Genomic DNA, 72,089 nt, shown 5'->3' on the forward strand with positions numbered 1-72,089 from the left:
CGTGTCAGATTCTCACTGAGAACAGGCCACCCAGGCCCAATGTTATACATCAGACTCTCAGGGCCCCACAGCACCAGACAGCAGAGCTTCCATTCAGATGAGCAGATTATTTTCCCCCAAAACTGTGAAACTGTCAAAGCATGACACCTTCCCATTACCCCCACACCTTGGGCAGTAAAGCTAACTTACCCTGACAAGTAATAGGCGGGACATGAACTAGCTTTTCCCATCCCATTCCCATTAGTTTGGAGTACAATCAAACCAAGTATCTTAACTTAATAACTCTACGCTTTGCTAGAGGCCAGTACGCCTCATGTGCCACAAGGTCATAGCACTCAAGCAGCCCCCTCCACTCCTGAAACTCTTTGGCCCTACTGCTCGTGACAGCCCAATGTGTAATTCAAAGTATATATTCAGTTGATGCTTCTCATCTAGTACTCTTCCCCTTGGAGAATGTATAGACCAAGCCATAATCAAAAGCATCCAAAAATCAAGGTCAGCCTTCCCCCACTGGAAAAGTCTCTAGATCATCAGTCTTGGAGGTGCTTGGGTGTATCCACAGCCCCACTTGGTACCTCAGTGGCACTCAGTCTATTCCACCACCGCAGTGTTGTGTCTTTACTCATGTTGCGCTGATCGTCCTTTAGGCCGGGCCCCCATCTGTGCTGCTAGTGCCCAATCCAGTATTGCGCCGTTGCCCGTCAAATTAGTCCCGGGAGTCTGGCACTGTATCAGTATCCATGAGGGTGCCGTCTGGGTATACCACAATGCGTCCTGTACAGCCTGATGCCTCTGAGTCTTTGCCTTATCCATTATGTTTCCGCGAGTGGGCCTCGTGTCTATGCATGTTTTGGGATGCCGTGCCCTTTTGTGTAGATTTCTGTCAAGGTCCTCCAGCCAGAGTGCCCAACCAATCACTTGCCTCGTCCGTGGTGAAGAAAAGCCCTTTTCTATTGTGTGCTACTTTTAGTTTTGCCGGAAACATGAGGCTGTAACGCAAATTAAGGTCCCTCAGGTGCCATTTCATTTCCAGATACATAATTCCCTGGTTCTTTACCTTTTTACCATAGTCAGGGAAGATCAATATTGACTCACCCTCAAATTCAGGAGGACTCCATACGTGTAGGTGTTGCAGGATGGCATTTCTGTGCCTGTAATTAAATAGACGGGTGATGATTGCAAGCAGTAGTGCACCAGGCCATGACAGAGGCACCAGAGCCTGATGGTACCTTAAAATCGTGAAGAATTTTGACAGTCTCTGGGGGAGCATGGTAGTTGGAATCCATTCTTCCAGGAATAGTTCAGTAGATTGCCCTTCCGCCTTCTCTGGAAATTCCACAAAATGCAGGTTTTTCTTCCTAGACCTCCCTTCAGAATATTTTATTCATTCTTTCAGTCTCACCTTTAGCTTCTGCAATGAGGACACAGTTTCCTGCAGGGTGGTGACCTGCCGCTGTAGTTCTCCACCATTCTCCTCTGTTAACCATTCTGCTACTTTCTGGAGGTTATCATAGATGGCGAATGATTCAATCTTGATGGCTAACCCTTGATGGCCTCTATTAAGTCTGACAGGGATGTACCGTGGGCTGGCTTTTCTCTAGTATGATCTATCGAGCCTTTTGCTGGCCCATCTCCAGTTTTATGAGCCACTGCCACAGCATGGGTATAGTTGACTATCTTGTTGGCCTGGGCTGGCCATGCCACTATTTCCTTCACCATGATTGCCAATGGGTTCTTAGGGTTCCACTCCCACTGGCAGCAGCCAGCCTGTAATCTGGCCCTTGGGGACCAGCACACAGACCCGGGGGTGAAAATTAATTCCTTAGCCTGTAGTTGAGCACCCAAGTGTACACCCAGCCCACTGTCCAGGTGTCATCCAGTAGCCTCCTGTTGTCCGAAGGACCATCTCTAGTGTGGTTCTGCTACCGTGCCCCAGAGCAGTCTTTTCAAATCGCTCTGCTCAACTGCACTGCTCCAGTGGGGCTCAAGCACTTGGGCCGGGCACTGTTCTACTGCACAACCAGCCACCCCTCGTGCCTCTCAGTTAGTGGCATGAGGGTAAGTCAGTCATCAGTTTTCTAGTCAGGTGCAGCTCTGACAGCCCCTGTTCTGACTTTTCAGTATAGCTCAATATCCCCCTGTTTGATTTCTGGTCATTCATGAGTCCTTCCCTATATTGGGGATCTGGGTTGAGAGCCGCACGAGGGCTCGCTTCTTCCTGCACCTGCCAGAACCACCTGTCTCACATCCAGTTTCTACGCGCTGGGCCCCAATGACGCCCTCCTCACCGTCTCTGTCAGCATGCAGTGCTGTTGCACACCTGCTTCCATGCACAAGAAGCCTCAGGTAGGACCGGCTCACTGTACCGCCGCTGACAGTCTCTGGTTGCCGCAGTCAGGGTGCCAGCAGATACCCTGCTCCACATGGCTCTCACAGCCAATCTAGCAGGCCTTTAATTCTCAAGGCCTGCTACATTGGCGATTCTCAGAGGGGGTGTGCAGCTGTCCAGTGCCTCTCCTGCATGGTCCTTACCTCTGCATCTAGTCTTCCCTCAGGGCCCAGTAGTCAGACTGCCCCCACTGCACTGCACACTGTACCATCTTCAGGCACCAATCATCATCTACCCTCGTGCATTGCCACCCACAGAGCTTACAGCAGGGCCCACTCCAGTTCCTCTTTTCTGCAGTACGGCACAGCGCCGGGCCATCACGCCCACCCCGAAGCCTCTGGCTGAGCCACAAGCTAGCATTCCTCTCTGCTCCGGTCTCTGTTTTGTTGTCGCATGGCCGACATGCAGCCTCCACACCCTTCTGCATGTTGTAGGCAGCCCTTAGTCATTTTACTGGGTGAGCAAGACCATGGCCCGGTCCCCCACTTCAGGAGGTCAATTCAGAGACAGTCCTCTACTCTTTTCCTGCACTTCTACTGCCTTGTGTATGTCTTTACACCTCAGAGGCGACATGCTCAGCCAACATACCCCAACTTTGTCGCTGCCCCCAACTTCTTTCCTGGCAGATCAGTCTCGGTCAGCCGGTTCTGCCTCTATTTGGGAGTGGCATTTAGCATGCCGCGAGCCTCGTGACATGACCTGTGATGCGCAATGGTGATTCCAGCACCTTTACAGTTGCCTTTCACGTTCAACAGGGCTGACACCTCTGTTCACAACACTACTCAACGTTTACAGAGAGAAGGGTGTCCAGATGATGACAGATTCCCCAGTATTTCTTTTGCGGCTGGCCGGAGCTCTGTTAGGAGTGACTAGTTCGCCATCTTGCTTGGCCACACCCCCTCCTTTACTGGTGGTTGTTTTTAAAAATATCAATAGCAGAAATGCCACCTGATATGAACATTATAGCCTAAATATAACTGACAAAAGTACTGACACATTGTGTGCACATTTCCTATTATATAAAGTGTAATGGGATGATGTCAGTGAATAAAATTTAGGACACAATACTTTTTGTCAGGTGATATTTAGGCCATGATATTCTGGTGCCTTACCTTTACTGGTACATGCAAGTCAAATCTAGCATAATAATCTTTTGGGGATGATTATAGCTGCTACTAAAGCCTGTCAGTCAGTTATCTCATACATGATGAATGAGAAAAGGGAAGGTATTTGTCTGCCATGTTTAAGGCCCTTAGAAATGTTGAACAGTATAAAGGGAAGGGATTATGGGTTGGAAGTTAGATGAAAATATGAGAAGCAGCAGACCTACTGATTTACAATAAGAAATCACTTAGTTAACTATAATTTTGCCTTATCTCTGTGTTCAAACAAAAGTAAGCAAGAAAGATCCATAAAAAATGGAGTCTGCTTGCCTCGTGGTTGCAATCTGAGCAAAAGAGTTCACTTGGGACACTGCAGTGTAGAATATCAAATGACACCTCTGATAAGGTAGGAAAATAAAGTGATTGGTAACCAGACATTAATAAATCAAAAGAATAAGGACGAGAAGAAGAAAAACACAATTAAAAATTATACAGAAGAATATAGTAGATCAGAAACAAGATACAAGCGATGTAGAAGAATGACTAACAAATGTCTGCATTCTGAAGTAACACTCTGTGGGAAGCTGGGCTATTATTTGAGGGGGTTGAGAGCCCCAACTCAAGTAACAACTATAATCTTTGTCAAGGTGAACCACAAAAAGTCACAAAATTAACCTGTGTTTATCCCTCTGGTAGCATGCCACAAAGCAGTCAGGCTTAAATTAGAGGCACTCTGCAAAGTATTATGCAGCACGCAAGTAGTAATACAGTGGAAACACAAGAAAAATCCCAAACCAAGATAGGAAAATAGACTAGAAATGTATAAACAAAAATCCAATCAGTAGACCGAGAGCTATTGAAGTTCAAATATTTAGGTGAAAAGAGCACTTAGAAGCACAAAGCACGACTAACTGATATCCATGCTGAACTGCAATGGAGCGCAGGCTGGAAACAGAGGCCAGATTAGTCCGGCTGACAAGTTACCTTCTCATGTCTAGCAAAAATAGTGTTGTTTGCATTGGCGGAATCTACAAGAAGGAGGCGCTTGGCTCGAACAGCAGGTCGGTCGCCTCAGAAGGTCTTTGTTGGAGTGCGAAGAGCTGGTTGGTACTGGAGCTTTTAGTTAGATAATTGTCATGGATGATCGCTGTCAGCACAAAGTGCAGGACTCGTGTTTCTAATCAATGTGGATGGTCGCTGTTGGCATGAAGAGCAGGTCCCGCTATTTCTTCGCATTGGTGATCGTCATAGGCAGCAGACTTTTGGCACTTATGAATCATTTTGCAGTTGAAAAGAGCCCAAACTTCAGGATTTTAACCTTCTTCTTTAGGAGGACTTCTCACTAATGCCAGCCAAGGATCAAGGACCTGGGGTCATCTCTTGTGAAAGGGACTCACTCTAGCAGAGGTCAGCAACTGGGCTCAGGCAGGTCCAATTGCAGATCTAGGCAGATCTAGCTGAAACAGATCAGCTAGGAAGTTGAAAGAGGCCTCTGAAGCTTGTTGGCTTCCTGTAGCTCACACAGGAGGTAAGCTAACTGACCCTTGAAGTCACTCGAGGTAGCCTAGGATTAAGGGAGGCAGGTCCAGTCTTCCCTGTTCAGACAGCAAAGTTATTTCTTCTTGCAGCAGGGCAGTCCTATTACTGAATCTTCTGCAGGTCCAGGAGTGTTCTGATGGTAGGTTCTGAAGGTCCTATTTTCATTCCTGGTGCTAGCCTTTGTGTGGGGAATTCCCTGACCTACCTCTGAAAGTGGTTCTGGTCAGTTCTTTGCCTTCCTCAGACCTGGTGTCAGGTTCCTTTGTGTAATCCAGGCAGGGCCCTATAAAATGAGATTAGGACCATCCTTCTCAGCCATCCTCTCAGGAAGAGCCTTCCCTTCACACCTAGGCTTCAATTGTCTCACTGTATGGAAGCAATACACAACCCACAACTGCAGAGAGGCAAATTTGGTTTGGGCAGGAGAATGCCAACTTTCTAAAAGTGCATTATCAGAATTGTAACTTAAAATCCGACTTCATCATTAACAAGGATTTTAGTTTATAATTTATTTGAGTGTAAGCAGTACTAATTAAGTGTAATAAGGAAACCCAGTGTTAGTCAATGGGAGAGATAGCCTATAACAATGTAAAACGACTTGGGAGTGTTTTACTGCCAGGTCATGTAAAACCTAAGAATTCATAATCTAATTTTTAAATACCAAACACCTTGCCCAATGAGCCTTTAGGGCCGCCATTAGGGGTGACTTATAAATATCAAAAAGCAAGGGTTAGGCCTGGCAAACGGGTCATTTTGCCAGGTCGAAATTGCAGTTTAAAAGTACACACACATGCTGCAGGGGCAGGCTTGTAGGCATGTTTTAAAGGGGTACTTTAGTGGGTGGCACAACAAGTGCTGCAGCCCACTATTAGCATTCAGTTAACAGGCCCTGGACACTAGTATTACCATTTACTAGGACCTCACAACTACATTAAAATTACCAGTCAGGAATATGCTAATTGTATCATGTTTTAGGGCGAGAACTCAAGCACTTTACCACTGCCTTGCAGGGATAAAGTACACAGAGTCCTAATGCCAACAAAAACGGGTTCAGCAACAGAAGGCATCAAAAACCCGGGGTAACCCTGCAAAAAGTGCCAGGTCCAACACATTGTGACAATGAAAATAATCACAAAAAACATCTTTAGTGGAACTGCCTTGACTTGTATGGATACCCAGCAGATATTTGTGTATTCAACCTACAAAAGTCTCTAGAGGACTTAGTCATTTTGAAAACAAACCAAATAAACTTCCAAGGCACCTATGGTCATATGTGTAAAGGACTTTAACATTCATAAACGTTCTGATTCTGTAATAGAGGGTTTGAGAAGACCAGAACCCTTTTTTGAAGTTACTAAGCCCATCTAACGAGTAGGGTATGGTTTACTGAATCATCAACGGGTTTAAGAAACCATAACAAATCGATATTTGGAAGGGCCTTGTTTAGTATGTCCCTTTAAACACAAATTCTTTATGATATGTATTAATGTTTATCAACCAAATTCCAGTCGCAAAACATTAATATTTTACTGGCTTCACAAAGGTAGTGGTAACCCATTTGGAAACAGGGAAGGGGCCCCAAGCAACCACTTCCACCTTGCGAATGTTGAAAAACATTTTTTTCAAGGGGTAGGCACTGGTCCACAGGACCTCTGATTACTGCTAAAAAAAGTGAAACTTTTCTTTTTTTTAAACACAATCCATTTTCCTTTCAGAAAAAAATGCAGCATTAAAAAAAGTATTGCTTTATTTAAAAGCAATCACTAACATGGTTGTCTGCTAACCAAAGAAAATGAGTCGGAATTTGTGACCTACCTCATTGGAATGCATGAAATAGGCCAGATTCTGACCACTACAATTCAAATGTTTACGAATTGCTGTATGAGTACATAGGTCAGGTCTTTACCTGTTCGGTGTGGAGGACGGTTCTGCGCCATTCTCTACACCAGTGCTCATGTGCCAAAGATGGCTCCAAGCCATCCTTGCACACGAGGCAGGAAATCCCTCTGGTTGTCACACCAGGGAGACTTCCTTTTTTTTATTTTAGCCTCGGGAGCTAGGGAAGAGTTTCCTCAGCAGACCGAGGTATTTTAGTTTTTCAATGTAATGACGATTGATGCTCATGGTGAGCTGACGTCATTACATTGAAAATGAAACTGAAATCAACAGATCGACTCATTTCATTTTCACTGCATCAGTGCTCAGGTGCATACCTCAACCACCATGAGCACCGATTCAGGTGGGGGAGGTGTCATTGTAAAGTGGAGAATCCCCCCTTTCCAATGGTACCATTCCCCAGTGGATCCCTGCTTGGGGATTGCCTTAGGAGAGCGACCCCCAAACAAGAATCCACCCACTAGACACCAGGGAGAGGGGGAGCAGCCCTTTGGGCAAAGACTTGTGCTCTGTCTTGCTGTTTTTTTACGCAGTCTTTCTGACCCCCTGGGGTGCAGATGGGTCAATTACCCCATCTCTCCCCGGGTGCGGCGGGGGGATGAGAGCCCACTAGATTCCAGGGATACTCCTTTATACATATTGTTAGAGGTGGAGGCTGCCCAGTAAGGGAATGGCTATGTCCCCACCTAATGAAAATGAGAAAAACATCTTTCTGCCCCCCAGCCGGGGGGGGGGGGAGACAGCCCACTTACACCACCGATTACTTTTATTTATTGATGGAGTGGGGCCAGCCCAACATGCCCCCACTCCCATAAAATTTGGGGAAACTGTCTTTCTGCCCCACGGAGGCAATTACCCCATCTGTACCCCCAGGTAGGCAGAAAGCTAACTGGACACCAGGGGTTACTTTTGTTTTAGAATTGTAGGGATGGGCGCTGCCCAGAATGGGCATTGCCATGCCCCTGCACTCATATAAATGGGGAAACAGTCTTTCTGCCCCTCTTTGGGGGCAGATTGGGGGTAATTATCCCTGTTCTGGCCCCCAGGGGGGGAGAAAGCCCACTAGAAGCCAGGTATTTTTTAAATATAGAGATGGTAGCTGCATAGCCTGGATATAGCTATGCCCCCACCCCAAGTAAATGGGGCAACAGTCTTTCTGCCCCACTAGGGTTAGATGGTGTAATTTTCCACTGTATGGCAGCAAAATCTAATCTTTATAAAATAATGGGGTGGGTCTTTCCCAGCCTAACATCAGGCCCCACCCACACCCCTAAAACCTCAACAGCCTTTCTGCTCCCCTGTGGACTAAAGCATCACATCCCAATGGCAAGCAAGAGGAGATTTGAATCTTTTGGGTGTTATTTTTACAAATGGACAATTAGCTTTTGGCTAACTATGACTATTATCCCACTTGCAATGTTGAACGGCTGCATTTCTTTGATTTTGTGTAGGCTGCCATCTGAAAATCCTACCAGACCTAGATAATGCTGAAAACTAGACATCTCTTGGGGAATCCATGGTGGTGTGCTTTGCATGCATTCCACACCATTTTCCTACTCGCAATGCCCTGCAAACCTCAAATGTTGACTAAAAAAACATTTCCTCACATTTCTGTGAGGAAAACATCTGGAATCTGTGGGTAGCCACAAGTGTTCTACCACACAGAAGTTCCCCAAGTCCCCTGATAAAAATGATACTTCACTTGTGTGGGTGGGCCAAGGGACCTTAACACAAAAGCCATAAAGTGCTATGTGGAGAGATCAGCAATAGTAGCTGCAGTATTTGGGGCCATGCTCAGCCACCATCTATGGAAACCTACCAACTACAGACGTTTTCAAAAAGTAGACAACCAGGGGATTCCAGGGAGGTGTGTTTTGTGTGAATCCCATGATACCCACAATACCCTGCAAACCTCAAAATTTCCCTGAAATCAGGCATTTTGCATATATTTCTGTGAAGGCAACCTCCGTAATCAGCGGGAATTTACAAAATTCCTACCACCCTGCATTGCCCCACTTGTGTCAATAAAAACCTTGTGCCACTTGTGTGGTTGGGCCAAGCCCCAGAGACAAGAAGAGATCCAACTTCGGTCAAAATGGGTCTCTACACAAGGGCTCCCATTGACTTTGGTTTCATCCGTTCCTGTCGCAATCACTCGGCCCAGTCTCACAAGTGGGGCATCATTTTTATCAACACAGGTGCGGCAATGCTGATTGGAGGAATTTTGTAGGTCCCTGCAGATTTCATACATTTCCATCACAGAAATATTAGAAAAATGTGTGATTTCAGACAAAGTATGAGGTTGGAGGGTGTTGTAACCTCATGATATCCACACAAGTCACCCTGTACTGAATCCCCCAAGGTATCTAGTTTTGGAAAATCTACAGGTTTGCTAATTGCCCCTCGGTGCCGACTAAGCCTGTGGCCGAAAATCCACAGCTACCCACTTTGCGAAAAACGGATCAGTTCTGAGTGGGAAAATGTGATGTATCCATGTTGTGTTTTGGGACGTTTCCTATTGCGGCACTAGGCCTACCCGCACAAGTGAGGTACCATTTTTTATCAGAAGACTTAGGTGAATCCTGGGTAGAAGGCAGATTGTGGCTCTCCACAGATTACAGAGCTTTCTATCACAGAAATATGAGGAAAATGTGTTATTTTGTCAAAGTTTGAGGAATGCAAAGGGTTCTGCCTAAAAAAGCCTGCTGATAGCCATGCAAGTCTCCCCATCCTAGATTCCAATAGGTGTCTAGTTTTAAAAAATAAATAAAAAAAAAAAAAAAAAAAAAATAGTTTTAAAAAATATCAGATTTTCTAGGTTTCCCTAGGTGCTGGCTGAGCTAGGGCCCAAAATCCACAGCTAAGCAAATTGCAAAATAAGGATCAGTTTTGAGTGGAAATATTTTATGTGCTCAAGTTGCCTTTTGGGGCCTTGCCTGTTGCGTGCACTAGCCATACCCACACAATTGTGGTACCAGTTTTATCCGGAAGCATAGGGAAACACTGAATAGTAGAACAAGCATGTGTGCCTTCCAAATCTAAGCCAGTGTGTGAGAAAGAATACATTTCAAGGAATGTCCTCTAATTCACATGCTAGTATGTGTACCCACAAATTCTGAGATGTGCAAATGACCACTGCTTCTAAACTCCATATCTTGTGCCTACTTCAAAAGTACATAGGTTGCCTTGATGCCTATTTTTCACTGTTTATATTTTACCATATGAATTGCTCTATACCGGTACACAATGAAAAACTATTGCAAGGTGCAGCTCAGTTATTGGGTCTGGGTACCTCAAGTTCTTGGAAAACCCACAAACCCTATATATCCTTGCAACTAAAAGGGTCTAGCAAATCTAATGGGATATCGGGGGATTGGGGGGGAGTGGAATGGGAGGCCTAGCAGGAAAGGGTTCGAAATATTTACTTGTGACAAAAATACTGGTTGCAAATTGCGACCAGTATATTTCAATAAAGTTAGGCCATATATGGATTAATTCCATCCAACACTGAAGGTGGTTCTCATTCTTTGGTTGTGAGATTGATGGGTGAAGGAAGCATCCTTCTTCACCCAAACTAATATATTTACTTTCAGTATGTCAGTCCCTACCCTGCTTCTGCTAGTGACGCACTATGTTACAGCTTTATCCATCCAGTTTAGGCCATGAAGAGGAGGATATCTTGGAATATGTGAAGTGGCAAGGGCTTTGCGACATCAGTTTTTGTAGAATCTTTACCCCGGCTCTATTCTGTCCTCAGACAATCATATGCAGGTCTTCCACAGGGATTTAAATGAGCCCTTTTGGGATATGGAGAGCATCTATGGTTATCCTCCCAATAATGCCTTTCATCTTCGGAAGTTTTCTATTTGAGGTACTGAATTGGGAGTTCATCAAATAATTTAATTTTAAGCTTTGTAGGTCAAGAAGTATAGTGTCTTCTCAAAATCTGACTTATCGTTAATAGCAAGATTTAATTAGCACCTCACACTAGAATGACAAGAGTTGAGTCAGGTATGACCTTAACCCTGAAAAAGATACTGTATTTTTAAATATTTTGCCTTATATGTTGTTTGGGAGTCGCCCTGTCTTGAATTTGTTTAGTTCCTTATTGAGACCTCAGGCCATACCAGCCGCGGCGGTTCCTTCACAATTGCGGAGGAGTATCGCCCCACTCAGAGCCAGCAGCTGCTGCCTGAGCCAAGCATGTGCAGGAAGGAGCGGCCTGGGCCAGGAGAGGGAGGAGGAGTGGAGTGGAATGCAAGTGTGCATGTCAGTTTGGCCAGCCTATTTAGGCCGGCCAAACAGACATGCGCAATTACATTTCTCCACCCCAGCTGTATGCCACAGCCGGATGGAAAAACAGACAGACACCCTGTGCCAGAGCAAACGTTAAACCAGCCCGCTCGGGCCAATCTCTGTGCTGCTCTCATGCAGCATGAGAGCAGTGCGAGTTTTGGATGGCAAGTCTCTGATGGTGTCACAGGGACTGCTGGAAGCAGGAAGCAGTTGTGAACCGAGGCGCGAGGAGGCCGGCAGCATCAGTTAAGATTTTTTTAATTATTAATTCCCCCCTCCGCTGCTGCCTCGCCACTTTTTATTGCCAGCTGCCGTGACTGAATAGCAGTTGTTATTCATTTGCAATAGCTGATGTGCTCATGTTCACTATCATGCGATAATGCGTATTACATTTACCATACATTATGATAGTATGCTTCTAGTTCACATATTCAAGTATTCATTTAAATGATTGATGATTATGAAAATGCATGGTGTCTTTAACAAGAGTAGGCTAGTTAAATCTCACATTGTTTCTCCCTTCTGACATCATTGGGCTCTGGATTTAATATTCTGAGAATAAATTATGTAGATAATATACAATAAATTGTCTCAACCCACTGGTGGGGGTGGATGGGGGCCTTCAATACATTCCAGGACAGCAGATAGCAGAGCAGTTTCTTACACTGCTGCATCAAGGGCCTTGTCTTATTAAAATGCTTCTAAAGAGTCATAATTTGCCTCCTTTTAGCAGTGACAAGGCCCTAAAATGGACATAGATGGAATTCAGGTGCACATGTTTGGTGACAATAGCTAAGTACTTAACACTGATAAAACAGAAAACTGTTGGTGCTACAATTAAGCCTGTAAGAAACTCTAAAGAAATACACCATTGAGAATGTTTCACTTTAGATGCAGCTCTGTATTAATACTCTTGCATTTATTATACACTAAAGGTGCCTTCAACTAAAGCCCTAAAAATAACAATTTGGGATTTGCTTGTGCACAGACACCTGGTTTGAAAAGTTACCAGAACTATAACAGCATTAACTCAAAATGCCTGGCCAGCTCTGACATGTATGGTACTTGCCCAAAAGGCATTGTCTACATATAGGTCTGAAAGAGATATGTGTGCCAGCCCTTGTCACTTCCTCCGCCTAATTCTGGCACGTTGTAATTTACCTGTGCAGGCATGAAAGCCAGAGATTCCATCTGGGGCGGACTCACAAAACATTGTGAATTCACAATAGTTCAAGTGGTGGAAACGTTTTGCATCTGAAAACCTCCTATTTGAGAGAATTAGAGAAAAGAGACATAACAAAATATCCAGCTTGAGTCAAACTGTTAAAAAGAGAAAATAACCAGCCTAGATGGTTACTGCCCCATCTTGGCTCCAGTGGCGGCTTGCACAGGTAACTAGCGGGAGGCGGTGAGGCGGGGGACAGGGCAGGTGTGGGGGGTAGTGGAGTTCGTCATACAACAGGAAATTGGGAAGTAAATACATAAATGAAACCACGTACCTTACGCTCACCACATCGAGTCGGCGTCGAGTCGGCGATGCAGCGAGCGCAAGGTAAGTGGTTTCATTCATTTACTTTCCAGTTTCCGTCGTATGTCGAACTTCACTACCCCCCACTCCACCACGACTCACCACCCCACAGCGTTTACCTGTGGGAGCTGCCACTGCTTGGCTCGCATGTCCGCAGAATGACCACGAATGTACTGGAGGAGAGGCATACAGGTTTCCTTTTTAAACAGAGAGGTGTAGCTGACATTAGTGCAGAAGTTACACCAGGTGCAATGACAGACGGCCAAGGGGCATTAACACCCTAATAATGACTATCTTTTACTACCTTAACAGAGCAGAGGAAAATGATTCCATTGGGGTCCAGGGCACGCTTGCTACACTAGTATTTAAGAGCAGTATATAAACGAATAAAAGATAAAGACCAGAAGAAATTAATACAAAAAAACTATAACAGATACATTTTCGAGAGAAATCTGGAAAACCATCATTTCCTGCTGTGACTAAAAATATCAAATACAGTACGGCCAACTTTCTATAAACAAGTGGTATTTGCTGAGCTGTTCTCTCAGGGGCTTATGGGGACTGCCAGTGCTAACCTTGACCAGAAGCGAATGGAGGAAACTAAGATCAGAAGACACGTAATCTTACATTACAACTCAGTATTAATCAGTCCCCTGCATTCCTTGTTTTATTCACTTAGCACTAACACGATATTGATGCCGTTTTCTTTATGGTTCTCACATTACACTAGAATCCTAGGGTTACAGATTTGCAGACATTTTCTGATTTTTTTGGCAAGATGTGCAGAACAAAACATTGTTTAACACAATAGTTGTTTTTTTTTGCTGAAAAAAATATCGACACACATTTCAAACTCTCTAGTGTGTCATTTAGTCCAGAGAGTGTGGTGAGCTTTTGCATCATTTTCTGAGTCTGAGAATTTTTACACATCCTCCCTTAGCACAAAATATTTAATGATGACTAATGGCAACATTAACATGCTGAGTCATATCTAATCTTTCAACTTATTCAGTCAGGGTGGAAAAAGACAATATGTGGTTTGTAAGTGCTAGCAGAATACATCTTCCAGCTGCAGTGACGACTGTGTAGTGTTGGTAAGCTGGTGTGATGGTTTCTGTGGTACCGCCTTATACCTCTAGTGTCAATGCAGAACGAGCACTACATCAACTCCCAAGAATGGTGTAAAACAAAATGATGGAACCCTGCAGGTTGTGGCAAGAGACGCTGACGCTCCCATTTATCACACTTATTCATAGATCTTCAGCTGTAGGAGGGCCCTGAAGGGTGGGGGTAGCAGGGCTCGGTGTTACACCTGTGACTTATATGACGTTTGAATGTACAAGGTAGACAAATGTAGTGTCTGATTCACAAAAGTACTTGTGAGTATGGGAAGTATTTCTGCAGGGGCCTTATTTCAGAGTGTGTCCCAGACGTGCAACAGGCATGTGCACCCACTTTGCACGTCCCAGGGGCTGTTGATATTACAGAAGGGGCCGCAGACGCTTGTGCGGCCCCTTGTGAAATACTGAAAGCGCTGGCGCATATATAGAGCCAGCACTTTCTCAAGAAGGCATTCCCTCATTTGCATGGGGGTGTGACCACATGCAAATGAGGGAATCCCTTTGATGCTGCGCCCGCGCTCTATTATAGATGCGGGTGCAGATGCAAAGAAGGTGTCGGGAGGCATTACAGCCTGCGTGGAGAACATGCCCAGTCCCCCATTCCCTGGCTGAGCACTGAACCATGTAGCTCAGACCAATCAGAACGCTGCATTGCAGTGTTTTGATTGGTCAAGGGAGCCAGGTGCTTACCAATCACAACGCTGCATTGCAGCATTGTGATTGGTCAGGGAGCCTGGGTGTGCTTTCTTGTTGCTGTTCGGCCGGAGTCCCATGGAAGAGAGACAGAGCGGAGACGGGGGACACAGTGACAAGGTAAGTTTCTTTGTTTGTTTTGTTTTTACATTCCCCTTCCTCACCCACCCGCCCCCGCCCTGTCACCCCTGGTCAATGCCGTCCGCCACTGGTACTAATGATATATGAGAAGTCCACAGATATTTTCATTATATTCCTATTTTACATGTTTTGAGGCCAATCTTGATAGATATATAAGAGTACATAAAAGAGAATTTCATCATTCCAAAATGCCTCTGTGAGCAGGCATCAACACGTTTTGGGACAGACAACCACAAGAAGAAATAATTGCTTGTCGTCCAGGCATATTTTATGTGTGATTCAATATAATTTTCCTGTAACCAGATGCCTCTCTCGTTTTTACTGTTGGACTACTACAGAATTCCAGGTATTTTACATCTGGCATATCCCTGCATTGCATGAGAAAGTTAGGAGCACTGCAATAGTGAGAGCAAAATCTCTCGATTGCGGCAAGGAAGTGATGAAAAAACATGGCCTTAATTCTTTTGTTACCACCGTGCAGCACATGCCTAGATAGGTTAGTAAACAACACAATAAAATTAAAGAGAAATCCTGAGGTATTCATAGGAGGAAAGCAAAAAAGTTGTTACAGAATATACTGGTGCTCAAAGAACACTACACTATGGAAGGCCCCCCAGAGAATAAGAGAAATGTCTGTGGAAAGATGTGCTTTGTCTCTCCAGCTCCACAAATCAGTTTTCAGAGTTACTACTTTCTGGTACCACTTGACGGTAGTTCGAAAATATTGTTCAGAATGATTCATGGATTTAATCAAATGTTATTGGTCCAACAAGTTAAAACAAAATAGAAAACAATATAGAGAGGATTTCAAGGATATTGTACACAGTCCAAAAGCAAGAAAAAGCCAATCACATTGAGGCCTGCAGTGCTGCAGAAATAAAATATATTACTGGTTGTCAGAAATTGGGCTTTTGTTTGAGGGGGTGGAAGCCCCAGTCAGACAGCAAGCACTTTTCCTGTCAGGGTGAATCACAAAAAGGCACTGAATTAACCTGTGCTCAAACCTCTGGTAGCTTGGCGCAAAAGCAGTCAGGGTTAACTAAAATAGTATGCAAAATAAAGGGAACTCTAGCAGGATAATAAACCAGCAATAATCAATCAACAATACATCATCAATTTATATTGGACTAAACATATCATTTCGCAAACATAGTTCATATTTTCAAATCGTTGATACCTCCTTGTAAACCCCCTGTGCGTGTTGTGTGTATTCAAATCATGGCTTCAATGCCTGTGCAATTCAACTATTTTACTTTTATTTTATGCCAATATTTGTCTTAAAAATCATCAATACCAAAATACACTGTCCTCATTAATAGAAGACTTGTTACAATATGACATCCAATCCTATATCTGTAGGTGTGGTCTGTCCACAGAAAGTCCACCATAAAGGAAAGACACGGAATGTGGATAATCAGTCTTCCTACTTGCTGTCTGATGGTGGATTTCTCCTTGTAATTGGTCAGCATCTTTCAGTCCTCAGGACACAACAAGGTAGTGTAACTTAGAAAGTGGGAGGAGGGTGGAGCTATGCCATGGAGCAAGATGGTGGCTCATTGAAAGACTCCGGTGAAGATCTAATGCTGCCTTCCATGCCGCATAAATGATTGCCGGTTGCGATTCTGTTGGTGTAGTCGCTCTAGAAGGAGAGACCCTGTCATACCTGTTTCTGGGAATGCTGGTGTACTGTGTGATGGCAGCTCCCAGCGCCCTTTCCCCTGCACTTGCTTTCTTGGCCGCCCGAAGTCAGAGGCTGTACAGCCTGCCTTTTGGAGCATGCTGCTTGGAGTGTGGTGGCTTCAGGGAGACTGAATGGGCTGCAGCAGCATGCCTGACCTTTGCATGTCCTCACCGGTAGATGGACGGTAGATGGCCCAGGAGTGAGGCACTCCCGTCCTTAGACCACGCCTGCAGGGAAGTGAGACCCAGCAGCATTTACCTTGCATATCTGCCCCTTCACAGTTAGCTCACCTTGCTAGAGGCTTCTCTACTTTAGTGCTCTTTCTTTGCCCATGCATGCTGTGTTGGGGGCCCCTATACCGCTTGAGGCCTGCTCGCCATTGCCGGTTGCCTGTAGTCATGGCGGGAGCAGAGGTCTGCTCAAAGGAGCCTCTTTCCAATAATGAACCTAGGCCTCATGAGGCATCAGGAAGATGCCTGCTTACTCTTTTTTTCTGCCAGGCCTACTGCTCGGGACTGACTTTCGTGAAGGTGCTAGCCTAGGGATGGTACCCTCCCCTGGCACTAATCATTCTGTGTGCCAGTTGGAAGAGGAGACTATCTGCCCTGGACACCTGGATCTCCCGACAATGTGTTTGCCCCTGCGTGGCTCTGTTGTCTCTATCTATCCTTTTAACAATAGTTCCCCCCTGATACTGCTAGCGTTCTTACAAGTTACATGTTGGTGGAGTGGCTCAGGATGGGACTAATGCTTTTCTAATACAGCAACCTCTGGGACCCCATCCTTGTTTCCCACACTGTGGGGTGCCTGATCCCACCCAGCACAGCCCCATCGTGCATGCCCAGTGCACTGGGCTTTCTGGTAATCTATCCCTGCAAGCCCTCGCTTGACTAGTTGCACCCCTCAGGTGCTTCGGCCCTTTCTACTGTAGGGCGAGGCGCATGATAGTGATCCTTTCTGGAGCAGCACTCCCCTCCTGTGATTGGCCTCCATCTCAACAGACATGGCACAGACATCATTGCATGTCTGTGCTTAGGGGTATTGCCTTTGCCTCATTCTCTCTGTTCATGCCCGGCACAAAGCCAACCAGACAGCTGTCCTTTGCCAAGGTGCTATCAGGGGAACCTCTTGCACGACCACGAATGCTGACACCATGGCAAAAAATACTCTGGCAATGATTCTTAAGGAGGTCACTGTCACCAGTATCAAATTCTTTCCCTTCGATTCCAGCACCATGGTCATGACATCTGATATTAAGTCCCTGCTGACTAACCCTTTGCAAATGCACCTGCTGCTTGACTCCTCTGACAAGAGAGTGGATGAACTGGACAGGCTCTATAGTCAACAGCTGGACCAGAGGGCTGACGTTCAGTGGCAACAGAGAAAGGTCTCCGATTTTGAAGACTAGGCCCAGAGGAACAATATTTGTCTCAAAGGAGTCCCAGGGGGCTTGGAGGGAGACACTAAGCTAGTCTTTCATGCCTACTCTGACCCACCTGATCTTTAACCCATTTGCTGCTAGGCCTTTTCCCCCCTGTGCTATGCCATTTTTTGGCTATTTGGTGCAATTCACGCTTAGGAACACATAACTTTTTTTTCACATACAGCATTCATGCCAAATTTGCGTCCTTTTCTTCCAACATCCTGGGGATTCTAAAGGTACCCAGGGTTTGTGGATCGCCCTTGAATGGACAGAGAAATTAGCCAAAATACTGCAAAAGTTTGGGTTTTTGGGGAAAAAGGGAAGAAAGTGCTGCAGAAGCAGGCGTCTGCTTTCTTACCTACAAATGGTATCAACAAAGGGTTTGTGGTGCTACTATCACCATGTTCCCAGCATTCAGAAACAGGCAGGCTTTTGTCAGAAAAACAACATTTTCCACACAGCTCTGGCATTTTAATGGGATACAGCCTATTTCTCCTAATATTTGTGCTTACAACCTCCTTCGAGTTAGTGGTAAAAATGGGTGTTAAACCAATTATGAATCTGGATAGCTATACATTTATGGAAAGATGACAAAATTCTGAGTTCAGCAAAAGGTCATTTGTGTTGATCCTTTAAGGTTTTTCTATCGAAAGTAACAGTTGAGATAAAAAAAAAGAATGAAATAGAGTTGAAAAAAACAGCCATGTGTGCCAATGTTTTCATTTGTAGCTTCTTCTAAGTATGGCAGATTTTTTAAAGCAGTATACCGTTACATCTGCAGAACCTTTCTGGTTGCGGGTACATATAGGACTTGTTAATTCACAAAGAACCCGAGGTACCCAGAGACAATAACTGACCTGCGCCTTGCAATGGTTTTCAATGTGTACTGGGTATACTGCAATTCATTTGGTAAAATATAAGGAGTGAAAAATAAGTATCAAGAAAACCTATGTATTTCCGAAATGGGAACATCATCCGGGGGCATATTCTCAAGAACGTGTGATAACCATCGCAAATGTAGCTTAAAGCAACTTTGCATATCACAGTCCATCGTGAGAAAAAAACACCTCTTAACGTCCAGTTCCCAACCTGGCGGCACCATGCAATAGCAGCATGATAACACTCCAAATGACCGCGTAAAAACCAACGGAACAAACAAAAAAAGCGAAACACGAACGCCCAAAAAGTAGCGAAGCCACAAAGCGCGATAGCAAAATCAGCAAAACCAAGCTACAGGCCTGCAATTCCCATGCGTCATGTGGGAAAACGCACTATAAAAGCAACAAAAAAAACACCAAAACCAATTCAAACTGCATAGCACCATAGATGCATCCGGACCGAGTGCAGAGGACAAGCCGAACTCCACAAGCCCCACGGAGGACCAGCATGGAACCCCATGTACGGGGAAGGGCAAGGAGAAGAGGAAGACAGAGGTCAGTCTGCAGGAAGAACGGATCATCAACAACTGTTCGGCACCTCCACTGTGGCACTGGCAACCCAAACGAAAATATGGCAGTCCATCATCACCAACGTCAATGCAGTTGGAGTGTCGAGGAGGTCAATGGAGGAGGTCAAGAGATGCTGGCATAAAGTGAACAGCCAAATCAAGGAGAAACTCGCCGCCAACAGGAAGGCAGCAACGCAGACTGGAGGTGGGAGTCCTGCGCCACAGGAGGAGCTGGATGAGCTGAAGGAAATGGTGGCCACAGTCATCAGTGTGGAGACGGTGGCAGGAGTTGGGGTCCTGGACATAGCTCGAAATGACCTGACCCAACAGCAACAGGGTGAGTAACCGCCAGGGACTGGGGGACGGGGGGAGACAGGCACAATGGCACCCATGTACGATCATGTGTAGCACACTGCACACTCACAATGACTGTGGAACATGTCCCTGATACCCTTGCAACACTGCAGCACACATAGAAACACCAAGTAGGCCCCCATCCACCATGTGCACATATGGGCCCCCTCCAACTCACCAACGACACAACCGAGCTATGCACATGTGATGAATCCAGAAAAGCAGCGGCTGTGTGAGCCATACTGACTATGCAAGTGACACTGCATGGCGGACAGCATGGCAGCAGCCAAAAACATGACCTGGTGTACGAATCGACATGGAGGTGGCCCAGTGTGGATCACATCCGTAAAGGAGCAGGTCACACTCTGACATATCCACGTGTACCCACAACCCATGCCGTCCAATACACGCAGCAGACTAACATTGTACAAGGCCACACAATCTATCCAAGAGCACATATGAGCCAAGTCGCAAACATTTCAGCCCCCGAAAAGCACACAATTCAAAGGCACACCTCCTCAAAGGGATAAGGGTACACGAAATCAGAGCTGCAGGGGCAACTCCCTCACAATGCAGCACACACACATAGCAATCAAAGAACATCAGCAATGACGGCAATGTGGTACAAAGTGCAATACCAACACCACAGGACAGAGGACACAACAGGTTTCGCTCGTGCGTAGTAACTGTCCACTCACATCTGGCAGTGCCTGACACTGTGTGATATTAATGTACGGGTACTACCACACATCCGTCATGTAATCAAAAATCACACTGTCTGCCATCAAATAGCCAGCTCCACCTAAACAGTCACAATGTACATTGGCATGCAGTCTGAATGTAAATATCTGCAAATCGTCAACATACATGGGAAACTCTATTAACCTACATCTCCCCTTTAAATTGCAGGGGGACAATTAACACCTCTTGTAGAGCAGACCACACATCTCATCAGTGATGATGAAGAGGACAACCTGCACATATGTCAAGACACCCTCCAACGGCTAATGGACTGCCTCCGCACCCCATCCCCAGGAGCAGGGAAGGCCAGCTGCCGCGAGCTGACCCCACCACCTGCACAGACCACACAGCAGGAAACACACACCAATACGGCTGTCTCCCAGGACCCCCACGAACAATACATGGAATTCCAATGCAGTGTGTTGGGTTGCCAGGTGGAGTTGGCCGAACAGCTGCGGGTGGGTTTTGAGTCGTGGCAGCCAAACTCGTTGCCATGCATGGGTGTCTGAGTCCCATCAGGGACCACGTACAGTCCCTAACGGACAACCCCTTCCCGCAATATGCTCCACGAAAATCCTTGGCTGACCTCGCTGGGGCCATTAATCGGATACAAGAACTGTCTAGTCAGACAGGCACCAGCGATGACAGCACAGAGTTGGCACAGATGCGGAGGACAATGGAGATCATGGAGCAGGTGCAGGCTGGAACTATGGCTGTCATGGCTGGACACCAGCGAGATGTAGCTGGAATCTTCCATGCCCTGCAGTTCATCATCTTGCCATTGCTGCCACTGAGCCAGTCCCAGATAACTGCAGCGTAAACTTTGACACACACGTCTCCGACCCTTGATGTGTCAGTGGCACACAGTGATGCAACCCCATCACCTTTACACCCTGGTTTCTCAGTGGCACACAGTGATGCAGCTCCATCACCTTTGCACCCTGATGTGTCAGTGGCACACAGTGATGCAGCCATTACACCACCACACACACCGGGCACACCGGACACAGAAGAAGTATCAAAGGAGTTAGATGTGGTGTTGCAGGGATTCTGCTCATGCAGAGAACTATGCACAGGAAACCAGGACCTCAGTGAATTGTGGTGTACCAAAAACTCACCTCAGTACCCAGAACCCCTATCCGACTAGCATCAGTGTCTCATTCATTCTCCGTATCATCTTGAAGCTACCAATGATTAGACAACCCAGAACAAGCGACTTAGAGTACTCTCAGGAATGGTGGGAATCAGAAACACCTTTTCGTTATTATGTCATATCAGTCCACAACAAGAGTAATCAGAGACACAGTAAAGTTTAAAAAGTTTCTTTTTAACTACGTGCCCTAAGGTGCAGTACTTTGGCTAACATAAGCAGACAAATGATTAAAAACAAAATCATCAGCATTGTTACAATACCGTAGAAAATGAAGGGAGAAATCATATTACAAATGATAGTGGAAAACAACCACCCTCCCTTCGCTAGTAAGCTAGTTTTATGAAACTAATAGAAGGTCTCTAGGCTTGAATGGGGAACCCCATACCGTAAATATCAGCTTAGGAGAATCACATCACAGAATCAGCTCTGCTCTTTGTCTGGAAAAGGTTTTCTCCAAGGGCCTGAATCATGCATGCAAATGCAATATTAAAGGCTAGAGCGTGGGCCGATCAACCTAAATTCAAAAGCATACATTGTTATTTGACCTTGACGGCTTCTGCACACAGTGTTCAGACTAAGGTCGCGGTGCACGTCTAGGGATGTGAACAACAGACCGTTCTCATGTGAAGAAAAAGCAAGCAAGCAGTTTATCTTGTAATAACAGCTACCTGCAGTGTCGCGTGCAAAAGCAGCAAAGTGGCAAGATGGTGTTTTACATCTAAGGCGCTTATGCTAACATAGCAATGTGTGTACATAGAGCCCCGTCTCCACTACAGTGGATGGAAATTACTGTGTGAGGAAGGAGGCAGTAGCATCCATCACCGCCATATGGCCTGTCCCTGCCTCGTTCTGCCCTAGGCATCATGCCCTGGGACAACACCTTCCACTGACCCCCGGAACACTCTGCGACATTCACCCGGACCCCGACACGGACTGCCATATCTTCACTGCTGGACAATTCACAGCAATCCTGCTGCAGACTGCACTCCCCCTCTTCTAAATCACCGTTCAATCCCCAAAGGACTCTGGTTGGCCCACCACTGGGCTTCCATGTTATGTGGACTTGGATGGCCATATACAGCTCCAGCTCCGTCATTCACCAGAATGTGAATAAAACATTCGAAATCACACAGATGTGTCTTGACTATGTTCACTCACGTATAGAAGTATGGCTAGGTGTAGGGACAATGATTGCACATGAAGGTACACCCTGGTAAATGACATCGGTTCACATGTTTATCCCTGAGACACATGGCCAATTGGATGACTGTGAAGGTGAGTACTAGCTGTGTCCTCATTGCACATTAACAACCATCTCACAACCCCCCAACGTAGGCACACGTCCATGTATTGAATAGAGCTGTGTATAGGAATGACCAAATCGGTAGCAGGCCAGAAGCAGTGTCCTATATCTCATGTGACAACAAAACTTCACGTTGCATACCTACTCACACACATCTGTGTGGACACATTCTGTTATGATTTACAACATTGCACCACATGGTCAGAGGTTGGACACCATACTCACATTGCTGAAGACACATAAGTGTACAGGTCGGCCAGCAACTATCCCAAAACAATGTCTGGCTCACAGAGGTGGAGCTGTCAAAAGGGACCAACCCCCATTGTACATGCATCAGTCAGTTCCTCCCTGTGTAGGGACGATGCTCATTGTGGCACACGAGTGGTCAATCTAATCAACACTCATCACAGTTAGACACCAGTGGAGTTGCGTAGACTTTATTGGCATGTGCGTGTCAGTACGGGCAAGGCAACAGTCACAACAGGCAGGGACATGCTTAAGACACTTACACGCAGAATGGGAACATGTTGAGGTGCAGGAAATGGGGAGACAAAAATGAACAACAATCATCACGGATGGCAACTGTCTCAGCCCACCTTGCCTTGCTGGATGAGTCATGTGTTGTTTGGCGTCTGCCCATTGCCCCGTGTAAAGGGGGCACGACTCACAGCCCATGGTGTCTGCATAGTGCTCTGCCATCGGACTGCGCCGACTGTCTGCTCTGCTGACAGTGATTAGGTGAAAGGGACCGACAAGTTCACATGTCGTGCTACATTGCCATGTGTGTACTCTCCCCCCAGCAGTGGGTCCGAATTGGTAACGTTGCCAAATGACTCTGTGCTGCTCCGACCATGGAACTGCATCACCTTGCACAGGTGTGTGTGTACACATGCGTAGTTCCACCCACATGCATTCAGAGTCCAGACAAAGGCAGACATGGCCTCTGTTGTGGTGGGATATGTGAGCATTCCCCATGATGCAACAAGGTGTTGGGACCTGTGCTGTGGCTGCAGGAACTTAGTTACTCGTTCATGAATGCCAGCGCAGCTTCATGTGCAATGTGTTCCAAAAGTACGTTGTTGTCTGGTTCAAGGAACACCAGGGTGAGCCAATCCATTAACTGGTCCGGGCAGATGTGCTCAGTCCACGCCGTTTCCCCAATCTGCAACACAGCCCAATAGGAAAAAAATTAACTTTATTGCATGATTTGATAAAACCTTTGCAAACACAGGAAATACAAATATCACAGTAATTAAATGTGTTAAAAGAACCCCGGTTCCTGTAGATAATAGCACCCAACATCCAAATTTGTACAACTCTCTTGTAAGTACACTGTCCATAAATCCTGTAATGGTGTTCCCTTAAGGGAAAACTGAAGTCCTAGTTGAAGTAGCGCTTGAGTCCAGGATATAGCCAGTCTGTGAGCCGCTCCCCTTCCGATAGTAATTTTGTTTTGTTTTTTCCAACAAACTGTTTGGGTGCCTGACTATCCCGCAAGAAGAGTTTGTTCAATGGCTATTGCGATGAGCCAGGGGTCTGAGTCTCGGGTTGAGGAAACGTTAAGCAGTTCCCCTCTGCAATTATTTTTGCTGCGCAGTCAATAAACCTAACCAGTGCACAACTTAGGTTGGTGTTCGGGGGATCGAAGCAGGCCAACATTGTGCCTCTACATGATCTGACCTCCTTGTCATTCCAGCCCCTCCGTAGAAGAGCCCTTCTTTCATTCAAGAGGTTAGGACACAAACCCAGTACATGCAGTAGGTCTTCCCTAGATTGGCCACAAAGCCGGCATGTTTTCAGGGCACAGTCTCTTTTCCATTTGGGAAGATGGCAAGCCGATGGGATCACCCCCATTCTCAATTTTAAAAAGCGGAGTTTGGTGCGTGCACTGAAAGTGAGAGTTAAGTAACTCTGAGGTTTCAGCTGATCATATGTCTTGAGCGTCATCCAACCGTGACTTCTAGCTGCGAGGCTAGCCCTGTCTTCTCCTGAGGAAAGCCTTTTTGCTCAAATTTTTGCTAGCCTCTTGAATTAATTTTGGCTTACATGTAAGTCCCAGAGTTCGCTCAGGCCGAGGGTGCTGAGCCCGCAGGACAAATAGCGATACCCCGCTAGTCATCGTCTTGTGTTCAACTGGGCCCATAAGTATTGCGCAAGGCTACCCACCTTTGACGACCTCAGCTTATGACCGCTCGTTAAAAAAGACATCATTCTGCCCATTGATTGTTTGCAGATGCCAAATTCCAGCCTGATTTGTGCCGGAGAAGTGTGTGACGGTAGCTGGAAGATCGTTCTAAAAATATTTGCAACTATTTTATCTAGTTGGTGTGAGAAAGTGGCTCTGTATATACTGTTTCCAAATAGGTACAGTGTGTACAGCGTCCACAGTCTCCAGAGGTTTGGCAGAGGCTAAAGTTAGATATAACCTTACTGTCTAAAGTGGTAGCTTGGTCGAGCAGTAAGGCAGTATCAGTGGACAGTGTAAAGCACTTTGTTGTACACACTAAGTCAGCAAATGGTTTCACACACTCAGTAACTGAACTCTAGGCCAATGGTTTATATATGAAAAATATATTCTTGTTTTATTTTAGAACCAACAATAGGTATTAAAATATACTTTCTCAGAATAAGATGCTTTATATAATTATTTTTGCAATATGCAATTGTCTTTTGTAAATAATTATAAGTGGTTGCAATAGGCAACACAATTCGAAACACAATAATACATTGAGTTCAATGGAAGTTTTAAGTTATTTGCAACAGATTACTTTTAGAATTACTTTTGGAATTCCATGACTGGATCCTAGATTCAGTCCTGGGTCAGTACTTGGAATCAAGTGATAAAACTCAACTTAATTACTGTGATGATTTTTAGACAATATTTTGCTATTTTAAAAGTTGACAGAAAATATTTCATAGAAAAAAGTCAATGATTCTCTATGGCAGAAAATTCAAGTTGCAGGTATAGTATGTTCTCGTTACTTTTGTAATCAAGTTCTGCGTGCCTAGACTCAGTACTGGGACCTTTATCCAAAACAGGTAAGTAATTACGTTTTCAGGAAATTATACGATTTTTAAAGAATATTTAAAGTTTGCAGAAATTGACAGAAGAAATTTCACAGAAAAACAGTCAATGATTTCCTATGGGAGAAAATTGGGTTATGGGTAAGTACAGTTGTGAGTATTTTTCAGAGTCAATGCTGGGCACCAAGATCCAGCACTGGGAGCTCACCTAATAGCAGGTGAGTATTTTCTTTTTCGTTACTCAGCTGATTTTTGGTGAATATTTTAAGTTTTGAAAAGTCCACACTTGGAAGAAATTTCAGGGAAAACCAGTCAATGTTACCCTATGGAGAAAATTGAGTTATCGGCTTAAAGGTAAGTACTCGACTGGCAGAGTTAAGGTTCTGGGTATAGACTCAGGGGTCTCCCAGGGTCAGGTAGGTACAGTTGGTTCACCCTCAGCGGCACAGGGGCGGCCGTGTGCAGAGAGAGTTAGGCCCAATGTTATCCTATGAGAGGTAGGGGGGACTTGGTTGGTGGCTACTAACTAGCAGGCCACGCGGCTGTGGGAGCTGGGCTCCAGGTCACTTACTTAGGGCAAGTGGGGAAGTAGATAGGTGTAGAGGTTGCACTGCCAGGGCCACTCGGGCGGCTGGGTGCAGGGTGCTTTTGAGCCTTTGGGCGCTCAATTGATTTCAATGGGAAAGCTCCGGTTTAGAAAAAGACTGCAAGCTCGGGGACGAAGATTCTCCAGGTGACACCACCACTTCGAGAGGTAAGTTGGGTAGGTACCCCGGGATTGGGCACAGGGGGCCGCGGGCGCCGGGTGCAGGGGTGCCTTTTGGTGTCGGGAAATCTTACCCTCTGTTGATCGCAGTTGGGGGGGCACCTGGTTCTGAGGCTGCAGGCTTCTTCAGGAGTGTCGAGGGAGGTCCTTGGGTGCCGGACTCGGGGTCACAGACGCCGTGGGGTCGTCCTCATTGTCTTTGTTCCCTCCGGCACAGGCCAGGCTTGGCGGGTGCAGAGTGTGCAGGGTTCACGGTCGTGGGCTGCTGCCAGGGATTAGAAGTAGATTTTGAGTAGAGCCTCTACTCATGGGAGTCCCAGGGGGCTTAGAGTCAAAAGGTAACCAGGTCCTCCGGGGTTTGTGAGGTTGCTGGCCACAAGAGATGCCGGGTTGGAGCAGGAGCAAGTTCGAGGGTCGACAGACCGGTAGGGCTGGGGCCAAGGCAGTTGGTGTCTTCCTCTTCTTAGCAGCTGCAGGGCAGTTCTTCTTTCTTCTAGCTCTTCTTCGGATTTCGGAATCTGGAATCTGGGGAAGGAAGGTTCAGGGTGCCCCTAAATACTAGATTTAGGGGCGTTACAGGTAGGTGAAGGTCAGGGACCAATGGGTCCCTGTCCCGGGGTGGGTACACCCCCTATCCTGCCTCTCTACTGTGGGAGGGGACAGTAGCCTAGTCCTGATTGGGCAGGGCTCCCATCTTCAAGATGGCGAGAGCCCGGGGATGTGCTTCACCTCGCCTCCCCCACCTGTGGGGTGGGATTGGCAGGCTGGCACATCCCCTGTCCTTATTTGGGGTTTCCAGCCAAGCTTCCCACCAGAGTGGGGGGTTGCAGTGGCCTGGGGAAGCTCACAGAGGCGGCATGCCTTTGAAGCTTCCCCCTGCCCATCCGGGGGAGGAGATCTAGCACCTCGCCCAGGATGTGCATTGTTGCAGGCCCAGGAGACCAGGGGCTCTCCTACCCAGGGGTCCAGCAACATGTCTGCTGTATGGCAGCCTAGGCAGCCTCTCAGCCCAGACGTGGATTGTAGGTTAGGTTTCAGGGGGCATCTCTACAATGCCCTCTGGGGTGCTTGATACATTAAATCCCACACTGGCATCAGTGGGGGTTTAATGTGCTGAGAAGTATGATACCAAACTTCTCAGTCTTCAGTGTTGCCATTATGGTGCTGGGGAGTTCGTGTTTGACGAGCTCTCAGCACCATGCACTCTTAAATGGCAACACCGCACTTACAGTGCCCAGGAATGGACCTGGGTACTGTAGGGGCACAGGGCTCATGCTCCTGTGCCCATACCACTGGCATAGCGCACCCAGCTAGAGGGGTGGCTGATGTATGCCAGGGCAGTGTAGGTGGTGGGCATGGCACACAGGGATGTGTGCCATGTCGTCTCTTTGTTTTGTCTTGTACCCAGACACTCAGCCTCCAAGAGCAGAGTGTGTGTGTTAGGGTACAGGGCCTCTAAGGGTGGCACAATGAGTGCTGCAGCCCTTAGAGGCCTTCCCTGGTCACAAGGCCCTGGGTACCTAGGGTACCATTTACCAGGGGCTGACATGTGGCCAGGGTTTGCCAATTTGGGTTTTGGCTGTTAGGCAGTTTTTAGGGAAGGAACACAGGCCCTGGGCACCTGACTGGCAGGAGCCCAGGGCACAACAATGAAAAATGCATCAGCTATCAGGCAAAAAAAGGGGGGGGGGGGGGTTACTGCAACAGAAACCCATTTTCTTACAGTTGGCCACAGTCCAGTGCTTTTAGCACCTCACTTCCATATGTGAGAGTTGGAATGACTTTTGCCTGGGCCACCTGAGGTGTTGGAGCGAAGGTTGGGCCAAATAATTTCTTAAGAATAGAGCTGAGTGCAAATGCTAGCGCTATTCCTTTCTTTTTTTGCTCTCCCAAATGGCTTTTGTATCTTCCGGAATTATTGAAGAAGACTCCTAGATACTTGTGGCAGTTGGTTTCTTCAATTCTTTCCGAATTTAAGACCCATGCCAGCTTCTTGTACCTTCCTGAGCGAACTGCCAGGATTTTAGTTTTCTTGTTATTGATCTGAAGCCCATTCCTATTTGAGTGTGCGGCGGTTGCATCCAGGAGCCTTTGTAGACCTATCTTTATGTGGCTTAAATGAACCACATCGTCAGCATACAATAAATTTGACAAATGGAGACTACCTAGTTTGGGTGCGTGCAAGTTAGTTAGATTCAGGGCTTCCGAGAGATCCGATAAAAATAAGTTAAAAAGTGTGGGGGCCAAAACGCACCCTTGCTTGAGGCCTTGCATTGTCAAAATTGGTCGTGACGGTCTGGAGTAATCTCCAATCTTGATCCTGACCCATGTGTCCTGATGCAATAGCTGCACAGCTCTGAGTAAACTGTTTGGAATGTTCAATGAGGAGAGCTTCTGTCACAGCTTTGACCTGTTGACCTTGTCAAACGCCGATTTGTAATCAATAAACCCCATGTAAATCGGGCTGGTACTTATCTTTGCCTGGTCAATTAAACAGGAAAGTGCCATAAGATTGACCGTAGTGCCGGTATTGCTCATAAATCAAGTTTGGTTTGGTGGAATTATTGAGCGTGCCTCGGCCCATGGCTGAAGTGAGTTGAGCAATATCCCTGCGAAATACTTCACTTCGTTGTCGGTTAAGGCAACCGACCGATAGTTTCCTGGAGACTTTTTGTCTCCTCCATTGAAGATTGGGACAAGGATCAATCTTTGCCATGAGGGCGGAACGATGTTCTTTTCTAAGATGGTAGAGTAGAGCAGAGCTAGCTTAGAAGCCCAGAAAGCAGAATCCTCCTTAAACAGGGTTGGAGGGATGCCTCCTGCTCCTGGATCCCCGTCTTTCCGTCCCTTTTTCATCTGTTTTTGGATTTGATCCTCCGGGGCTGTGCAGCACTCTATGCTGGCAACATGATTATAGCTATCGATTTGCTTTCCGATTATTGGTGCTATATAGAAATGCTCTAGAGCTGGATTACACCCCTTCCAAGGTTGAGCCTCCGGAGCTTTGCTGCCCTCAGTGCCAGTACCCTGATTATGGATGTGGTCTTGTGGGTCATTAAAATGACTGTGCAGGAAGAGGTACCACTCATATTCCAGTATATTAGACGAGGCAACTTTGGGGGCACTTCCCCCTAAACTGTTTATAGTGCGCCAAAACCTCGCAGAGTTGTTTGACCATATGTCATGGTATAGACTGGCCCAGAAGGAATTCCAATAGACCCTTCATTGTTCTTTTTTGGCAGACTTCAAGTATCTTCAGGCATCTCTTAGTTTGGTTATTATTAGTGGGTCCATTGGCTTCTTTTAAACTCCCGCCATAGCTGGGTCATGCTGTGTTTGGCCTATCGTATCACAGGGGTTCGACTGTTGTGACCCAGTCGCTTTTGTGTACTTTGTCGGTTTGCATGCCTGGCTATCAAATACCTTGAGAAGCTTGTCCAGTTTGCGATTGGGTCTTCCGTTGTCTTGCTGGTTTCGCCGATCATGTGCTTTGCCTCTTTCGCTAGGTGCTGGAGATTATTAACTGAGCACTGGAAACGTTTTAAGTTGATAGTAGAGCTTTCAAAGACTTGTGCCACTGCCTGTGCATGTTGCATCAGCCTAATGCTGAGAAATATTTCTTGAGGGCTGTGGTCACTTTCTAATCTATTGCCAAACCCAAATCCAGAGACATGGTTCAAGATGGAAAGGCTGACAAAAGAGTAGTCAATCAGAGATGCGCCGGTTTTTGATAGGAATGAGAGACCAGGTGGCTTGTAGGGAGGAAAGCGTCCGTTGAGGGCTCTTAGGCGAAAATATTCCAAGTTGCCTTGGAGGGCGCGGCCCTTTGGGTCCTCCTTGCACCATCCAGGACGATCCTGCGGTGGTATGGCCCAGTCGCTTTCCTGCAACTTAATTACCTCGTTCTTTTGTAAATCGGACATCAGCCACATGTTGAAGTCTCCAGATAATAAGATGACTGCATTCGGGCACCCAGATCTCATTTTTAGTACTGTCACGATCACCTCGTCAGATAGGGTCAGCCTAAACACAGAGTTAGGACGGATATACACATTCAATAAAATTACAGTCCTAGACTGACCTTTATAAGTTCTGAGTATGATGCCCACTATCTGGAGAGCCTGGGAGAAACTTGCTAGATACAACTACGAAAATAGACTGGGGGTCTAAAAGGAAGCACCATCGGTAATGTGTATACTGGTAGAAGGATAACTTTTCTATCATCCCTGGCAAACAGAGCCGAGCAGGATTTCCATCAAATTATTTCTTTGTGATAGAGCTAAAGTATCAAGCTCTGTTGATCAGTGTTATCACGTGGTTATCCGCCACCTCCATGAGGGCAACCTTTTGATCATAAGGATTCCCTCTGTGGCAAGCTCATTCGCTCTCCGTGAATGCCATTCCCAACCAAGGCAAGCAGTAGATGCCAAAACGTGTTGAAAAATAATGGAGAAAACTCATGTGATGCAGTGCAATGGAAGTTAAAAAGATTATGTGGAAAGACTAAAGCATCTCGACAGTATCTCTCTCCTCACACCTAGTAAAAACAAGGGGAGTTAGCTTGAGTCCCCGCTATTAAGTCATAGCAGGAAACACAGTGACTCCTACTACATGGTCAACATGTTTCAGCCTAAACGGAAATGATCCAGGCTTTCTTCAGGACCTATTAACAGCTACTGCACAATAGTCAAAATCTTCTTGCATCAGAGCACAAAAGTAAGGAGAACTATACAACCTCGCTTGATGCGAAACCTTCATTAGAGGATGCAATCATCACCTATGGAGATTTAAATCAATTATCATACTCCGTGCTTTAAAAATAATGAGACCTACAGGCGTAAAAATATGCCCATTAGGATTCCAATATTTTGCTTACCCTGCATGATCAAGGCCCAAACCTCACCTCCCTGGAACCTTCCTCAGGTAGAAATGAGGCCCCGCTCTACAGGAAAAGGAGGGGAGAAAAAGGGCACTTCGTCAATCATGTGGAAGAAAATAAGATAATAAGACCCTGCCCCAAGTACAGAATCTTGAAAAATCATTTGGTATACCCAGTGTTCATATATGTCATACGCACTGGGCTACCCATCAACTCTTAAAACAGAAAAAACACCAGTCAACGGTCAAGGAAGTCTAAACGAAGAACAGTATACATAGCTAGTGCCAGAAGCTACTAGGTACCCTGACTAATATAGAGGCAATGGCGCAGACACAGATCGCTATGAGCATCCTGCCCCATTCTCAATTTGCAGGGATGTAATGCAATGCTGGTATCTTGTAGCTATGTACCCTCACTGGCCCACTGTCAGGGCACAGTTATTAATATGAGTGTATTAGGCTCACTAATCCCAAAGCGTTCAAGCCGCTCATCACCCCAGAGTACGGATTGTGAATGCAACTGGGGTCAATTTAGCCAATGACGCACTCTCCAGTTATGGAAAAAAGACCTCTTTATGACCCGCTGAATGAGATTATCGAGTAATCGGTATATCCTCAATATATTTGTCTGGACTAGTGCCCCGATCGTATGGCTAAAAATAGCTGGATCTAAAGATGCATCAGCAAAAACGTGGCGTGCTATAATTTATAAAGCCACGGTAAGAGGATATTGCCTCCTTTTCAAACGGCCTTCACGCTAGGTCAACCGGTGTTAAAGGGCCGAGAAATGCAACATGAAATCACGGCAGGGAAATGGAAATGTAGCACCAACTATCTAGGGCTCCTACAACGCAGTACCCAGGGACCGAGTCTAAGGGATTGTGTAATCATTAGCGACATAATGCTTCGCTTGCTACTCTTTCACTCCTAATCATCAAACACAAACTAACCTGTCCGTTGGTACCTCTGTATGTCACCGAGTCAGGGAAGGAGGCACCGAAGTAGCAACATCATTGGTTTTAAATACATTTGGCCATCTTGTTATCGTGAAAGTATTTCCGGTGTCGAAAAATCGCGCATCACGCGCATAGTCAGAGACAGCGTCAAAGCGTGGTACTACAACCTGACGTCACACGTGACTCTTTTGTAGTCCCAAATGCAAGCTAGTCCGACCTACGGAGCACGGCCTCAGTGGTGAGAATAAAAGCCGTGTGTGAGTGAGGAAAACCTTCAAGGGGTCATATAATTAAATAGGGTTTGTTAACTAAATACCCCTGTCAATCATATTACATCAGCAAGGACTCAAAAGGTCTGAATACAAAAATCATTCTTATATTATTGTTCGCAAAATGGTTGCACAATGCAAGGTTTGTGCACTCAAAAGTATGAAGCTACAATCAAGATGCACAAATATGTACCTACCATCAGGCAAACACTAAACATGCTCTCATGTCTACAAAAATACATTATCACAGTGTCACTATGTAGCACATAGTGTGTTCAGATCTTATGTTTATCATACACACAGGGGTACCCATCCGCTATACTCACAGGCCCAGGGTACTGCGCCAGATGTTACTCAGGAGCCTCATAGTTACAGAAGTCAGCCCATACCTGCAGATGTCAGAGCCAGAGAGAATGTGATGGTATGTTACTGATCGATTAATGAGCTATGCCAAATTAGAGACTCACCCAAGGTATGTCATCGTTGAAACTTGCTAGATCCCATGAGGTTATTGCGCTGTTAGCTGATATGTAGATGGCTAGACCACCGCTACCTCGTCCCGGGGATTTCATTTTCATTGCTGGAAAGTGGTGAATTTTAAACCCTTCCAGGTGATGCGGCTCCACAAGCCATGTCTCTTGAAATAGGATAATCTTGAATGACTGTTTGTAAGAGACCGTTGCCTTGTCCCCCAGTTTGTTTGCTAGCCCATTTATGTTCCATGAACAAATCGTTAGTGGGCTGTCTTCTTGAGCCTTTTGGCTGTTATTTTGTCAATGTAGCAGTCTGGTTGAATTTAGTCACCCCGCCAACCATGACCATGTACAGGTCTGTTCCAGTCCAGTGTTTTGTATGTGCTGACCATCGCGTGCTTTTTTAAAATTAGAGGTAGAGTTTTGCCCCGGGCGCTCATCAGGACTGAATAGACCGTTTTTGGTCCTCCACATGGGCGCTCCGCAGCCCGGATGTTCTGGAGAACATGTGGGTAGCCTGGTTCCCTGCCAGGAATTATGGAAATACCACACTGCTTAAAGGTTTCCATGTGCCTCAAGATGTTGTTTGATGCCTCCGCAGAGTGCCAGGTGACCTTGGTAAGTTCGTTTATTTGACCCTGGCTGGTGCGATAAATTCTATAGAGGTAATGTCTTGTGATATAACTTCGTTTGACAGGCCTATGGCTTCTATCAGTTTCATAATATTTCCACGATTTAATATGTCACAGCTGCCTTTGGACTTGTACTCTGGATAAAATAGAGTGAAAGTTGTAGTTGCTTGAGATGGCCTAGTGGTCTGCAGGCCTTCATATTTGATTGCAGAGTGAGCGTTCTCTGGATCGCCATTATTGAGGTTTCTTTTGCTCAGTTCCCTATAGAGAGGTCCCTGCCCAGAGGGAGCCTCAGGAAGCCCAGGCCATGTCTCTGACCCCAGCATGCAGTGCATAGAGAGGGTTCCTGTGGAAGTTCCGGGGGCTGCATCCTTAGTTGCCTTTTGAACTGATGGAGGAGTAAAACTGTTCTGTATTCTAGGGCTCTTTTGGGCTGCACAGCAGCCGATTTGTGCCTTGCTACCATTAACCTGATTGGGTGAAATAAGGTTGCCCAAGTGTTCTGTACTCCGCCTTCTGGCTTGAGCCTGGTTAGGTGATTTGGTGCTGCCTAAATAATCTGTATGCCAGGTGCGCTTTGGGCCCTCTGCCCAAGGCAGAGATGTAGGGTCCGAGAGTTGCACTGGTTGTTGACAGATGGCACTGTTTTTCCACTTTTTCCCGTGGGCTCAGGGTCTTCCCCGGCGGCAGCCTTCTCCTCTTTAAGGGGTAGAGAACCAGTCTGCTGCTTTTTGACGTTGCCAGATGAGGGTGTTGGGTTCTCCGGTTCCTTAGCTACCTCATCTGCTCTTTTGAAATCCTTGTGTCCGGTTGAGGCTGCTCGTGTGTGAATGTTGAACAGTGGCTAAAGGCTCGAGTCATGCGGGATACAGCAGAACTCATTGCGGCCATTTAGCTTTCTTTGCCTTTTTCCCTTACAGTTGAAATCCTCCGTGACCTGATCTGATGGAGGTGGTGAAGTGGACTTTACTTTTCCAGCAGCAGGGGACTGTGGTTGGTTGATCCTTTCGCTGCTTTTGGCAGATGATTCCGGGGGCAATGACATGGCCCTAGCCTCGGCTTCCATTACCCCTGGGATTGTCGCCTCCATGACGTAGTTGGCAGGGCTTGTGGCACCATCTCTTTTACATGGAGAGAAAGGCTTTGCGTTGGTGATTTCTTTTAAGTCCACCACCAGCTTTGCCATCATCTCTCTGAGCGTACTTAGTTTACCGATTATTGGTGAACAGTTGCAGCCTTGTCATGGAGGGTCAGTATCCGCTTGAGCCCGTCTTATCAGGTTGTTTAGATTTGTGATTTTGTCATTTATATTAGCGACGTACACCGCCAGTGTGTTTAGTAGGCTGATTTGTGTATGTTCATTTTATTAGCTTGGTATGTCATAGCATCAGCTGACCTTTGTAGAATGTCCAGAGCTGTGGCCCATGCAGACTCTTGTTTGAATTCCTCCTCCTTTCCCCCGTTTGGGACCGGTGAGGGCGTGGGGTGGTTGGGAGCGTCTTCCCCATATGATGAGAGAGTGTTTTCCCATTCTTTTGATTGAATAAAGGAGAGATCTCTCTCCAGGACGCAAGCATCCTCAGCGTATGGCATAGGCATGGTCCGGCCCTGCCCCTGAGGTGAGCTCTGGGCGAGCTCTCTCCCACCGTCTGGCGTTGTGATGTATGCGCTTGCGGTACATACGGTGTGTTGGCGGAATTTTCCATGCTTCCTTCTGTTATAGCGCTAATACGGCCCTGTATGCCAAGCTTTGTTGGTGTGTTGATAGGCACGGACATAAGGTCTGAGCTGGCAGGGGGAATGACTGCAAATGTGGCTGCGAAGTTGTTCATTGTCTCTAGGAGATTTGATGTGATCTTGGTTTTAATACATCCTTCTTCGGCCGGGGCGACTGGTAGGACCCCAAGAATGCCCAACGTGGTAGTATTGGGGTCTCCCCCCCCCCCCGTGGGATGTATCTGGCTCCTCAAAATTACAGGTGTCTGTGACTGTGTGATTTGACAATTTGCCAAGCTTGATGTTTGCGCCAGGGCTACCCTTGTAGATGGTCACGGTGGGGCTCAAAGGAACAGGTAAACCCTTGATTCTCATATTACTAGAGAAGACGGCTGACCCTGCGTCTTTCAGAAAGGCAAATTTGTACGTTGTTTTCGGTTGTATGCCAGATGACTTATAGCCATTACATATAAGGTAAACCAATGGTACTGGGACCTGGGTATTCAGCAGTACAGAAAAAGTCGGTCCCAGTAAACAATGTTAAGAATGAAGGACGTTTTCACAATTATTCACAATACATACAAAGAATTACATACACTAGATGGCTGAGAGATAATCACACCCTCTTCTTTGCAAATATATGAAACAATACTTTCAGGAATGCATAAGCAATTATGCCCAGAACGAAGGAAGGGGGTATTGGGGAAAGTACATGAATTTGGTGAATGATGAAGTGATTTGGACAGATAAAAGGATTGGTGCAATCAAACAATTCACATTTGGTGTCCAATATGCTTGTTTTTTAGCCACATAGGATGTTACAGTTGTTGGCCTAGCCCATATAATAAAACACAGTAAACAAATTGTCCGTTGTTTGTGGGCTGGTTTACCTAAGAATGTCGACGTTTCGACCCCCGGACAACGTAGGTTGATTTCCACCTCACAATGGGTTTTCCTCAGGGCTGTGTAAGAGGGGCACCTAGGGTAAAGTGAAATTGTATTAAAATGAGAAAGTCTTCAAGGGAAAATTTTAAACATAAGGTGAGGGCCAGAGTTCTCAATAATAACCGAAGGGGGCCCTACACGGACAGCTGAGACACAAGAAGATCGGGCACGTGGGTTCCGAGGGGGAGAGAGCACGCTGCCTGCACCTGCAAAAGTAAGGTGTAGTTTGTGGGTCCACCCGTCCTTAAATGACAAATGGGCTAGCGGCCATCATCAAATGCTAACCACAAACTTAGTCAAGAAATGGTATCTAAACTGCTTAGATATAGCGTAGAAAACCTGGTGTATCCCATCGAGGCCGGCCATATTAATGAGTTCCTGGTCCTAGTTAAAATCTAGACAAACGGAGATGTGTAGGTGTATTAACCAAAAAGCGGCTAGGGCTATTAAAAGGCATCAACATCGTGAACCAGCATTATCAGTTTACCTGCTCAACTCCCAGAAATCTGGGGAGAGAAGGAGGGAACATAACTATTGTATCCTCAACATGAATGTGGGCGAGGTAGAATGGAAAGAAAACGACTTATAAACAAGGGACTCACCGCTACTCGGCGGTCCCGTCCTGGTCAACTGGTGGCACCGTGCCTGAATCTAAAATGTAATAAGGGTGGCAGGGTTAGATAAATACCGCCATAGTGAGAATTAAGTTATGGGTGCCACAAAAGGGAGAGCCAAGCATAATGCTCGAAGGTGCTTACCGCGGATCACGCGTCATGGGCCATACGTAGCGCTTGCAGACGCTGCATGCTGTAAAGACAGCATCACCACGCTACGGTCCCTGGCATGGAAAGGGACAATAGACTTGGATTTTTAGTGGTAGGATCATATATCCGCATAACTTAAAAACAGATCGGCCGTGACTTGAAGGAACAAAGTATAAAATAGGATTTCAAAAGTCAATCAAGTTAGCATCTAATGTCGGACTAAGACCCCCCTAATTAACATGAAAAGTCTGGCAGTAAACATGTTCTGGTGGGGGGCCTCCCACCATTCATGCAAAGTTGAAGGTATGAAACCTCATAGACACATGTAGTCATAAAATAGCAGTGACAGTACAGTACATCCATATTGTTAGAAATCATACGGTGAGCGTCAATCACTGGAAATGAACCATTACATTGCTCATAATTCAATCAAAGTATGCGACAACACCAACAAATGTTGATATTTAGGAGATTGTATATGTGAACCACTTCAACGTTCATGATTCAGTGAAGACATGCACCAACACAGCCAAAAATTGACATTAAGGACACAAGTTTACATTTTCACTGAGTATGACGTGTGATAGTCAGATCTGGTAAAGGCTGCACCTCAAGTTTGTCATTGTGCCAAAGTTGAACATTAAGCACAGCTCAAAATACATGTTAAGGAGGTAAAAAGACATTATCAGCTGTGATACTAGTACAGTACGGTCATGATAGCCGCCCAGTACGGAATTGGATATGCAGATTAGTACAAGGGAGCACCCACTAATCTCAAGCGAGGCAAGCTAATTGAGCATGACTAGTGTTCATTGAGTCCATCGCTAATGGAGTCAAAGCCTGTCATCCATTTACCCTCCCTGAGATTTAAGATCGACCCTATGTTTCCTCCTCTTGGGCCAAGGGTCAACTTCTCCAGGACAATCCATTGGAGAGCCTCTGGTCTGTGCCTCATGGTTTTGAAGTGTTCAACCAGTGGTGCTCCCTGGACCTCGCATCTTATCCCACTGCAGTGTTGCAGAATCCATGCTTTGATTTTTTGCTGGGTCTGGCCCACATATGTTATGTTATGTTATGTTAATTTATTTCTTCTATAGCGCTCGGCTACTCTCAGGAGCATCCCGGCGCTTTGCTGAAGAACATTGGCAGACACAACAGAACGCAACCACAGAAAAGAGATAGAGAGAAGACCAGAATTATCTGAAGAAATAAAGTTTATTTAGTGAAAAGCCACGTTTTAAGCTCCTTTCTAAAGGCAAGGAGACTGGGAGCCTGTTTAAGAGAAAATGGTAGTTCATTCCACTCCTTCGGGACCAAGTAGCGGAAGGAGCGACCACCCATCCTTGTGCGCCTAATGACCGGGACTGTCATTTTGGATAGCAAAGATGATCGCAAGGCCCTACCCGGTACATATCGGGAAAGACGTTTCCTTAAGTACTTAGGGCCAGAGCCTTGTAGAGCCTTAAAGGCAAGAGTCAGGCACTTAAGGAGAATTCTTTTAGCGATCGGCAGCCAGTGTAAAGCATTTAATAGGGCCGTAGCGCCAGTTCTTCTTGGGAGCCCGTAGATAGCACGGGCTGCCGAATTCTGGACCACTTGCAAACGGGTCAAAAGATATTTTGGTAGACCCAAAAGAAGCGCGTTTACGTAATCCAATCGCGATCCAATCAGAGCCTGAACAATAGTCTTCCTATGCTGAATAGACAAAAGAGGAAGGAACTTTCTCAGCATCCGTAAGATGCCAAAACATTTACCTGAAAGGCACGAAACATGTGGCCCAAAGGACAATTCGCTGTCCACAATCACTCCCAGGTTTTTAGCCTTAAGGGACACACTGTCAGGTGGAAACAGATCTTGAGGCCACCAGGCTTTCCAGTCTGGCTCAGAGGTGCAACCAAAAAAAAGCAGTTCCGACTTGTCGGAATTGCACTTTAACCCGTTGCACCTAAACCACTCGAAGACCGCCCCCAGACAATCCTTGATCTGTGCGCCATCGAAAGTCCCGCCCCTATCACAAGTGAAAAGGAGCTGGGTATCATCGGCGTAGGATATGATCTGGGCGCCAAAAGACTCCGCGACTGCCGCTAGAGGGGCCATGAAGATGTTAAATAGCAAGGGGCTAAGGATGGAGCCCTGCGGTACCCCTACCTCTAGCGGAGCCATATCCGCGGAAAAAGGGGGCGCCCAGATCGTTTGTCGGCGGCCGCCTAAAAAGGATTTAAGCCAACTCCACACAGCCCCCCGAATGCCGCACTCCCAGAGTCTTACAAGGAGGCGGTCATGAGGGACTGTGTCGAAGGCTGCCGATAGATCTAACATTACCAGCATGGCCCTTCCTCCAGCATCGAGCACTTCCCTGATGGCATCCGTGACTTCTAAGAGGGCAGACTCCGTGCTAAAATTAGCACGGAATCCAGATTGCGTGTCATGCAGCAAATCGTGCTCCTCGATGAAATTAGAGATCGTCCGATGTGCAAATTTCTAGGCCACTTTCGCCAGAGCAGGGAGAAGGGAGATGGGCCTATAGTTGGCATGGATGAGGGGGTCCAAGGTGGGCTTCTTGAGCAATGGCAGGATCAGAGCATGTTTCCACGCTTGTGGGACTACTCCTGTTAGCAGTGAAGAATTCAAGAGTGGATTCAGCAGGGCATTTAAGGCAGGTGCCACTTTCCCCAGATGTTTAGCTGGGCACGGATCAAGTGGGGAGCCTGATTTCAAGCCTGACAAAAGCTCCAAAGAAGTGTCAAGGCAAAGGTGTGGAAAAAGTGAAAGAGAAGGGCCTAAACTCTCCCTAAGTACGGGGGGGGATAAAGGACCCGTGGCCAACTGAGAGCTAGAGTGGAGAAGGGAGGCTTGAATAGTTGTAATTTTGCTGGTAAAGAAGGTTGCAAGCTGTTTTATCCTCTCTTCAGAATGAGTATGAGATACAGTACAGATAGCAGGGGACGTAAAATCCAAAACTACTTGAAAGATTTCCTTGCAGCCGTTTTCGGCCTCATAAAAACATAGGTCAGCCCACAGGGGCATGTAATGCAGTAAATCACGTTATTGATGTTGCAGTTTGTCAGTGACTTCAAATCAATGGCATGTTGTTTGTGCGTGAATCACTTGGTCTGTATAGTCATCTTACAGGCTTTGCACTGTCCGCATCTGAAGTGTCCCAATGTTACTGGTAAGTTCCAAAGAGTTTGTAAGGATGGTGGTTCAGGACTTTCTAGAAAAGAGTGTACCACATGGTCCCTGATGCTCTTTGCTTTCTTAAACGAATGCATCGGTGGGGTAGGTTGTTCGATATCATCCGATATCAAACCCCAATGTTTGTTTATGATCTTTCTGATGGCATTGCTCTGGGTACAATATGTTGTCACACAAATCATTCTTTGGAGGTTGTTGTCGCTTCTATACTGCACAGTAAGTAGGACTTCACGAGGACTGTACCAAGCCCTCTTCTGAGATTTCTTAATCAATCATTTGGGGTAGCCTCTCTCCAGTAGTCTAGTACTCAACTAGTCAGACTCATTCATATAATCTTCTTTTCTCGTACAATTCCTGCGGATCCGCAGGAATTGGCCTACCGGCAAATTGTCTCTTAGCCCACGAGGGTGATGGCTATTATATCGTAGGAGTGAGTTCCGCTCCGCTGGTTTGCGATATAGGGTAGTGGATCGTCTGTTCTCTTCATTGAAGATAGTAATGTTGAGGAAATCAATTCAGTTGTTGTCACACTGCATCGTAAATTGGATATCCTGACTTTGCTGGTTGAGCAGTCATGGAAGGAGCCCAGTTGCCCTTTTGTGCCTGACCACAGCATCAACACGTTGTCGATGTATCTTCTCCACATCGTGACCTGGTTGAAGTAAGGATTGTTCACATTAAGAACATGTCCGCTTTCAAAATCATCCATGAAAATGATGGCTAGGTCCGGCGATGACTTATAGCCAGCAGGTCCAGTTTCCAGTGAGAACGGATGCAGGGTGTTGACTGTAGTGCTTTCTGGTAGGTGGTTTAGCGGCAGGTCAAATATCCGATCTGTGTTTACAGTCCGTGTCCCATCCACAGCTCTCTGCTTCTTTTTCTTTTGTGGGGCCGTGCCCCTCTGTTTCCCTGATCGCAAGCTTCGCTGTCCAGGTAAATTGCAAAAAGCCAAATGCTCCGGCTTTGGCCATCGAGCTTGTCTGCGGAGGCTGCTTAGGCAGCACGAGCGGCGCAAACAGGCTGGGAGGCAGGAGGAAGGAGGATGAGAGCAGGGCTCGTTGCTGAGCTGCAAGCCGCACCCAGCCTTGCTGGGCCACTCTGCACACTCTCTGGGCACACACTTCTCATTCAACCCTAGAGGTGACTGCACTCTCTTTCCTTTTCCCTACTCCTAAGTCAGCTTACTGCTGACTGTTCCATGTTAGCTGCCTGCTCGCTGTTGGTTACTGCGGCTGGTTACTGCTCACAGATCTGCTCGCAGGATCTGCACCTTCAGGACCAGGTACCACTAAAGATTTCATCCTGCTTTGTGTTGCCAGATCACTCGCTCCACACTCAGGCAGGGTGGGTATTCTCCACCAACGAGGCGGGAATCAGAGTTCAGGCAAAGCCTCCTCCTGAGGGGACTATCCTTGCCCCCCGGTCACTGCTCAGGGAGGCGTCAATCAATTGTGCCAGTCCTTGTCCCTGCACGTAGCCCACTGTGCAGCAGCTTCACTGTAGGCTCACAACCCTTACGCTGTGTAGTAACCAGAGCAATCTCCAGAATGCACCCTTAGAAGGGGACGCTCCTGTCACCCTTCCGGTGGGTCCGACTCAGGCGCAATTTCCCCAGTTGTCCCAGGCAGGCGGTCCAACTGCTGCCGCCACTGGTACCACCGAGTCGTGCTCCCTTCTGTCTGGGCAATGATCACTCGCTCCCCCTTAGCGTTCGAAGAGACGCGATGACCTGGGGCAAGCCTATACCAATGTCGGAGCGGCCGCGAGTACCTAGCTCTCCTCCCGGGGACTCAGGTCTCGCTGGTGATCCCTATTGAGTTGCCCTTGCGGACTCCTTTATATAGGAATGACCACAAGGCAGGTCAAGATCCACATGATGGAGCACAAGAGCAACTTCAGGTGCAACAATACCAAAACCAAGATGACTACACACTTCCATCAAGAACGACACGCCCTTGATTCGCTCCAATGGGGTATACTGGAAGCACACCCAGGCATGCCTAAAAAATCACTGTTCCGTCTTGAACAACGTTGGGTCGTTAGACTGGCCACTGATAACGGTGGACTTAATGAAAATATCCCTTGGAGCCTCCTCACTTGAATATTTCATTGGAATTAAATGTAGATATATAGGTATCATGATATATCGAATATTTAACTGGATTTTGATGCAGATATATAGGTGTCAAGAAAGATTGAGTAATGCCAGGACATGTGCATCCTTATATCACTTCACTTAGAACAGTGGGCGGCCACTTGACATTCTCTAGACCATTCTCTAGACCACCCAAACTTTCTACAGCTTGTTTAGTACTACAACCTTGCTTTATCTTGGTCCTCTTGGGATCATACAGAGACCTACATATTTGACAGCAGTTCTATCTCGGTTAGCTTACTCCAATGTAACCGCCATATGCTGGTTCCTACCGACATTACCCACATGATAACAGATATCTCCCAGTTTTTACTTTGTTTTCTTATTTTGCCATCGTATGAATCTGGGTCCTCCAACATACATACTAACCATTACACGTATGGGACGGGTTCTACCTTGGTTTGTTTTTGTTTGCAAGTCCCGTTTTTATTTCACTAGCTCAGTAAGCCGATGTCCCCTCAGGCAGTAGTCCGTTTCGGCATGTTCGCGTGAGCTTGGGGATTCCAATGTGGCGCTCGCCTTACCGGGTTAGCGTTATAGCATTGTGTTCAGAGTCTCCTGGAAGTTCCGGAAATCCCACCCCTCTCTACCCATCAGGCCGGGTATATTTGCTGGATCCTCGCCGCAAAGTGAACAGCCCGGTCCGGTAGGAGCTAGAGGGTAGGAATACCGACGATTCCACGTGACTTAACTGTGAGTAACGATATGCACATGATGCCCTCCGGTGTCACAGTCTACTTGGGAGGTGTAGTGGCGGTCTTAACTGTCTCCTTGACCGCTGCGGGTTATGGGTAGAACTCTGTGCTGGGTCATCAGTTTTAATCCGCTGTTGCCAGGGTTGGGCATCTCCTTTGAGGTTTCATTTTGGATGTCGGAGTAATGCTCCGTGTGTGTTTAGTAAGTCTGATACTGCACAGGACATGTTGTGATGGGGCTGGGTCATCCCGGCTTGATGTTTGCCGTGTGCACTACTGATGACAATTATTGTTGAAGTTGGTGGTGCCACAGGCCGACACACGTGTGGGGGCCACTAAGCACAATCACCATACTTGCCACAAACAGTACTTCTACCTGGAGCCTCCCTTCTGACGCCCTCACATGACCCCGTTATGACAATGCCGGGGGGCACCCAACGTGGAACCCTGGCACTGGTATTGCCTTCAAGCACTTATACCGGGACCTGTTGTCCCTACATTGTTTTCAGATTTTTATTTACTAGGACACTACACCTTAGTGTCTCCTTCTACCAGTACACGATGCCGTTAACCTCTGACCCGACTTGGGTGAGTTCATCGACCCTACTACCATTTGTTTTTAGACCATGACGTGCTCTGCGTTATACTATCTGCTGCCTTTTTATAGTGTCAATTGATTCAGATTACAGTTGATGCATGTCACAGCTCACCTGTGTTCTGCATGCATGTGAAGCACCATGGATGTTTAATGGTGCACCCAACACATTGCTCTGTCTTTTGAGATGATATAGTAATATTGTCATACTGTGTTTTCATTGCAGGTTTGGTTTAGATCTACAGGTACCACTTTTTAGGGTGCTGTAATGGTGGTCGTTTTTACACTTCACTGTACGTGTGACCACTACCAAAAAGTGTAGGTAGATCCTTTTTCTGATCCTGAAGAATTGTCATCAATAGATAACAGGCAAGAAACATGTTGAACTAGCTCACGAGCACATTATCTTACATACCTTAGAGTGGGATTGTGTGCCTTTTTCTAGTTTTAATCAGGGTAGTGACCACAACTCATTAAAATTGTTCTGAGTGGACCACTATTCCCTGTTTTATTTTCACATCCCCACACATCATTTTCAGCTACACTACACACATTCTTTTTTTAGGGCCCTCACACGCACTACACCCAACGGCTTTAGGAAAAAAGATCTCCACCAAGAAGGCCCCATCACGGGTGCCTGATTGGGTATTGCAGCGCCGACCTGAGAAAGAGCAGACCCGATGATGAAGCAAGACACCTAGCTGGCTGGGTGTGTGAGGGTCTTTTTCCGAGAGGAGGAACCATTTCTCCTGCCCTTCCACACATTTGTGTGATCCTCTGTTTGATCTCTGACTATCTCCTGTTCAAAAAAACCTCCAACCCCTCCCCCCCTGTAGGAACGGCATACCTTTTTCTGGTTTCATTATTGATTGGGCATGTATGCTGGACCTAAGTAACTGAGAATTGAAAGCGCGTAGTTCCCTTTCTTGAATGAGATCCCTATTGCAGCCAGGTGCCGGGTGCCAGGAATTGGGCTGCGACCTGCTGCAGCCTTCTGGAAAGCGCAGACTCAGCCTGCTCCCATTTCTGCCGTACCCGCTGCTGCTGAGAGAGGAGTCAAACTGCCAAGCAGGTGGCGTGTTGCGTGTGGCAAGTCAGAAAACCTGCACCGGATGAGGAGAATTTAGGGCCTGACACAGCCCAATAGGGGAGCGCCTCGATTTGGTCACTGCACATGAGGAGTTGTGCAATCTCCCATGTGCAACTGCCAGCACATACGCCAAGGATCAGTGCATCCCATGCACAGCTATCCCGGTGACACTCCTGTTTGTGGGCCAACAGGGGGCTCACTGTCAGGTCCTAATCCAATTCAGCTACCATTGCGTTGGATAGGCAGACCTCCATGGGCCACTCGAACATGCATGATCGACAGTGGAACCAAGGCTGAACACAGGTGACGTAGGCAAGATGGAAACTCAGACAAAAACTGATTTGCAACACTGCCATTGGCAGGGATCCCAACAGATGCAGCATTTGTGCACGGTACAGTTCCACGTAATAGGGGTTGTGCATGTGCCCAGGAAGGCCTGCCATTGCGTTTGTTGGTCCCGTGGCACCGGCACTCCTCAGACCGGTGGAAGTTCGGTGGACGATATGCCACAGCTCTGGGCAATGAGTCGTATATGTGTGCAATGTTTGGACGTATGGGTAGTTTTTAACTAATGTGTCAAGGGCATCCCTTGCAGGTGTAGGTCATGCAGGGACAAGTGTGTGTGAAGTGTGGGCACATTGGTGTTTCATTAGTGCAGTTCATGGTGTGGGAGTCATTGGAGGCTGGTATGGTATCTCACGCAGGGTATGCCAGCCGCATTCAGGACCTAGGTCGGGGGTTCGGATGACCTTTGGTATTGTGTGTTGAGACAAAGGAGCTTTCATTCCTGATTTTAGTCCGACTACTGCTTGCATTTCTTAATTGTGATGTGGACTTCGCGCTGACTTTGATGTCAGGCCTGTGATTTGAGGTGCACAGATTTCGAGACACACGCAGCTGTTGGCATGTTTGCAAGAGCCAAGGTCCCGATTGGCCTTGCGCTCCTTGTTCAGTCTCTCTCTCTCTTTCTCTCTCTCTCTCTCTCTTTCTCTCTCTCCCTGTCCTTTGCTGAGTGCCTGACACACCTTCTTCTCTTGGATATTGTCTTGCAGGCTGTGAGTCACAGATTGTCCAGGGATGCCCCGCCATGACTCTTCAAAATAGTTGTTTAGTGACAAATTAGAGTGCAACATTTTGTTTGGTCTTTCAATGGTGAATGTATGAATCAGGATTTCATTGCTCACATGTATGTTGATTGTTGCAATTGTGCGACATCAGGCGGGTGCTTTTCTTCATGTTTTTGTGCCGTTGATGTGCTGTGTCTTGGTCCTAGGGGAGGGGGGGTGCCCGGGGTGGGGGCGGTGGTCCTGGAGGCAGTGGCGGTGGGTGTTGTGGCCCTCTTGGGTGTCCGGCACGCATGTTCAGTGGCTCCATGGCATCCATTGTTCTTCAGTTGTGGCTCTCGGCTGGGCTTTCTTTAGTGGTGCAGGCTGTCATCCGACTTTGCACCAGATCGAAGCAGATGTTAGTTTCCTGCTGCTAACGCGCCTTATCGCATGTTTTGTGTTCTTATCCCCAATCTGGCTGGTCGTTGAGAATGTTGAGGAGTGGTGTTGTTGTGGGTTTTTGCACGGGAACGCCTACTCTGCATCTCATTAGCGATAGTTGTGGGGGTCATCTGAGGCGATGTTTTTTGCGGGTAAACTGGTGTTATGGGCTGTTAACACCAGCTTGTGAATGGGCTGCAATAAAGTGCCATTAACTCGGCGATAGCTCCTTGAGAATATGCCCCATGGAGTTTAGAAGCAGTGGTTATTTGCACATCTCCAAAATTGTGGGCACCCATACTAGCATGTGAATTAGAGGGCATTTTTCAAAATGACTTCTTTTTTACACACTGTCTTACATTTAGAAGGCAGAATTGCATAGAAAGTCAATTGGTAATAACACTTGTTCTACTATTCTATGTTCCCCGAAGTCTCCTGATAAAAATGGTACCTTACTTGTGTGGGTAGGCCTAGTGCCCGCAACGGGAATCCACCCCAAACGGAACATGGACACATCACATTTTTCCAGTGAAATCTGATCCTTTTTTCCCAATGTGTCTAGCTGTGGATATTGGACCCTAGATTAACCAGCACCTGGGACAATCTAGCACTCCTGCACATTTCTGAAAAGAAGATACCCATAAGAATCCAGGATGGGTGACTTGTGTGGCTCTCACTGGGTTCTTTTACACAGAATCCCTTGTAAACCTCATATTTTGTCCCAAAAAAAAACACATTTTCCTCACATTTCTGTGATGGAAAGGTCTAGAATCTGCAGAGAGCCATAAACTTCTACCCACCCAGCATTTCTCCAAGTCTTCTGATAAAAATGGTACCTCACTTGTGTGGGTAGGCCTAGTGCCCACAACAGAAAATGGCACAAAATGCAGTGTGGACACCAAATTTTTCCATGGAAATCTTTTTTGCAATGTGCCTAGATGTGTATTTTGGACCCTAGCTCTTCTGGCACTTAGGGAAACCTAGCAAACCTATACATATTTTAAAACTAAACACCCACAGAAATCCAGGATGCAGTGACACATGTGGCTGTCATCAGGTTCTGTTACCCAAAATCCCTTGCAAACTTCCAACTTTGTAAAAAAAAAAAAAAAAAAGGTTCTTCACATTTCTGTGATGGAAAGTTCTGGAATCTGTGGGAATCTACAAACTTCTTCCCACCCAGCATTACCCAAGTATCCTGATAAAAACGGTACCCCACTAGTGTGGGTGAGCCTAGTGCCTGCAACAGGAAACACCCCGAAACCCAACGTGGACACATCCAATTTTTCCAGTGACATCTGACTCTTTTTTTAAATTTGCCTAGCTGTGGATGTTGAGCCCTAGCTCAGCCAGAACTTAGGGAAACCTTGCAACCCTGCACATTTTTTAAAACTAGACACCCATGGAAATCCAGGATGGGGTGACCTGTGTGGCTGTCATCAGGTTCTGTTACCTAGAATCCCTCAAACTTAGTAAAAAAAATAAATTTTGATCACATTTCTGTGATGGAAAGATCTGGAATCTGCCGGGAGCCACAAACTTCTACCAAGCATTTCCCCAAGTATCCCCCAAAAATTGGTACCTCACAAGCCCAGTGCCAGTGACAGGAAACGACCCAAAACACAACATGGACAAATCACATTTTCCAGTGAAATTTGACCCTTTTTTGGCAATGTGCCTAGCTGTGGATTTTGGACCCTAGCTCAGCCAGCACCTAGAAAAACCTAGCAAACCTGTACATTTGTGAATACTAAACACCAAAGGGAATCCAGGAGGGGTTGACTTGTGCGGCTGTCATCAGGTTCTGTTACCCAGATTCCCTTGCAAACTTCAAACTTTGTAAAAAAAAATAAAAAAAATATTCACATTTCTGCTTTGGAAAGTTCTGGAATCTGCGTCACCCCATCCTTGATTCCCCCAGGGAGTATAGGTTTAAAAAATGTACAAGTTTGCTAAGTTTCCCTAGGTGCCGGCTGAGCTAGGGTCCAAAATCCACACAGTTAAAGCACATTGCAAAGCGAGGGTCAGTGCCTAGTGCGCTTTCTACCCCCTGGGGAACAGATCAGGGGCTATTGTCCTGAAATTACCCTAGAGATGGAGCAGAAAGTTTGTGGCCATTGTTTATGTGGGGTGGGGTCATTTACACGCCCCTACACTAAGAAATAAATAGTCCCTGGTACCTAGTGGGCTTTCTGCCCCTCCCGGGGAGGCAGATCAGGGGCTATTACCTTAACTATTCCCTAGGGAAGGCAGAAAGACTTTGGTCCCCGTTTGAGCGAGGTGGAGGCATGGCCATCCCTGGTGTCTAGTAGGCTTTCTGCCTCACGGGGGCATATCAGGGGTAATAATCCCCATCTGCACCCGGGGGGAATACTGTTTGTAATGTAATTTAGGTGGGGGCATGGTCTTTCCCATTGTGGACAACCCCCACCCTTCTTTTATATAAAAAAAAGAAAGTCCCTGGTGTCTAGTAGGCTTTCTGCATCTGGGGGGACTGATTAGGGGGAATATCCCCTGATCTGCCTCTGGGGGGGCAAAAGACTGAGACATTTTTGGGGGGAATGGGAGCATTAGCATGCCCATTTTGGTCAGCCCCCACCCTTAAATGTACATTAAAAAATATCCCTAGATCCTAGAGTGCTTTCTGCCCCATCGGGGGCAGATCAGGACCTATTGCCCCATCTGCTCCCCAGGGGGGCAGAATTACTGTTTCCATTTCCATTTGGGTGAGGGCATGGTCTTGTCCCTTATGGGCCGCCCCCACCCCTCTTTTTAAAAAAAAAACAAATCCCTGGTGTCTAGTCGGCTTTCTGCTTCCTCCGGTGGGCAGATGGGGGTAATAACCCACATTTGCCTTCTGGGGGGCAGAAATACTGTGGAGGTTGTGGGCATTGGCATACCCATTTTGGGTAGCCCCACCCCTAAATTTGCATTGAAATAAATCGTTGGTGCCTAGTGTCCTTTTCTGCTCCCCCTGGGGGACTGCTTGGGGGCTATTACTCCCATCTGCTCCTAGGGGGGACAGAAAGACTGAATGAGCCCAGAAAGTTTGTAGGGAGCAAAGGCCCTTGCCCAAGGGGCCGCTCCCCCCTCCCTGGTGTCTGGTGAGTAGACTCCTGCTTGGGGAATCACCCTCCTGGGAGATCCCCAACCAGGGATTCACTAGGGAGGGGTACCAATGGAAAGGGAAGATTCTCCCCATGGAGCGTCATTCCCTCTGGGTACATGCTTTTGGGCACAGATGTCTACCTTTGCACTATAAAATACATGTGGTCACTCTCCTTCATCTGCCGACTCCAGACAGTCCCCTCAATGTCATGTCCATGAATGTTAATGGTCTGTTCAATTTAGTTAACAGTAAAAAGATTTTTAATGTCCTCTGCCACCATGATACTGATATGACATTCCTACAGGAGTTGCATTTGCCCACATCTGAAGTGGAAAAGTTACACACGGATTGGGTGGGACGGGTTGTGGGGGTTATCTGCACTATAGCTGTGGATCATGGGTCCCCTACCCACAAAGACCTCTTCACCTTCATAAAGAAAATGTAGGGTTGCTATCTTGTTCGATAAATTGCTCTGCATAAAACTTGGACAGATCCTGAGTGCAGGTACATCTTTGTACTGTTGAAACTGGGAACACTTAGGGGCATATTTACAATAACTGGCGCATCCCTGCATATCAGCAGGGATGCACCAGTTATTGTGCGCCACAGCTCCGCCACCATGGATGCAAAAACTGCACAGATGCGTGACACATCTGTGCCGTAAAAGTGGCGCATTGCTGGAGTTGCGTCGCAAGCACGACGCAGCTCCAGCAATGCTCTGGGGGGCCCTATCTTGTTAATGCTGCGTCAATCCTTATGCCTGGCAGGCGCAGGGTTTTGACGCAGCATGGGCCTAAAAGTGACTGAGTGAAATCTTGTAGATTTCACTCAACCACTTTTAGGAGGCCCCCCCTGCGCAGGAACGCCTACATGTGGCGCAGGGCTTTACAACGTGATGCGTCACGTTGTAAGTACCCCGCACCATGGCACAGATTTGCGCTGCCGCTGCGTCACAAAAGTGACGCAACAGCAGCGTAAATGAGGCGCAAGGGGCTTGTAAATCTGCCCCTTAGTATTGTCCAGGGTTCAGTATAATCGCCCATGGGTAGTAAACTGCCTATTTTAGCCATTTGAACAAACTCCTTACGGAATTTGGCAAGGTGAGACTGACAGTGGTGGGGGGCTAAAATGTGACACCTGATGCTATCCTTGACCAGACTGGTCCACCTGACTGATACAGTGCCCTAGACAGGGCTCAGCTCATTGATCTGCTGGCTGACCATGGCCTAGTGGATGTTTGGCATCTTACCTACACTCTGATAAGGGCAACACTTACACTTTGATGATTCATAATACTTCCACTGGACTCTATTAATTTCAGCTGAACCACTCATTTCTCTCCCTCCCATTTCATTCTGACATCCTACCAGGCATCTCAGGTCAATGCCAAGTACTGCTGGAGTTTACCCTGGGGATTAGGCCCACAGTGATTGGTTTGTGGCGTATGCAGGCCCCCAGCCTTCCGGAGGACTAGGCAACATTGAATCTTCGTGTTAGGTTCCACTTCACAAAAACGTAGCAGTCAGTAGCCTCGCCACAGGTGGTTTAGGCAGCCGGAGAGGCCACCTGGATGGGCTACTTGATGAGAGACAGTGCACTTGCGAAGCGTCACTACACAGCTGAGAGGACTCTTCTGGAAACACTGGTGTCCTCCCTTACAGTGCCCTATAACAAGATACCCTTGATTACGAATCGTCACAGGCTGGAAACTTCTCTATTTGTATATAATGCACTCTGCATCTCTGCTGTGGAGAAGGCACTCACTTATCTCAAATGGAGATACTATGAGAGAGGCAAAAAGGCAGACCGCCTTTTAGCCTTTCAATGGGGTTAACGAGAGGCTCAATTTTCCATACCAACTATTGCCGACTCTATGGGCCGACTTCTTACCCACCCAGTGGATATTGCAGAGTCATTTACCTTTGATAGTTGCAATCCCATGCCTGCTGAGTATGGGTTCATGGCCTCTATTCACTAGGCAGTAGTGTTGGACAAAGGCAGAGCTCTTCTGGTGGGGACATCACCCTCGACAAAGGATGCTGTAGCCAGTTTAGCAATTTGCAAATCCCCAGGTGTGGATTGCTTCCCTGGGAAATTTTATTAGGCCTATGTGCTGCAACTGGCACAGATGTTACACCAAGCCTTTCAGGGCATATCTGCATCTGAGACTCTGGACCCGCATTTCAATCACGTAATCATCATGGAACTCTCTAAAGATGGGAAGGACCCTCTCACCTGTGTATCATACTGCCCTATTTTCCTGTTGAATGTCGGCATGAATTTTCTGGCCAAGATCCTTGCTAATGAGCTCTGAAGGGTTTTAACATCTCTGATCCATGTGCCATAGGTGGGCTTCCTTCTGGGTCACTCGTCTCTGAATCATGAGCACATTAGCCCTCCTTCTCTGGGTTTCGCAAAATCCTGAAGATGAACGGGTGGCGCTGTCGCTAGATGAAGAGAAGGCATTCTACCGAGTCAAATAACCTTACCTGATTTAGATTAAGAAACACTTTGTCCGGGACTTTATGTCTAACATTAAATTGCTTTAAGACAGGTTGAATGCACATATTAACTGTGGAGGCCACCTATCCCGTACATTTTGCATCAAGAGAGGCACATTGTAGGCCTGCCTGCTCTCCAGCTTACTTTTTCTCTTTGCCCTTGAGCCCTTAGCCATTGCCATAAGGACATCACCCCTTCATCTGATGATGTTCTCCCAACCACGTATGCCCATGCTGGCTCTGATGCCGTAACTAGATTCTTCCTCTGAATATTCCGGTTACCGAGGGTATTGGGGGAAATGTGAGTCAATGTTGATGTCCATAGTCACGAGTCAAGATTGCATACGGGGTGCAAGAGGGAAATAGATGCCAGGGGGTCTGACATATCTAAGGATTTACCTATCCAGGTTACTGCCCCATCTAGCACAAGACAACCTATTCCCTCTGTTGGCATCCACTCGCCTAGAATTTGTGAAATGGCCCCACAGTTCATCTACTTACTGGGTTGCTACCGATATGTGTTCCCAGCTCCCTTTAGGACCCCATCAATTCCCTGATCTAAGGAGTCATATGGGACAAACCTGAGCTTCGAAAGCCTAAACTATATGGTCATACAGAGGCGGGGTTTATGCAGTTCCCACATTGGTATGTGCTATATGACCAGCCACCTCTCACAAATGGCCAGCTGGTTGGGAACGAATGTGGACCCACCAATCTGGCGTAAAATTGAAAGTACTATTTTGAGGTGTAAGGCCACTCTCAAGGTCATTTATTCTGCACAACCGGAGACCTGATGAATTGACAACTCCATCATTATCCACATGTTCCGCACTTGGAAGCAGGCCTACAAGTCCTTGAAGGTGGATCCGTGGATCCATACAGCTGCTCCTATATGGAACAATGCTAGGTTACGTGCCAGTGGCCAAATGATAAACTTGTTAGTGTGGAGGGAGTGTGTCATTTTCACGCTTGATCATTTGCCTGCTAATTCCCCCTTTAGGTCCTTTGATGATCTTTCCTGGGAATATGGTATCCTGACCACAGCCTGCTGGGAATTCCTTCAGCTTTGGCGCAACCTCTGGGGAATACTTGGAGGGATACATTTCGACTCAACACTTTGCTGATCTGTGCGTATCTTACTATATGGGAATGGTCCCAGGGGTGATATCCAGACTCTGTAGTCTTATCAACTATGCTTTTTTACAATCCACACTGGAGACATCTCAACTGTGGGCCATGTCTACACTCTGAAGCCCTGGACTTTGCCTTTTAGGATACAAAATTCCTTTCTCCAGAAAGCCAAGTTGAAATTCTCCTGCTTTAAACTGCTACATAATTGGTACTGGTTCTCAGTGCCACTGCAGGGGAGATGTGATCTGGGTACACATCCTGTGGTCCTGCCCGGCACTTAACACCTACTGGTCTGAAGTATGGGCCACCTTCGAGAACAATCCGACAGTTAACCACGTCCCAGTTGACGCTCCTTTCTGACATGGCTGGCATTGATGTTCCAATGAAAAATAGTAACGATAGTTGGTTAACGGTATAGCTACTGCTAAACTCTGTATTTGACGGCACTGGAATAATCTGTCAGTACCTACTGGCTCTCTGAACTGGATAAAGTTGCAGAATGCCAACATATCATATGCAAGAGGAATAATCACATGGATGCATGCTCCCAAACCTGGGAACCATTTTTCCGACCTACGACCACACAGATCTAGCCAACGAGGGCTCTCTAGACTGCCTTATCTTTCAGCAAAGGTCAAGTACTCGAAGGATCCATGACTCCTGTTCCTTGATACACTAGTGAGCTACGTTTACTGACTCCTGGAGGGATACTTATGCACTAGTTCACACACCTCAAACTTGATGCTCTACAGAATAGGAGAAATCCCTGACTGATTCTTACCCAGGCCGCATGCCCCACACTGAAATTGTGTATTCTTGCTGCTGATTGTGACTATCCAGATTCAGCATCTGATGCTCTGTTTTTTACTATTGCTCAATTTGTTTTAATGTTCGCTGTACTATATGATGGGAGCTTGGTGTCACTGAAATGATGTTGATTTATCCCTAAAGAATTGTTGCCAAAAAAAAAGAATGTGGGAAGAGTAACTACATATTTACTGATGCTAAACTGTCGCCACACACCATAAAAATCAGAATATCTATGTTAGTTAACGTGTTATCCACAGATACACGCTGTATATGTGCCGTGGGGATGTTCTTCCCCACGTGGAGCCAAGTACCTATTACATATGCAAATCAGTTCTGACCCTGCATCAATAGTAACCGTCCAGACCGAACTGCCAGGTCCCAGGATACTGCAGAAGGCACAAATTGTTTGAACAAACAAATGGCAGCCGTATAAAATTGATCTTTTCAGAATTCTGACTTAAAATCCAACTTTACAATTAAAAAGGATCTTACATTGTAATTAATTTGAGTTTAAACAGCATATCTCTATGTGCTCCCAATTTAAAGCTATCACCTATTAAAAGTGATAACCCAGTGTCAGTCAATAAAAGAGATAAGCCTTACAGCAGTGAATAAACACTTTAGAGGTTTTTCACTGCCAGGACATGTAAAATGTAAGTACACATGTTCTACGTTTGAATTACAATGCACACTGCCCTATGAGTAATTAAGGCCTATCTTAGGGGTGATATATATATATGTTTTAAAAAGGAAGGCTAAGTCTGGCAAAAGATTTATTTTGCCAGGTCAATATGGCACTTTAGTTTAAAACTGCATTACAGGCTGCAATGGCAGTACTGGGACATGTTTTAAAAGGCTACAAATGAGTGCTGCAGGCCCACTGGTGCCATTTAATTAACAGTCCCTAGGTACATGTAGTACAATTTACTAGGGCATTACAAGTAAATACAACGTGCCAATTAGGTGTAGTCCAATTTTACAAGGCTTGAAGGAGAGAGCATAAGCACTTTAGCACTGGTTAGCAGTTGAAAAATGCACAGAGTCCTAAAGCCATCAAACACTAATTCAGCAAACTGGAGGGGTAAAGGGAAACCATTTGGAGGTTTAACCCAGGTCATAAGATGTGCTTCAAAGCAATATAGATAATGAAAGTTGTGTGTAATCCAATTTTAGGGGCAGATTTATATATCAATTTATATATCTGCGCGTGACCCATTTCTTCTGACGGGGATGATGCCTGCCAAACCAGGCTGGTGGTAATTTGTAAAGTTTTGATTGGAACCTCCATCACTACATGCTTTTCACAGTTTGCTGCAGGGCTCCGGCAACATGACGAAGCCATGCAGCAAACTGTTTTCTTTTTTATTTTCAAAAAGAAAATCCCATAGCAGGATGTTATTTACCATCAGGGTTTGCCTAGAAGTAAAGGACAGTAAATAAGCTATATGTTGGCCCTTCCTAATTGGGCTGACAAACAAAAAGCTAATTCTCTGACAGCCCTTAACAGTCAGTCAGGCCGTTCAAGAAGTTTGGCTACAGCAGTGATGGAGTAGTCACTGCCTTATCCAAAACTATGGTCCACACGTATGTGAATCAGGTAGGCAGACCACTGTGTTCATGAGTAGGGAACACCGTTATTGCGATGGAGTTGCCTTGCTGCCAGCATCTAAATCGACCCCTGAATTCTACTTTAATAATTGAGGTAAAAATCGAATGATGATTTAGTGATACAAAGCAAACACAAGGAGATGATGGACGGAGCACTGAAACATTTCAGACACTCACCACCAGTCACAGATCTGGGTTGAATTCATCATCGTTCTTTATCTCACTTCGCCACCCCAGTTCAGACCCAGCTAAATACAAAGCCGTCTTGACGCAGTGCCTCCTGGGAACAGTCCAGCTCGAGCTGCCAAACCAGGTCTTCCCTGGACCGGAAACAAGCCTCCTGGGACCAGTTTTGGGGTAACACTCCTCATCATCCAGGTTAACTTGAATCTAGTGGCAAAGTGAGAAGGGGACCCACATCTGGGCATACCCTGCCAACTTAGGACAACAAAGCAAACACAAGGAGATGATGGAAAGAGTGCTGAAAATTTTCAGACACTCACCCCCAGTCACAGATCTGGGTTGAATCCATCATCGTTCTTTAGCTCATTTCACCACCCCAGTTTAGACCCCCATTAAAGGCAAACCAGTCTTGACCCTGTGCCTCATGGGAAGAGTCCAGCTCGAACTGCCAAAACAGGTCTTCCCTTGTGTTTGATTTAATAATACATACCATTTTATCCACACATATACATATTCAGTTATTATCACCTTCCATGCAGAATGCAGTTTCTTCATGAATAGTACTTACATTCGTGGAACAAATATTTTATGTATTTATATGAAGTGGAAACAAAGGTGGAAAATGTCCGTAAGTGTGCCAAGTTTTCTTATCTGGTGCTCCAGAGGCTAAATCTTTTTTTGATCATTTGTCCATGAATTTTTTAATTTAAGGTTTAGAAGCTAAAAAATCTAAATCACATAAACTATGTCCTGATTTAAAATTGAAAATTCTAAAATGGATAAAAGGAATCTTGTGGGGATAAATGAAGGTATGTAATATTGAAAACATATTCTTTGCATGTAAGGTAATTCCTCCTTAATGAATGTTTTTATAATCTCGCGAACATATCTTTCTACTAGTGCCATAGAAATAGTTATGCCAAAATATTAATCACTGTGTTATCTAAAGTATTTGCAAATTATACCCAAACTAAAGAAAAAGAATAGTATTTTCACGATCAAGGGCCCAATTCAGATTAGGCTTGGAAGGGCTCCTGACGGCAGCCATTAAGAGTGAGCACAAGTCGCGCATGCGATTTCCGACCGACTGGTCCCCCGGTACGAGCGAGCAACTACGATGTGAATATCGCCCCACACTCAGAGCGTCTCGTACCCGTCAGCGAAGCCCTCCATGCGACTACAACATGGCCGGCTCATACAGCGCAATGGGTCTGATTTCCAAGCATCCAAGTACGATATGCGCGACGAGCAGCCTGATCGACTTGGAGCCTCTGACTCAAAAAAGCTTTGGGAAGCAGACTTCGGAGGGCCGTAGCAGGCCCCCTTTCACCTGTAGACTTATGAGTCTGTCACGAGGGGACCCAAGGGACCCCCCTACACATGCATCCTGGCAACAGGGGGCACCCTTTTCCGTGACATACCTTCTTTCTGTATGGAAGCATATGTACGCGATGTACATGAGGCTCCCATAGCCGCCAATTGGACTCCGAGCGACCTGAGTCCGTCAGCGCGTACTTGCATCATACTCGGGCGCTCGGAGACCAGGAGCATGAGTCATTCGGAAAGCTCTACGGGACCGAGTCAGCCGTAGGGCTTTACCAATGAGATCGGAATCGGGCCCAAAGTGTAGTTTTGGTAAAATATGTCAATAGTGCATTGTTGGTTAACAGAGATGTCCAAGTTCACCCTTTGGGTGCGACCATCAGACAATAGCAGATGGCCGCACTATCTCCCTAGTGCGTGTGTCAGCCATTGTCCGGCACTACAGGTAAGGCTTTAAGGAATCTTCCAGTGCTCGAACTGGAGGATTCTTGTGTTTCAAAACAGATGGCTGGGGCGACATAAAATCGCTTCCCCGTCAGCCCCGCCCCCCCACCTTGTGGTGTGCTGACATCACAGATTCGCCAGAGGAGCAGCAGAAAGGTGGGGGTGAGTGCTCTCTCCTGCTCCGGTGGGGTAAAAAGCCCAAAACTATCTCCCTAGGTTCCCTAGGGAAACCACACTATTTAGAAATAGAAATAAATAAAATGTGGGTAGGGGGGCCCACTCTCCACACATGGGCAGACCTCCTTTGCGGGTCAGTATATTTGTTTTTATTGAGAGTTTTCCCCTGGGGGGCAGATTATATATATATATATATATATATATATATATATATATATATATATATATATTACCTACTGGCGGTCGCCAGTAGGTAGTTATAGTTAGGACCCTCTTACCATAGGAAATCCGCAACATTCTATTTTGAATAACTTTTGCGCCGGTCGACGAATCCTCACGAATTTTTCAAAATAGGTGGGGCGTTGAGCTCCGCTCCTACTCTGAAAGACTCGGGGGGATTCGTCAAGCGGGGGCTGAGATAAAAGGGGGGTCCCAAAACACGTTTTTCCCATGCATTTTTCCATAGGACCTTTAGACAGGGCTACAGCCCGAACGGCTGAACAGAATTACTAGAAATTTGGCAGAGAGGTAGTCCTCAGGTCAAGGAAGTGCCTTTTGTAGGTTTGGTGTAAATCTGTTCAGTAGATTCTGAGAAAATAGCCTTTAAATCAATATATATATCTGAGCCAGCTTACGGTACGCTTACGGTACGCTTACCGTACGCGTACGGTGGCGTGCGCGAGCGCGATTCTGATTGGCTCTTAGATCTTAGTAAACATTCGAATCGGCCGAAACCAGGAAGCGGCGGCCGCCATTTCGTGTGTTTCACTCAGAATAAAAAAGAGTGATATCTTGAAAAGGGGGCTAGGAGGAGAGTTACAGACCCCCTAACATTTGTAAGGGGGTCAAAGAAGGACAGAAAAGTACAAAGAAAACATTTATTGATTTTAAAAAAAATCACGGGGTACGCGTACGGTAAGCGTACGGTAAAAAATAAAATAAAAAAAGAAATGAAATGCAGATTTAAGTGTTTAGATATTAGGGGGCTCTAAAAAGAGCCGTTGTGTTTATGAAGTGATTTTTAAGTGGTACCTACAAGTAAGTACCGATGCAGAGTCTAAGGTTCAAGAGGAAGACTCTGTTCCCTTCATCATTAAAGTGCACACCATCTCCTCTATAAATGTCTTGCATGTCGTAACGCAAGTTGTTGTGGTAAATGGAACCCATACCATAGTCACGGAGGAAAGCAGAAACAGATTTGTTGACGTGCTTTCTTGCTTTGTCAATCTGCGGACAGAAATGATTGGACCAGTTCCATTTTTGCCTTTGGCATATGTTAGAAAACACAAAGGCAGTTTTAGGGAAAAGTGAAAACAGTTGTGCAAAGGTGTCCTTCATAAGCATTTCCAGACCTACCCCAGTCAAAGTGCCTAGGTCATTGCCACCACAGTGCACTATTATGAGGTCAGGGTGTTGGTTTTGCATGAAGGATTTCACCAATGGCATCAATTGGTGCCACTTTAACCCTCTCTGACCAATCCATTTAATGTCTACATTTGGCAAAGCAAGGTCTCTCACCATACCTGTTTTCTCTGCAAACTTTTCACTCCAGAAGACATAGCTGTGTCCTACAATCCACACTGTGAACATCTTCAAAGGAGATCTGGATGCACTCAGGAGGTGTATTTCAGTAGAATGGTAAAAAGAAATGAAAGACAGTTTGGAAATGGAGGCATACATATTTTTTTTATAAAAAAAAGAACTGATTGGCTGTTTCATACCATTCTAGAATAAAAACTAGGCTGTATGTGTAAATTTATAGAAGCATGTTTTGTATTGGTACAGAAAAATGTGTTACCAAAGAACAGTACTATGGATTTGCTGTTAGGTTAGAAAAGTCAAGCACTCTTGCTCTGTGGAATTGAAACATTGTTTGGCGAACTTCTGACCTAACTCCACACAGCAGTGTTCCATGAGCTGTTGCTATGGTAGCAGGTAGAAGTCAAGTTGGGGGAAGGGTACTAGGCAGAAGTCAAGTTGGGGGAAGGGTACTTTTGGAAAAGGGTTGGTTTTCAACCAATAGAAATGTGTGATTACATTTGAAAAAAAGGGGGAAGCACTGAGATTTGAAACTTACATGTATATATGTGGAAAAAGAGAGGGAAAGTTTGCCATTATCTGGTTCTGCTGAGAGGAGAGAGGTGTAAAGAACAGAGATCCTGGCTCTGATAATCTGCTGTTTGAGTGCCACATTTCTTTCACAGCTAACTAATTTTAAAGGTGAGTTTAGAGTTTGAGAGGGGATGTATATGGTAAATTAAGAAATGAATAATAGAAATGGAATTCCTTTTGTTGAAGTTGTGTTTATTATTTTCTGTTTTGGGAGAAATTTAAATGTGAGGAACATGTAAAATAATATGGACTATGTTTTCACGATAAATTAAGGTGTACTGGTATAAAAAAAGAATAGTTTAAGGGTTTGAGGTTGGACTCAGTAATGCAAATACATTCAGCATCACTAAGGCTGGTTGCCCTTGCTGGAGTGTAGGCAGTCACCCAGGTTACAAATGGTGGTGGTCTGAAAAAGCAGTTTGGACATGTGCTTTTTAAAAAATCTGAAAAGTGGATTCATAATGTGTCAGTCTGTAAAAGTGTTTATCACTTGCCAAAAAAAAGAGTAGTAAGTGTGCTTTCAAATTGGCAAAGAAATTTCGTTTTGTGACTAATGTGAAAACATGACTCTGTGTGCAAAGAGGAATTACAGGCAGAGATTTATTGCGTATTGCTCTGGTGATTTCACAATTGCATTAGAAGGAAAGGGGGAGCCATTTTTTGGTGCAGTAGCAGACTCTTAGCACACACCCAGCTGGTTACCATGTGGAATCATGCACAGTATTCACAAGCGAGTGGGGTTTGAGGTTTCAGTCAGTAATGCAAATACATTCAGCATCACTAAGGCTGGTTGCCCTTGCTGGAGTGTAGGCAGTCACCCAGGTTACACATGGTGGTGGTCTGAAAAAGCAGTTTGGACATGTGCTTTTTTAAAAATCTGAAAAGTGGATTCATAATGTGTCAGTCTGTAAAAGTGTTTATCACTTGCCAAAAAAAAGAGTAGTAAGTGTGCTTTCAAATTGGCAAAGAAATTTCGTTTTGTGACTAATGTGAAAACATGACTCTGTGTGCAAAGAGGAATTACAGGCAGAGATTTATTGCGTATTGCTCTGGTGATTTCACAGTTGCATTAGAAGGAAAGGGGGAGCCATTTTTTGGTGCAGAAGCAGACTCTTAGCACACACCCAGCTGGTTACCATGTGGAATCATGCACAGTATTCACAAGCGAGTGGGGTTTGAGGTTTCAGTCAGTAATGCAAATACATTCAGCATCACTAAGGCTGGTTGCCCTTGCTGGAGTGTAGGCAGTCACCCAGGTTACACATGGTGGTGGTCTGAAAAAGCAGTTTGGACATGTGCTTTTTAAAAAATCTGAAAAGTGGATTCATAATGTGTCAGTCTGTAAAAGTGATTATCACTTGCCAAAAAAAAGAGTAGTAAGTGTGCTTTCAAATTGGCAAAGAAATTTCGTTTTGTGACTAATGTGAAAACATGACTCTGTGTGCAAAGAGGAATTACAGGCAGAGATTTATTGCGTATTGCTCTGGTGATTTCACAGTTGCATTAGATGGAAAGGGGGAGCCATTTTTTGGTGCAGAAGCAGACTCTTAGCACACACACAGCTGCTTACGGTACGCTTACGGTGCGCTTACGGCAAAAAGTACGCATGCGCGTAAAAAAAGACACGCTCACGCGCACATGCGCAAAACTGGCACGCCCCTTCACTTCCGCGTAACGTGCGCGTGCAGCATACGCGTTACGCGCTATGCGCGCGTGACGTGCGTCTACGCAAATTGCGTAAATGAACGCAAACAGCGTAGAAAACTAGCGTAATTACGGCGCGACGTGCGCTTACGGTACGCGCACGGTAAAAAAAAAAAAAATGTATTGCTAATAAATTTTACCTGTTTATTTTAAAAAAATTGTAAAATAAAAACATATTGTAGAATTTTTAAAATTTAACCATAGTCTTTAAAAAAGGATAGACAATTAAAATAAAAATATGTAAAAAAAAAAGAAGAAAAAAAAAAATACCATTTAAAAAACCTTGCAAATTCACTGAAAAAACCATGGGTTTCACTCACGTTATAGTTAGGAATTAGCATTTAAAAAACCTTGCAAATTCACTGAAAAAACCATGGGTTTCACACACGTTATAGTTAGGAATTAGCATTTAAAAAACCTTAGAAATTCAATGAAAAAACCAAAGGTTTCACACATGTTATAGTTAGCTGGACATTTCACTCGTAAAAAACCAATGAAATTCCCCCGTTATAGTTAGTTCAGCTAACTATAACTCGTGCGCCCGCAATGCACTGCTGATGACGTCACATATTACATCACTCATGACATGGTCAGTGACATCACTCATGACATCACTGATGACATCTCAAATGACATCACTGATGACATCACTGATGACATCATCCTTGTGATAGAGTGGCAGACCTCCTCTCACCCTAATATAACCTTTGATACACACATTCAAAAATAGAGACTAACATTTTCAAAACAATGGACATACCAATACCAGTTACAACAACCTCTTCAGTAATTCTAAGATCCACATACGCATCCACTCATTCACCAACAGTCCTATACAATCACTCATACATGTACTCACTCATCATATGTACTCATACACGTATACATCCTGTTACACAATGCCACTTATCCATAGAGTTACTCACACACATAGTCACTTATGCTAATAAAGAATCAAACATACATTTACTTGCATATACAGTTATACACACACCACCACACTTACTTCTACGGAAACTTACACATACTTAGTCTTTTAAACAATCACTTATAGAAACACATACTTATTCATACAAGAACTCTTTCAATCTCTCACTCTCACATATACTCACATATATACACCAATAGTCATATATACTAGTTTAAAACATATGTAGTTACTCATAAAGACACTATTGAGACAGGCATTCACTCACTAACACACCCATACACACACTCATCCACCCATACAGTCCTGCACACATGCTGTGTTCAACACATACAAACAGTGGGTCACTCATTCATGCACCTATGCACTACGTAATACCCCCCACCGAACCATGCAGACACTCAGACTGATACTCAAAAAACCAACTAATAACCTATATAGACACCCATGTAGCTACTCACCAACCCATGCAGCTACTTATACACAAAGTGAGAGACTGATACAGATATGTACATATTTAAACATTACTCACTAAACCATGTATTCACTATAATACACTTAATCAGTCAGTTACACAATCAATTTTTCAAAAACAAATCATCCATTTAGACACTTATATACCCATTTATTCTTCCATCGACCTTGAGATATACATATATAAAACATATTTAATTTTCAGAAAAACACACATTCACTGGATGATGTCATCAGTGATGTCATTTGAGATGTCATCAGTGATGTCATGAGTGATGTCACTGACCATGTCATGAGTGATGTAATATGTGACGTCATCAGCAGTGCATTGCGGGCGCGCGAGTTATAGTTAGCTGAACTAACTATAACGGGGGAATTTCATTGTTTTTTTACGAGTGAAATGTCCAGTTAACTATAACATGTGTGAAACCTTTGGTTTTTTCATTGAATATATATATATATATATATATATATATATATATATATATATATATATATATATATATATATATATATCTATATATATATATATATATAATCTACTGGCGGTCACCAGTAGATAGTTATAGTTAGGACCGAGCTCCCATAGGAAATCTGAAAATTCTATTTTGAATAATTTTGGCGCAGGTTGACTTATCTTCGTGAAATTTTCAAAACTAATGGGGCGCTCCGCTCAGCTCCTACCCTGAAAGTCTCGATTCGTCAAGCGGGGGCTGAGAAAAAAGGGGGGTCCCAAAACGCGTTTTCCCCATGCATTTTCCCATAGGACCTTTAGTCGAAGGTACAGCCCGAACGGCTGAACAGAATTACTGGAAATTTGGCAAAGAGGTAGTCCTCAGGTCAGGCATGTGCCTTTTGCTTAAATTGTATAAATCCGTTCAGTAGTTCCTGAGAAAATCAAAAGTAAAATCACATATATATCTGGGCGGAGCCTAACCACACATCTCATCGTGAGATCTGATTGGCTGTCAGCACTTCATCCAAGAAGTGTTGGCAGCCATCTTGGGACCAATATACATGATAGCACCTCATTAAAAAGCATTGCAGTTAATAGAAGGTTTTAAGACTTTAGTTACATTATAAATCATTTGTTGATGGTACCATACTCATTTTAGGAATTGTGGTGTGTTCTAAGGTGATTTTACCATGTGAAAAAGTCTTCTGCTGTGATATCATGAATCATGTTTGAGAGAAAACTATTTTCTCATGCTTTTCCCACAGAGGTTTTGAAGTCTGACATTCTCAGTAAAACATGTACATCCAACAAGGGCAGAGACTGTCAGTTGATTCCTTTGTCTTCTACTGCAGCTTCCCAGAGTGTTCTAAAGAACAACTAGAGCGCTAACAGTCCTACTTATGACAAACGTATGGCACACCTGAAGCCATCTTGGTTGGAATAAAGTGGTAATTCTTAAAACATTTAATTTAAAAAGGAACAAAATGAGGGGGTTCATTTTGCCATAGAAAGTATGATTAGTGCTGCAGAAAGAAAAATTAGAGCACATTTTGAGTGACTTCTCAAATACTCTTCTATTTCATAAAAAAATTCTGACATGCAGACTGAAACATGCACTTTCAATACCAGCAGCAGACTTCCCTGGTGAGCAGTAGCTTTACTACAGTGATCTAATAAGCAACTAGAGTGCTAACATTCTGAATTTATGGCAAATTTGTCACACATCTGAATGCCTTCTTGATGGAATCAAAGTAAAAAACTGAAAGTATTTCCTACTGAGGAGACTATAGTAAATGAGGATATTAGGAAACATCATAACAAATAAGTCTCCCAAAATGGCCACCAGAGACAAAAGAGCCCAAATGTAGCCCAAATATCACCCAGATGTAGCCCAAGTATAGCCCAATGACAGTCCCAGAGTGTTCTAACGAACAACTAGAGCGCTAACAGTCTTACTTATGACAAAAGTATGGCACACCTGAAGCCATCTTGAATGGAATAAAGTGGTAATGCTGGAGCGAGGTTTTCCCTAAGAACTGTATACCTCCTCCATTTCATCATTTTGAATTAACATGAATAATTGATTAACAGTAATAGTAAAATGGTTTGCTGTGTTTAATTAATCAACATTACTAATTAGAAAATACACGTGGGAAACGCATTTGCATGGCTTGATTGATACGTAAACTAATTTCGTACGCATACTAATGTCAGATATTTAGAATTTGCATGTTATATGTTGCTTTTGTGATGTAATTTGTGAATCGTGCTTTAAATTGTGAGTATAAACTGCAATGTGTGTTGCTTTTGCTAGATAAATACACACACATAGAGGGGGTAGTGAGGGAATAACATTTTAATAGTCATTTCCATGTATTAATTACGTTTTATGTTTCTTTGCTTAAGTTGACCTTTCTGGAGTGGCCACAAAATGGCTGCCATCCCTATTCTGACGCCCCGACATAACACAGAAGTCACTGAGTTAAGTGCGCCTTCGCTAAAAGATGAGCAACAATAACCTTGTCCTGACCCCAGGCAGACTGTATCCGTGAAGGTCATCCTGGGAGAAGCGCCAAGCGCCAAACAAAGGATTTACTTAAACTATGAACTGTTATATTTGATGACACAAAGGACACGACCCCTCATGGGAATACAACATGCCCTGAATGGACTAGAAACTGTTACAAATGTACGCACAAATTGAGAAGCTGCATCTAATGCAACATTTAATGTATGAGAAGCAGGAAGAATGATCCTGGTTAACCAATTAAAATTGTTCTGTAACACGTATTGAAACATTTTCTCGATAAAAATGTATTATAAAAGTAGACTAGAGAGCGTAGGACTTTATTCATTCATTCGTTTGTCGTCATCGTGGTCGTCTTCTTTTGCACACCATCATTTTACTAGATTGCCCGACGTTATGCTGGCGGAGAGGACGGTGACACTGCTGGACAGATGCTGCCAGAGACTCTGATGGACTGATCAGATGCCGAATTAATTTACGAACTGATCCTTGATTTATGGGCATAGAGACGAAAGATCTGAATTTGACATAAAGGACGCCATTTAGCCAGATTAGGTAAATATGCGAACCAAAATATTGAATGCTATTTGATTTCCTTATGCTTTAATTAGATAATCATATTGTTTGCATTTGAAGAACTGTGTTGGGTTATTATTTGAAGTATTTCAATGTATATTGCTATTAAGAATTAAGAGTTGCTATTCCCAGCAACTGGCTGATCCATGGCCAATAGCATGGGAGGAACTGCTAGGGTTTAGTGTATTTGAGATCCTGGTGAGGTAGGGAGGTATAGGTAAACTTGTTGATACTCATCAGGTGATTGGTACACTCTTCCTCCCATTTCCAGCGCATGAAGTAGAGAAAGAAACTCCCTCTCTCGAGGACCATTAATGCTGAAAGTAGAATGAATGATTGGTGTTATGGGCCCCACCAGTGAATGAGTGAGTGAAATGTGGTCTGGTCAGTAGCGAGGGAATTTGTGGTGTTCAGCGCTGGAGCAGTAACACTTAAAACATTTAATTTACAAAGGAACACAATGAGGGGATTCATTTTGCCATAGAAATTATGATTAGTGCTGCAGAAAGAAAAATTAGGGCACATTTTGACCTCTCAAATCCTCTTCTATGTCATAAAAAAATTCTGACATGCAGACTGAAACATGCACTTTGAAAACCAGCAGCAGACTTCCCTGGTGAGCAGTAGCTTTACTACAGTGATCTAATGAGCAACTAGAGTGCTAACATTCAGAATTCATGGCAAATGTGTGACACATCTGAATGCCTTCTTGATGGAACCAAGTAAAAAACGGAAAGTATTTCCTACTGAGGAGACTGCAGTAAATGAGGAAATTAGGAAACTTCATAACAAATAAATCTCCCAAGATGGCCACCAGAGACAAAAGAGCCCAAATGTAGCCCAAATATCACCCAGATGTAGCCCAAGTATAGCCCAAGGACAGAATCTCCCAGAGTGTTCTAACGAACAACTAGAGCGCTAACAGTCTTACTTATGACAAAAGTATGGCACACCTGAAGCCATCTTGATTGGAATAAAGTGGTAACACTTAAAAACACTTAATTTACAAAGGAACAAAATGAGGGGGTTCATTTTGCCATAGAAATTATGATCAGTTCTGCAGAAAGAAAAATTAGGGTACATTTTGACTTCTCAAATCCTCTTCTATTTCATAAACACATTCTGACATGCAGACTGAAACATGCAATTTGAATACCAGCAGCAGACTTCCCTGGTGAGCAGTAGTTTTACTACAGTGATCTAATGAGCAACTAGAGTGCTAACATTCAGAATTTATGGCAAATGTGTGACACATGTGAATGCCTTCTTGATGCAACCAAAATAAAAAACTGAAAGTATTCCCACTGAGGAGACTGCAGTAAATGAGGAAATTAGGAAACTTCATAACAAATAAATCTACCAAGATGGCCACCAGAGACAAAAGAGCCCAAAAGTATGGCACACCTGAAGCCCTCTTGATTGGAATAAACTGGTAACACTTAAAACATTTAATTTAAAAAGGAACACAATGAGGGGGTTCATTTTGCCATAGAAATAATGATTAGTGCTGAAGAAAGAAAAATTAGGGCACATTTTGAGTGACTTCTCAAATCCTCTTCTATTTCATTAAAAAATTCTGATATGCAGACTGAAACATGCACTTTTAATACCAGCAGCAGACTTCCGTAGTGAGCAGTAGCTTTACTACAGTGATCTAATGAGCAACTAGAGTGCTAACATTCAGAATTGATGGCAAATGTGTGACATATCTGAATACCATCTTGATGGAATCAAAGTAAAAAACTGAAAGCATTTCCTACTGAGGAGACTGCAGTAAATGAGGAAATTAGGAAACTTCATAACAAATAAATCTCCCAAGATGGCCACCAGACACAAAAGAGCCTAAATGCAGCACAAATATCACCCAGATGTAGCCCACATGTAGCCCAATGACAGAAGTGTGCAAAACACTTATTTTTTGTGTATTTACAGTTTTATATAGTGCAGACTTGTCAGGTATTGGAATGCTTTACATGAGCATTGGTTACATCATACAAGATCAAATTCATTTTGGTTGTCGACATGGGGAGATTAAGTGATTTGACCACAATCACAGAATGTTGAGCTGAAGCAGAAACTCCAACCTGGTTCCCCAGTTGCAGAGTCTGCAGCTCTGGAAGTAACACCACATCCTCTCGCCAAGGTGCAACATTTAATCAAGTGGTCAACTGGATAAAAAAACATAAAGATTACAAATAATTTAAAAGTTCTTTGTCGCTATTTGAAAACTCAGAAAATATGTCTTCATTTTAGTTTTTTAGAGCACTAACCATAATTTTGATGCAAATAAGACCCTCTCATTTATGTAATTTCTAAAGGAAATACTCTAGGTATTACAGTTTTGATTACATCAAGATGACATCAAGCGTTCCACACTTTTGTAATAAATATAGAATGTTAGCAATCTAGTTGTTCATTGGGATACTGTTGAGAGGCAGAGGCCAGGGGCACGGACTCTGAAAATTGAAGGCAGGTAGGAGAGTGCAGAGGCAACAATTTGACCACACTGGGCAGGCAGGAAGGGCAGTGGCAGCACAACAGACTATGGAGGGCAGGGGAAAGGGGGGCAGGGGCAACAAACCAACAATACAGGACTGGCAAGAGAGGCTGTGGCAATATAATAGACCATTGTGGGCAGAAGGAAGAGGCATTGGTAGTACAACCATACATGCTAACAGACCCGTTTCAGCCAGGAAACGTCCAATGTTTTTAAGCTCAAATGGGCTTTATTTGATCTGTCTCCTGTCTACAATCTCCTCTTTTTCAATGTAACTCAAAGGGGAAAATCAATACCCCAGTTTTTTTTCAAAATCTCCCTCTTACCAAGTTCAAAATGTTCGCAAGTATGGTACATTGAATCATGGTATGCAGGAGGAATTGGGGTAGGGACATGGACTCGGATAACAGAGGACAGGAGGGACATGGAGAGGTGCACCAAACTGACCCTACAGGGCAGGCATCGGGGTTTGCAGCAGCATAATACACCACACAGCGCATGCGGGACGGGAGTGCAGCACAACAATCCATAGAAAGCAATAGGGAGGGGACAGGACCATGCACATGGACAACAGAGAACAGATGGGAAAAAAGGCAATGGTAGCTAGCTGACCATAATGGACAGACAGGAGAGAAAGCTGCAGCATAACAGACCATAAAGGGCAGGAGGGACGGATCAGGGGCATTACAATGGAACAGACAAGCCAGGAGGGAGGGAATAGGGGGTCTGCACATGGAAACAGATGGCTGGGGGCAAGGTGGCAGGGCAGGAGCAGCAAGATGACCATGGAGGTCAGGCAGGATGGGCACTAGAAGCAAGACACACCATGGAGAGCAACAATGAGACTACGGTGGCATACACACAGACCATGGAGGGAAGGTGGGAGGGGGTCAGGGGCAGCTAGCGGACCACACAGGGAAGGTGGGAGGGGCCATGGCAGCACCGAAGACCATGCGGGAGGGTTAGTGGCAGCACAATGGCTATGATGGGCAAGAAGGAGGGTGCAGGGGCATGCACAAAGGACCATGGAGGATAGAAGGGAGGGTCAGGACCTGGGCACAGACAAGAGAGTTCAGGGGAAGGGGCCTCACAACAGACAGTGTGGGGCAGGCAGGAGGAGCAGTTGCAGCACAACAGATCAGGGAGGGCAGAAGGGTGTGGCAGTAAAATGGACCATGGAGGACAGGAGGAAGGGGATAGGGGCATGGCATGTGGACAGGCAGGGTGGAGGTGGCAGGGACAGGTTACAGTCATCTGACAATGCTAGGCAGGTGGGAGGGGAGTGGCAGCTCAACAGAACACTCAGAGTACATAGGAGAGGCAGGTCCATGGAACATAGTGGGCAAAAAGGATGGAGCAGGGGCATGCACAAAGACATCGGAGGGCAGGGGGAAGGAGAATAGGGGCAGCAAGCTAAGCACAGAGGCTAAGCAGGAGGTCAATGATGGGCCATAGAATTGGGCAATGGAGGGCAGGAAGAGTGGACTGGTACATCATGCTAAATGGAGGGCAGTGGCAGCACATCAGACCATGCATGGCAGGAGGGAGGAGGCTAGTCCATGGATTCAGACAACAGAGGATAGGGAGGAGGTGGATGGGGCAGCAAGCTAACTGTTCAGAGAAGGTGGGTATTAGGAACTTTATTGTTTTTAAAATGTGTGTCTGTGTGAACTACTTAAAATATGAACAAGTATGCAGCATAATCTCACTTTTATTCAGGAAGAAGAGGACGTTTGTGACTGTGACTCCGGGCTCACTTGGCAGAAACACCCCCTGACCCTCCACCCCATCGCAAAATGTAATGCCCGTGAAAAGGGTAGGTGGACGCAGTGTTATATAGAACATAGTCCTGAGACCACGATTGAAAATGAGACCTAGATGTAGTATATGGTATAAACTATGCACCAAAAAGTGTGATATAAGATGAACCGGGGCGTGAAATATAATATGCAATACATTGTGCGCAATGACAGATTCATTGGAGAGCGCGAGATAGCACAGGCACTAGCGCGTGCTATGCGATATGCGCCTTGGAGTATAATATGCACAGGGCAGTGTTGTGTAACATAACTAGTCTCTAAAGTTGTAATATAAAATATGTGCTGGGGAGTGTAACGTTGCATATGCACTGTGACAAAGATATGGATCCCAGATTGTAATATGTATGGCATAGCGCTGTGCGTTATAACAAACATATCGAGGAAGGCACGTTAGATGGGGCAATATAACCCGTGCGAAGGCAAGTGTGACATGACATATTCACGTGGTGGTGTTACAGTGCACATGGGCTAGAGAGTGTCATAGCATACGTACTAGCTGGTGGAATACAACACAGAGGTGTGAGGCAATCGGCGGGCACTGGTGGGTGTAACACAGCATTGGGCTCAGCCAGGAGCACGCTGTGACTCTCAAGTGAGGTTCGTCTCCTTTCCAGAGAGTAAAATAAAAAGTATTACACATCCGGCGGTGGATGTGTTTTTTATTAAGCATGAGGGGGGTTTCTTGCATAGTTTGGTCGAATTTTTGTCGAATCCCCTTTGAATGGCTTGGTGTGCGTGTATATTAAATGTGCCCGTCAATAGCTACCCATGTTTGTATAAATAAACGACAAGGGTGTCTACTTGGAGAGTACCCACCAACGGGGTGCCGGGATTAGGCACGGTAGGGCGTCAGACACGTCAGAGCTTCACTAGCGGTGTAAAAACATTCCATGTGGATTCATTCTATGCATTGTCGCCTTTTAATGAATATCACGCAAATCGTCATGGTGATAGGTACATACGGTTTGTCCAGCATGTCCTAGGTGTTTCTATAAATATATATATTTTTAAAATAATAAAAAACAAAGGCCGGCCCCGGGGGATGGGGTCCCCGGAGCCATAAGTGGCCTGAGGAGGGGGGCAATGCAGCCCCCTCCTAAAGAATTTAAATAAAAAAAAGGCCATGACCCGGGGGTTGGGGTCCCCGGGGGTTGGGGTCCCCGGGGGTTGGGGTCCCCGGGGCCGATTAAGGCCTTGGGTGGGCCAAATTTATTTTTTTCAACAAAAAAAATTAGAGTGCAGGCCCTGGGGGATGGGGTCCCCAGGGCCAGTAAATTAGAAAAAGAAGGGGGGCCACACATCACTCCTTCTTTAAAAAATAAAATAAATAAAAGACCGGCATCGCGCTGGAGGCCACGCCCCCTCCTTGCAGCAGTCTGCAAACGCGCCCCCTGGCCAGTTGTAAGTTGGAGAATTAATTCCCCTTCAATACCGAGGGTCCCTGAGGGCCAGCGAGCCCAACATGTGTCTCCAGTGTGCGCCAGGGAGCTGCGTTGCAGACAGGTGTTCTGAGGCCACGCCCCTTTTTACACCTCTAAGCAACACAGCTCTGTGGCGCTTACTGGAGGTACCTAGTGGGCTAGTTTGACCCTAGGGACCCTTAGGATTCAAGGGGACTTAATCTCTGGACTTAGAACGGCCACAGGGCGCGTTTACACAGTGGTGAAGGGAGGGGATGGGGCCTGAGGTGACATGTGCAAACACGCCCTGTGGCGGGTTTTAAGTTGGGGAAATAATTCCCTTTCAATCCTGAGGGACCCT

Source organism: Triturus cristatus, chromosome 5_1, assembly GCF_964204655.1.
Source record: "Triturus cristatus chromosome 5_1, aTriCri1.1, whole genome shotgun sequence".
Taxonomy (NCBI): domain Eukaryota; kingdom Metazoa; phylum Chordata; class Amphibia; order Caudata; family Salamandridae; genus Triturus; species Triturus cristatus.